The sequence below is a fragment of the Pagrus pagrus genome (assembly GCF_965226575.1).
Source record: "Pagrus pagrus genome assembly, chromosome: 23".
In the NCBI taxonomy this organism is placed as follows: Eukaryota; Metazoa; Chordata; class Actinopteri; order Spariformes; family Sparidae; genus Pagrus; species Pagrus pagrus.
In genome coordinates, this window is record NC_140205.1 from 1,627,520 (window position 1) to 1,695,689 (window position 68,170).

Sequence of the window (68,170 nt, forward strand, 5' to 3'; positions counted from 1 at the left end):
CTCGAACACACAGCTATCTAATCCGCTTCACTGTCACTGTATGCTTAACAGTTGCCATAGCAACCAGTTAAGTACATCCAGCTGTGAATTATGGGAATAATTAGCACTGTTGTGGTCCATGTTTGACCAATCAGATCCCTCAGACACTGAACTCTGTGTGCTGCAAAACAGATTGATAAACGTGATGTAATGGAAACATTCAGCGCTAATGTGTGTGTGTGTGTGTGTGTGTGTGTGTGTGTGTGTGTGTGTGTGTCTGTGTGTGTGTGTGTGTGTGTGTGTGTGTGTGTGTGTGTGTGTGTGTGTGTGTGTGTGTGTGTGTTGCAGTGATCTGCACCATAACGAGATAGAGGAACTGGAGGAGAACACCTTCCACGGTCTGGTGTCACTGCGCTCTCTGTAAGAACACACACACACACACACACACACACACACACACACACTGACACACACACAGACACAGACACACACTCACTCACACACACACACACACACACACACACACAGGTTTAATCAGGCTGGAGATCTGCGCAGTGATCCGAAGATGTCCTCTTTAAGCACTTCCAAATGGAAACACACACAGATGCAGGTGGTCTGATTGTTGATTGGTGGACAGGTGTGATGACAGAGTTTGGACCAAAGCCAGGAAACAAGTACTTCTACTGATACTACAGATACTACTACAGATACTACTACAGATACTACAGATACTACTACTGATACTACAGTTGATCCTCAGTGTTGGAAGAAGTGTCAGTTACAGTTGTAGATTATAGTTATTGATTAATGTGGTAAACTGGTAGAGATAGACCTCATTGTAACTTCTTTATATTCTGCCCAGTAGGGTAATCTACTATAATACAACATGAGTTATCAGGTTATCTTTTGTATTGATAATATCAATCAATAAAAATGTATTAGAAATGTAAAATATGCCACAAACAGCACATTTTAGTGGGATTATCACTGTAACAACTATAATCTGGGTTCATAATAAAAGTTATTTAACTGTAACGTTTGTTCCTCCCTTCCTTCACCTCTCTGTCATGTGTTTATGACTCATTTTATTATCGTATTATAGAAATAAGAGTATTATAACACACACACACACACACACACACACACACACACACACACTGGGATTAGAAACAAAGACCGGCTGTAAAGTGAAACCCGTGATGTTTGGTTTTTAATCCCAGCTAACATGCGTCCAGTTCAGGTCGACACTCAGAGGTCACTGACAGATTAAATAAACTCAGACTGGCCGACAGACACAGTGAACGTACGCGGCAGGTTGCTGGTTCGACTCCCTCACTGCCCCTGTGCCTCTCTCTCTCTGCAGTGACTTATCGTGGAACAGGTTGTCGTCAGTGAAGCCGAACTCGTTCTCTGCTCTGCCCGCTCTGACCAAGCTGTGAGTAACCATGACAACCTCATCATCTCGTCACCTGACGACGCGATAGTTTCAATATTTGCATTTTTTGGGAAAGTTTTGGAAAGTCATGGAAAACATCCTTGAAACAACCTGGAAACCTCTGTTCCTCTTTCTCTGTCTCTCCCTGCAGTGACCTCTCGTCCAATCAGCTGTCGTCTCTGCCTCTGATTGGCCTGCAGACTTTAACTCACCTGCGATTGGCTGGAAACACAATGCTGATGGAGTTAATACCCCGAGAGGACCTGCCCAGAGTCAGGTGAACACACACACACACACGCGCACACACACACACACACACACACACACACCTGTCCCTACGTCTGAGCATGTAAAGGGACATTCTGCTGAATAGCAGCTGTAATAAAGTGGATCTAGACTCTGATGAATGAGATGGATGTTACAGGAGGTTTGTGTCTGTCTGTGTTCAGGGTGATGGAGCTTCCCTACGCCTTCCAGTGCTGCGCCTTCGTCTCCTGTGAGAGGAGAGGAGGAGGAGGAGGAGGTGGAGGAGCTTCATCCTGGGAGAGAGAGGAGGCAGCGGACTCTACCGGGAAAGAAACCTCCGTCCTCTCCAGTCAAGGTGACACGAACACATGAACACCGCCATTAAACCGTGACGAATATTGTGCTTTGAGTGATATTTCAAAGTAAAAGTCTCTGATGTCCTGCCGTCCTTGCTGTGTGTCTGCAGTCGATCAGGACTGGGAGGATTTTCTGCTGGATTTTGAAGATGAACCCAAACTTCAGCACTCAGTCCACTGCAGCCCGGCACCAGGTGACACACACGAGTTCACAGCGACAGGTAAACACAGCTGACAGGTGACGGCATGTTAACTGAAACCGACTCGATCCTCCTCCAGGTCCGTTCCGCCCCTGCCTCCACCTGCTCGGCAGCTGGTTGATCCGTGGAGGGGTGTGGCTCATCGCGGCGCTCTCATTGGTCAGCAACAGCCTGGTCGTCCTGTCGGTCTTCTTTTCTCCAGCCTCCTCCGTGACGCCACCCAAGCTGCTGATTGGTCTGCTGGCCCTGGTGAACGGCCTGATGGGAGTGTGGAGCGGCTGGCTGGCGGCGGTGGACGCGTGGACGTATGGAAGCTTCTGGAGGTAAAAACACAGACTGAACTTCTGTTTCCAGCGTGTAAAGGTCACTCAGCTGTGGGGTAACCCAGCTGTTGAACCTCATCACTTCCTGTTGCAGGTACGGGGCGAGGTGGGAGAGCAGCTTCCTGTGTCGACTCAGCGGCTTCCTGTGTGTATTTGCGTCACAGACCGGCCTCTTCCTGCTCACCGTCGCAGCTCTGGAGCGATGCCTCGCCGCCGCTGCACGCCGCTACAAAACTGACGGACACAACGGTGAGAAAAACATCTAAACACACACACACACACACACACACACACACACACACACGAACGTGGAAAGTTTTCCTGGCCATGACCTCCTCTTCACTCTCCTCTCTCTCCAGGTCGCCCCTCGTCGCCGCTGTCCGTCCATCTCGCCGTCTGTCTGTGTTTCCTGCTGGGCCTCGCCGTCACGCTGCCCCCCCTGGTGGCCGGACACAGTAGCACCTCCCTCTGTCTGCCGCTGCCTTCCTCCTCCTCCTCCTCATCGCTGGCCTTCACAGTCTCCCTGGTGCTCCTCGACTCGCTGTGTTTCCTCCTGATGACGGTCGCCTACACTCGCCTCTACTGTCGAGCCAACAAAGCTCCACCCGCCGCTGAAGAGGAGGTGGCGTTGACTCGACATGTCGCCTGGCTGCTCTTCTCTGACTGCCTCCTCTACCTCCCCGTCGCCTTCCTCTCCTTCTCCTCCCTGCTGCGTCTCCCAGCCGCCGGCCCAGAGGCAGCGAAGGGGGTGTTGCTGCTGGTGGCGCCGCTGCCGGCCTGCGTCAACCCGCTGCTCTACATCCTCTTCAACCCGCTCGCCCGGCAAGAGCTGGCTGCGCTCGCCAAACGCACCTGCGTGGGGGTGACCAGACTCGGCAGGGGAGGAGGAGGAGGAGGAGGAGGAGCTGGAGGAAGGTCGAGGCCGAACATGATGGACTCAACGTACGACGAGGACGCAGAGAAACAGTCGTGTGACTCGACGCAGGCACTGGTGGCGGTCGGAGGCACGAAGGAGGAAGAGGAGGAGGAGAGCGGAGGAGGAAGGAGTGAGAGGCAACATTCAGCGGCGTTTGTTGTTCCTCATCATTAGACTGACTCACACACACACACACACACACACACACACACACAGTCTGAAGTTCTCACCTGCCAAAAGTCAAATGTGTTGAACTGATTGGTCAGATTCAGTCTGTGGTCTCTTCGGGAGGAGTTTATTTAGCTTTTATTGTGAAGGAGAGGAGACAGGAAATAGACAAAAAAAGCAGCTGACTTGTCACAAACATCAGATCCGACTCGAATTGAGGACGTTTCAGTTTCTTAAGGCCGGTCCTGGATTTTAACTCCTGCCGTATAAGAAAATACTGTCAGGACCCAGTTTAAGACTTGAGTTGGTCCGACGGCCCAAATACAGATATAATGAAGAGGTCCGTCCGTCTGTACACCGTCTCTGCCCACTGATGAAACAGAAGCTCGAACATTTTGAATTAAAAACATACTGTATGTTTTTATCCAAACCCAATCGCCAGATTAAATGTCGGCATCATTTCTTCAAACCGCGGATACGTTGCAACTTTATTTTCTTAATCTTCAGTTTTTCAATTGTTGTCTCTTGACAACACCGGGCTTGTGTTCTGGTACTGGTAATACCTGGTTCTGTCACCACAAACATGGCTGGAAAAATGTGTGAGCACAGTGGTCTCTTGCTCGGCCGCCGTCTTGTCAAAACACATTCAGGTGGTGTGACGCTTACAAATGTTGGAACAGACATTGGCAGCCGTCTCTTTAACCCAGATCCAGTCATTTCAGGCTCACAGATGTTGCACCACTGTCTGGAACAGCGGCCTCTTGCTCTCTTTAAAACAATCCCGGTAGTTTCACTCTTACAAATGTTGAAACACCATCTTAAACAGTGATCTCTTGCTCGGCAGCGACTGTGTCCAGCTGTCACTCCAACAAACAAACAAACTTTGCAGAACATTTTTATTCAAGCGACTGTTTTATCTTTTTATTTATGTTTTTATTTTAAAGACCACGTGACTCTTACTGTAGCGCCACCTGCAGGACAAACTTCACATGATTTTTGATCCGTCCACGTCCTTCATGTGGGCGGCGCTAACAGAACTTTTGGCAGGTGAGTCATGGACCTTTAGACCTCACACACACACACACACACTGCAGACTGATGGGATGTTGTGGTAGCAAATGTAGCAGAGGACGGTGAAAGACACGAAGGTGCTCACCATGTACAGTTCACACCGCCGGTTTGAGTCCAACGCTCGCCCTCTCTCTCTCTCTTTGTTTGTCTTTGTTTCTCTACCAGCTGTTTTCATTTCTTCTTTAAAAACGACCTGAAGATCAGATCAAAAAGACTTTAACATCTTCTACTCTCTGATTGGTCGATCCAAGACTTTATGCTGGAAGACACACACACACACAGACACACACAGAGGCTTTGTGAGCAGTCAGCAGCTTTTATTTTGAAATACGACACGATTTACAGCGTTGTGTTACCAAACATCCGACCAAATGTTCCACCAAATGCTGTTGGGCATTGTGTGTGCGTGTGCATGTGTGTGTGTGTCTGTGTGTGTGTGTGCATGTGTGTGTGTGTCCACAGCTAATATGTTTTTGCGAGTGTGTGTGAAATCTGCAGTGTGTGTGTGAGTTTTGTCACAGAGTCGATCTCAGAAACTGAGAACAGGAATCAGAAGACAAACAGGAGACGCTCGTGTTCGGCTGCTGAGCGACGTCCAGGAACTCGTCGTCTTTATCTGTGATATCGATAAAGTTTTCTCTTTCCCATGAAAACATCAAAATCAACATTAATTGAAGCGCCGTTCTGCTGGATTTTTGTGTTTATCTCTCCGAGTTTCTGAATCGTGCGTCGAAAACGTCCACACAGGAAGCATTCAGACGTCACATGACGCCAGAGTCTGCTGATGAAACCAGCCATGAACTGAAAATGCATCTTTTCATCTCAGTTTCACACCTAAAGAAAAATAAAACCGAGCTTCTTAAAAACTGTCGACGAGGAAAACGATGAGCTCATCTTCCCGGGATAGTGTCACCGAAATCAAATCAGACTGTGGTCACAAATGAAGCAAGAGGACACATTAACAGCATTTTCAGGTTTTTCCAGATGTTAAAGACTAAATAACAAGTCTGAATGTGTGTGTGTGTGTGTGTGTGTGTACAGTAAATGTGTACATATTGTTGTAAATACAAGCTACTGTGACAATCCTATTTTCTATTGTTAGACCGTGAGAAATGTGTTTACAGCCCGTTTACACTCTTCAGTTCGAGTGTCTGACATCAGGATTGAATCCAGGTCCAGTTTTATTTACAGTTCGTCTCCGTGAGTCGGACTGAGGTCAGACACGTGAAACGACTCGGTGTCAAAGAGGTGACGACGGGTTTCAACACATTCTCAGTGCTTTTGTTGTTCATGTTGTAAAAACGTTAAAGTCTGACTCCTGCGTGAGTCTGACGATCATCGTCCACATCCTCGACGACCGCCTGAGCTTTCTACACAAACCTGATGTGAGCTAAGAAAGATCTCAACTCAAGGTGCACTTACTAATGCAGCTGTCGGCCACGTCTCACAGTCTTCATCAGTGTGGAGCTTCCTGAGCAGCACAAATTAAACACACCTGACGACGTCGCTGATCCGTCTCCATGACGACTGAGCAACCAAATCCAATGAGGATGAAAAAAAAGTGAATAAGTAGGTTTTGAAATAACATTTGTTTTCTTTTTTACATCTAATTTCATTTGGAATAAAACATTTTTGTGAATTTGTCGTTGTACATTTTTTTTACTGTGCTGCATTTTTAATTTGTTATATATCTGTTGTTAGGGGGTGGGGTCTGGTTTTCTGGCTCCGCCCACATCTGCAGCCATGGAAACGTTAAAAAAACACAAAAAGCATCGACTGTTTGAATGTCCGCCGCGTGTGACAGTTTCACTGTGATCAGCACTTAAAATCTCTACAAGTAAAAACAAAAAAAGGTCTTTTAAAGCATTTGTGTGTTTTCTGTCCGTGTTGTAAACTTTTGTAAAATATTTGAATGTTTTCTGTTGTTTTAGCTTCAAGAGTTTAAAGTTTGTGATGTAAATAAAACAACAACGTGGCTGTAACTGCTCTGTGTGTGTGTGTGTGTGTGTGTGTGTGTGTGTGTGTGTGTGTGTGTGTGTGTGTGTGTCGTATACATCCAACACTCTGAGGCAGTTCGACGCTGCTGTGACTCATTTGGGCTCAAAGGTTTGAATATGAGCGATTACACAATGATGCACAGCAGCATTAAGAGCTGAGAGGTTTGTGTGTTCGTCAGCTCATCGTTCCACATCAGCGGAGACAAAGACGTGTCTCAAGGTTTCAATGACGAATATACAGATATTTTTAGTATCATCAATGAGCATCTTCGTGAGCCACATTAGCTTCAGACTCACAGTTTGTTTCCTCATATGAGGGTTTACGTTGTCAGATTTTATAAAAGAAGTGGAAGAAGAAAGAAATGTGCTGTTGCCCTGGTTCACACATCCGACCTGAAAAAGTAAAACTCATCATCTCCTCCCTCCATGTTGATGAAAGTCAGGTGAAGTCTCGCAGTCCAGAACATTTCTGGAGCTTCACAGTAAAACAGAGTTGCAGTGTTAGTAGCAGCTGGAGACTTGATTTAAAAAGGTAAACAACAAGAACAAAAAAACACACAAACTCTATTAAAACTTTGCCGAATCATCTATCAGTAGTTCCTCTTTGCAGTGTACGCATTCATGAACAGACATCTATCACTGGATTACTTTGTTACTCAAGAAACCCTAAAAATATGAAGTTTCTAAGGCAAGTTCTGCACATGTAAGTGTCTTTTTGTTCAGGAGTCTTCATCTCCTCCCTCCATGCTGATGAAAGGCAGATGAAGATACCTCAAAGTGGAAATAGACAACTTTTTGTGACAACGACAGAGTTAGCAACATGGCGACCGCTTCTTTTAGTTATTCCAGTCGTTCCCTGTTACCTGGGGTTAGTGACCGGGGGAAACGATGCCTCTTTGTTTCCTGTGAGCTGTAAGTCGTCCTTCATCTTGGCTAGAAAAGTCCAGCCTGGTGTCAGACTGAATATCACAGTGACAGTGAGGTTTATATTGAAGCTGGATGGTGTCTTTTTTCTACAGACATTAAACTGTGACGTCAAGATTTACTGCAGAATTAAGGAACTTTTACATTTTAAGACTTTCACCTGTTTTCTTTTTGAACGCACTGATTGCTTCTCTGCATCGATCGACACACAAAGATATTGGATTTAGTTTTGAGAAGGAAAACTCAGAAACAGGAGAGGAGAGCGCTAACACTGCGATCCACTTTAAAGTCGACACGTAGCTAATCGTGACGCACGTTCGGTGTTTAAACTCTGCTCCTATAAGATGATCTGACAGAAAACAACAGAGGAACAAAGTGAAGCCGAGGTGAGTCACACTGGATTCAAACTGAAGCCATCGCACGATTACCCAGAACAAATACTGAAGCAGCAGAGCTCTGAGTCACGGCTGATTTTATTTCATTTAAAGTTTCTTCTGGGAGACTTCAGACGTCCCTCCTGTAGAAAACATGCCGCTCAGTCCAAACCTCAACATTATTAAAGATTAATTAAAAGGAAAAGCAACACGTATGTGAGGCTGGAGCCATGAAAGGCTTTTTAATACGAGAAACGATGATTAAAATGACGCTGGTTGGCACGGCAACACTATTGTTGGCGTAATCTGGGATCCAGGTCAGCGATAAGAAACAGCACAGATAAGAAAGACAATGGAGAGTGTGAGCGTGTGATACTGATGAGATAAGAGAGTTGTTGTGAAACAGAAATGATTTTCATCAGGGAGAGGTCAGAGGTCACAGCGCTCATCCAAAAAAGAACAAATCGTTCACATAAGTCCACCGCATCCGCCTGAAATAGCATTTTAAAGATCTCCGAAAGGTTTTTTAACGGAGCAGCTCTTTGAACAAACTCATCTGGAAAGCAACAAACAGCTTATAAAGCTCTCTGTATAATTAGCACCAGATCACTAAGTTCTGTCCAAGAAACGTAGCAAATTGTTTGCATTTTACGGGCTCGTAAAACGAAGCATTATTATTTCATTTCCTAACATAAAAAACCCTACAAGCTGTTTTAAAGACGCCTCACGCTGCCAGGAGGTAAATTAAAATCCTTTATTTTATTCTGGTGGACCAACAGGAAGTAGAGACCACGTCAAGGTGGACGAGCGGGTCCAAAAAAGTGTCAATGTTTTGTCTTTTAACCATCGTCTTCTCAAACCTTAAAGGAGCAGTTCACCCAACAATGAAAAACTCAGTCATCATCATCAAAGTCAGGCTCAGCCATCGTCTCCTCCTGATGATATAAAGTCAGGCTCAGCCATCGTCTCCTCCTGATGATATAAAGTCAGGCTCAGCCATCGTCTCCTCCTGATGATATAAAGTCAGGCTCAGCCATCGTCTCCTCCTGATGATATAAAGTCAGGCTCAGCCATCGTCTCCTCCTGATGATATAAAGTCAGGCTCAGCCATCGTCTCCTCCTGATGATATAAAGTCAGGCTCAGTCATCGTCTCCTCCTGATGATATAAAGTCAGGCTCAGCCATCGTCTCCTCCTGATGATATAAAGTCAGGCTCAGTCATCGTCTCCTCCTGATGATATAAAGTCAGGCTCAGCCATCGTCTCCTCCTGATGATATAAAGTCAGGCTCAGTCATCGTCTCCTCCTGATGATATAAAGTCAGGCTCAGCCATCGTCTCCTCCTGATGATATAAAGTCAGGCTCAGCCATCGTCTCCTCCTGATGATATAAAGTCAGGCTCAGCCATCGTCTCCTCCTGATGATATAAAGTCAGGCTCAGTCATCGTCTCCTCCTGATGATATAAAGTCAGGTGAAGTCTCGTAGTCCACAGAACATTTCTGGAGCTTCACAGTAAAACAGAGTTGCAGCATTCTGCTGAACACCTGAAGCAGCTGGAGATGATTTAAAACTGATCTGAAAAGATATTTACAACCTTCTTTAAGCTGAAATCTTCGCTGGAGCTGCTGAGATAAAAGCGTTATCGTGCAGCCAGTCGAGGGTGTGAATAACTGTGACATAATGTTTCAGGTGGTGATGAACCTCCAGAGAATAACGAGCTGCAGCTCCCCTCAGCTTTACAGATCTTTACAGTGACGTTCAGTCTCATGATGTCGGGGATCAAGAAAAGGCTGTAAAAACTCCCTGAACACGACCTGCTGAGCAGCAAACATCAGACAGACAGTCAGAGGCTGGCTGGAGAACATGGTGGAGCGTTTAGCAGCTCAAGAGACAGATGTTTCCATCTGAAGCTGCTGGAGACCAGAGGTGGAGCTAAGAGAGAGAAGATTGGACTTATCTTCATCAGGTGACACAAACACACAAGATACAACAAACTACAACCTTCAGTCCTCCTGGTGTGTTTGTGACTGAAGACTCAGTGTTTACAGAAGATGTTCACCTGCTGTGTCTCTGTTTGAATAAAGTAAAGAGGACACGTTCAACAGGACATATTAAATGTCCTGTAGCTCCACCTGCTGGACAGACAGGAGGACTCAGTTAAACTATTTTATTTTGCCTTATTTGACACTGTTGCTCAATAAAAGATAACAATATGACCAATGCTACTTTTTTATGATGGTTTGGTGACAACAGCTTCATTATAAATCAGGTCAATAAAGAAGATGGAAGGAAGTGAAGTCAACACGACTGTTTTAATCCACACACTGTCACTCTCAATCACAACTCTTCTGGTGTCACTCTATTTTTATATTTGTATAGTTTTATTACGTCTTTTAAGTATTTTAAGTGTTGTTTGTTGTTTTGCACCTACAGACATCAGATCTGAGTCTGAGCAAAATGATTTAAAGTCACTAAAGTTAAAGTGCTCACTAGACTAATGTCAGCGTGACTTTAATGTGGATTATTATTACGTATGCATTACTGTATAAAAAGCATTAAAATTAAGCACATTTGAACTATTTTTAGATTGTTTGATAATTTAATCTGAAACAATAAATGTGTCGACGTAAAACCTTGATCTGCAAACTAACTGTCGCTGTCAGAGAAAGTCCAACATTTACCTCTTAATTGTAGTGAAGTAAGTGATTATAACCTCAAAATTACAAATTAAAAGCACAACACTTGTGTACTTTGTTATTTTCCACCACTGCAACATTGCGTTGTCGTAGTGAAGCTTCAGTTTATCCAGAGAGATGAAAACACATAAAATATATTGATGCATAATATAAATCTGACATAACTGATCGGCCCGATAATGGAAAATGTACATTATCGGTTATTATTAAAGTTGTTTAGTGAGCAGCCAATAAAAACAGAGAAGAAGAACAACGAACACGCTGATGTCACGCTCATAACGTCAAACTTCTACTCAAGTAAACTGTTTATTTTATTTTATCGGTATCAGCTGTGAGAGTCGGGTAATTATCAGAGATCGCATGAGTCCCTCAGATATATAAAAAGTAAGTTATTCATAATTTAAGAAACAGAAACGAGCCCACATTATAACTCAACAGTGTCAGTTTGCTTGTTTCATGGCTGCAGTTATTCATCCCGACCTCACGTGGCACGCCGGCACGCAGTTCTCTGATTGGTCTAAACCACCGTGTGTTCACCAGATCACAAGATCACATTGATCCACTTTAATACAATATCTGTATTCAGTGTTCATCATGTTCCTGATCGTGTTGAAGTTTTCAGCTCCGTCAGGTTCAATGAGCAGAGATCAGAGGAGGACTGAAGGTCTGAGGGTCCTCACAGGTATAGAGACACAACAATGTGAGTCTGTGTGCACTTCCAGGAACATGACTGCCTGGTTTATGGCCTCATCACACACACACACACACACACACACACACACAGGTGTGTTGCAGGCCTGCGTCAGGTGTGTGAATGTGTTTCCTGTTCAAAGCTCAAAGTTCAGCTGACCGACAGAGACGATCCACAGACGCCACAAGCATCAAGAAGAAGAAGAAGAATCAGAGTCTAAAGGGAAAAACCACTCCAGACTAAAACCACAGAAGAAGAGCTGACGTTCAGAGGGACTGTGTGTGGCGTCCGACTCTGAACTCGCCCTCACAGATGGATTGTACCTGAGGACGAGCAGCTCGGACAAACTCAAGAAATCACTGCTGATCCACTGGCGGCCATCTTGGAGAGGCGACACAGGTGTGTTTGAACAAACATGTCTGCTGCTGTTTGTGTCGAGCAGGTCGGAGCTCTGAAACCAGGAGAGACGACAGAAACAGAAGAGATTGAGTCTTTTAGATGAGTCAAACATCAGAAAACATTTAATATAAGTAGAAAATACCTCTGCTTTAGTTAGTTTTTCAAAATAAAACGCATCGTCATCTGAAATATGAACATACAGAGCTCCAGACATGTTCACTTATTCAGACGACGTTCCTTCCTGAGCTGAATTTACATTCTTTGAGACATTTTCGAGGACAGTAACACGTGTTCAGTGAGTCTTTAATCATCTGGTGACCCTTCAGAGGGGCCTGAACCTCGGGTCAGAACCACCGGACTCCTAATCTGTTTATAAAATCACTCAAACTAGTTGGAGAACATTTTTCTGATTATTCTTTTGTACTTTTATAAATGCAAGGCTACAAATGGGAGACTTGTAATTGAGTATTTTGTACATTGTTGAGTTGTGAACATTGTTTTATTTATGAAAAGCATCTTCTTCCACTTCAGAGTGATTTGATTATTCAACTTTCATGTTTTTAAAAATCATTTCCTCCTAAATTCTGCAGGAGATCTCTGATCTCGTATAAATCACGTCTCAAACATCAGTTTCACTTCTGGTTTTATGCTGTTGGAGTCGTGCAAACTAAACAAAACACAAACAAGAAATTATTATTTCCTCCAAAGTTTTTCATCTGATTCGATACGATGCAGTCAAGATTTTAACCTGATGATGTCGACAACATTTGTCTCATAATACGATCGATGTTCTCTGGTGGAAATACAGTAATAACTCATTTTACGTTAAAAACTACAACAACACGATGAAAGAAGGAGCCAGATGTGCTCAGATCTTCAACTTAAGTAAAAATATTAAAACAACAGTGCATTTTTACGTTAACCTGTTAAGAACAAGCCTCTATTTTGAGCGTATCTCTGCAACTACAAGGTCTATTTGACTAATCAAGGTCTCATAATGAAGGAAACACTTGAAATGTTTGTTCACATGTGTAAGTATAAATATATATATGTGTCACTGGGTCTGAGTGATTGAAGTTGGCACACTGACACAATGAAAGATTTTATTTCCACATAAATAAATGACAGTTTTAGAGAGAGATGCAGCTGCAGCTCCACATCTCAAAAAAAAAACAAAAAAACATCTGAACATTAACTCTGCAAACATTTTTGGTGCCAAACTATATATTTCACCTACATGTTACCAAACTTGTAGCTCTGCTCTTGTTAACAGGTTAAAGTAAAAGATTTGGCATCAAAGTTTAGTTAATTAAACTCAGTATTATGTAACAAAACGACTCGACCTCTGTTGAGTTGTGTTCTTACAGATGTTTCCAACAATGTTCAAAGCAGAGAAAGTTCACTGAAGCTGACGGAGAGTTTCATTCGTTCACTTCACCACAACACAAGTTTAAAACACCCGACAGTTATTAAAATTAAATTAATTAAAATGGTTAAAATACTTCATACACATCAATGCATCAGAAATATTAATTCACTGATATAAAATGTAACTGTAACTTTCACTCTGGCCATTTTACTGCAATACTTTTATTTTTGATCCTCTACTTTTGATGCATTTGTCTGGTGATACTTTACTGTTGTGTTTTTGTGTTGTTTCTATTTTTACATGCTGCAAAATATATGAAAGATCCATGAAATACTCATATAATTACAGTAAAGTTACAGTGTTTTTTATTTATCTATTTATTTAACTCTCAACACTTTGGGTCGTGGTTAATATGACATAATAGTTGCTGTCAGTAACATTCATGATTGGAGAGATTACAGCTGCTCAAATTACTGTAATTAAGTCATTTTTGGGGAACTGAGTATTTTTTTAGGTCTGTAATTTTACTTGTACTTGAATTTTTTTGTTTTACACCATGTAATCTACTTAGTTACTTTAACAACTGTAATTGAGTACTGAGTAAACATCAATGGTTTAAAAGTAACTAAAACTCTGAGTAGTGTTTGAGAATACTTTGTACTTTTACTGTAGTATTATTTTTTAATCTATTTTACTTGTAATTGAGTAAAATACTCAGCATTTAGGGAAGGAAGAAGGTCGAAAAGTACCAAATCTGCCTCTAAGTAGTAGTGCAGTCGAAGTTTACTCGAGTAAAAGTACTTTGTTACTTTCATCCACCGGCTGTCGGACACTTTAAGTAATAATAATGTATAAAGTAAAGGTTCTGTGTACTGATTCATTCAGTGTTTGTCTCCAGCAGGACCCTCCTCATCCCTCCTCACTCCCCGGCTGCAGCGCCCCCCCGCTGGGCAGCATGGAGCCCGGAGGAGGCCGGCTGCCGGTCCAGGTTCTGGGAGAGAACGAGGCGCTGCAGCAGTTCTTCAGTGGTGAGCTGTTACACTTCATCAGCTTGACTCTGGTTCTGGACTCTGTTCTGGACGTGAAATGAGTCCATTTTGAAAAACCTCCACAGACAATAATATGACAGAACACACGCTGAGTTTTAACAGCTTCATTAAGAGGTCCAGGAGTCCAACAGATGATAAAAGAGGTTCTGGTGGTTCTTTGGTTTCTTAGGAGGATCCAAGAGTCGCTCAGTTGGTTCTTAAAGGGGTCCTTCAGGGACAGGTAGTCCTTTTGGACCGTGTGGGACTCCTTGAAAAGGTTGGACTGAAGTTTCATGTGGTCCTAAAGAGGACGTTCCAGGGGTCGTCAGGGAAAGTCAAATATTCCTTAAAATAGTTCTATTGGACCTTGAAGAGGTTCAGAGAATAAGGAGGATCCAGGAATCCCAGAAGGGTTCTACTGGTTCTTAAGGAGATCCTGGAAGTAGTTTCATGGTCTGTAGAGGAAGATATATTGATCCTGGAGAAGGAAGTTCCTGTGGACCCTGAGGGGCTGTTTGAGAAGGGTTAGGGTTCTGGTGCTGGATGGTACTTGAAGAGGACAAAAAGATACCTCTTGTAGTCTTTGAGGAGGATCCACTGGACCTTATAGCTGTTATGAACACAGACGTCATGATTATATACACACTCTTACATGTTTGTGTGTGTGTGTGTGTGTGTGTGTGTGTGTGTGTGTGTGTGTGTGTGCAGGTCAGGATGTGAGCGGTGTGTTGGACAGTTCTGTCGCCGTGGATACGAGCATCCTGGAGCAGTACCTCAGTAACGACATGGACCCCAGCAGCTTGTAAGACTCACACACACATACACACACACACACACACACACACACACAGCTTCAGTGTGACATAATTTCTCCTCTGATCATGATCGATTATTGATTATTGATCAGTATGTAACTACTTATATCTAGAATTATATTCTGTATTAAGAATCTGAGTCTTCATAACAACTGATGTTGTGATACAAGTAAAAAGCACAATATTTTAATACTCAAGTAAAGGTACAAGTACTCAGTTACTGTCCACCACTGGCAGTAGTATCGGTTATTGTGTCGGTGCCATCATCCTTCCTGGACACACACACTGTTACATAAAACACACAGACACACAAACAGCATTGACCCAGTTGGTTATCAGCTGGGTGAAGGTTGTAAACAGGCTCATGAGCTTCTCTTTATGACACCAAGGTCACATCGTCCAGATTTTATCTGCCGCCGTCTTCATTTTCATAATAAATGTACATAAACATATTTCTTAAAAATGTTAAATTAAAGTGATGAAGAGCTCAAAGTGCGTGGTTGACTGTGTGTTGTGAACAAAGGTCAGTAAAAGTACAATATTTGCCTCCAAATGAAGAGAAGTGGAAGTGTGAAGTAGCAGAAATGGAGATAGAGATCATGAAGGATCAGTCTCCACCTGACCGACGCACTCTGACAGGTAACTACAGGTGACACCTCAGTGTGATGCGTTAACCTCTCTCCGTGGTTTGTGTTTTTTTCCCAGCATGCTCCCTGAGTCTCCTCCTGACTCGAGCTCGGAGGCCTGTTCACCTGCACAGATACCAGGTACTGTTCACAGCTTCAACCAATACATTTACTGCAAGAAGACTTTTCATTATTTATAGTATTTAAAGCCAGCTGTCACATATTCTGATTAGATTGTTTAACACCAAAAGGAGCTAAATATGAGAGTAACATATTAAAATAAAACAGTAGAACATTTTAATAATTAACACCAGCTGATACGCTGTATTTCTCTGATTGGTAGACTTTCACTACGAGCCGCCCTATTGGCCCAACCAGCAGACCAACCAGGAAGTGTTCCAGCCGGCTCAACGGCCTGCCCTCTCCTCGTCCTGTCGCTTTAAGGATCGAGGCTCCGCCCACCATGAGCCGCTGACCCACGACCAGCTCCGCAGTCTGGGCCTCACTAACACGTACATCAAGTCTGGGACCTCACCTGCCCCACCTGCTCCCCCTGCCCCACCTGCCCCCCTGCACCAGCACACGCACCACTCACCTGAACACACACATTACCTGAATCCAGACGGCTGCTCGCAGGTGTACACCCCCCCAACACCTCAATCCCCACCACATCCACCCTCGAACAGTTACGCCTCCCCCTGCGCTGGTCCAGGCCTGATCCACGGTTCAGCCACACCCTCTACAGCCTGTCTGATGGGCTCCACCTCCACGCTACACACCTAGTAAGTCCACCGCCCCATCAGTTATATGACTTTTAGTCTTTACTAAATCGCTGTTTTGTTGGTTGGTTGGTTGGTTTGTTGGTTGATTGGTTGATTGGTTGGTTGGTTGGTTGGTTGGTTTGTTTGTTGGTTGATTGGTTTGTTGGTTGGTTGATTGGTTGGTTGGTTTGTTGGTTGGTTGATTGGTTTGTTGGTTGGTTGATTGGTTGGTTGGTTGGTTGGTTGGTTGGTTTGTTGGTTTGTTTGTTGGTTGATTGGTTGGTTGGTTGGTTGGTTGGTTGGTTTGTTGGTTGGTTGGTTTGTTGGTTGGTTTGTTGGTTAGTTGGTTGGTCTCAGTCAGTCAGTGAGTGGCTGTTTGGTCTGGACTCTGAATGTTTCTTCTCATCCTTCTTCAGCTCTGCAGACAGTAAAAAGAGGAGGAGATCTGAGTCTGAGGAGCCGTCAGCAGGAATCGAGGCCTCCTGCAGTGAAGGTGTTGGTAATGGAGTGGGTGGTGGTGGACTGAGTTCAGGATCCTACCAGCTGCTGACTTGGGATCAGTACACGCCAGAACATTGGAGCACTTTGTACAACAGCAGCTACCAGACACTGTGAGTACAGAGCCAGCTGATCAGTGTTGTTGAGAGACCTGCGTTGGACAGACCGACTGATATCATCATCTTTACACCTGCACCTGAACAAAGTCTAATCAGCTCCTCTTCTGTGTTTCCAGGTCTCCTCCTGCCTACCACGTCGACACAGATAAAGGCTTCGTCTTCTCTGCAGCCGACGAGGCCTTCATCTGCCAGAAGAAGAATCACTTCCAGGTCACCGTTCAGATCGGCGTGGCCGCAGAGCCGCAGTACGTCAGATCGCCCAGCGGACCGCAGGTGGTCGACCACTTCCTGATTAAAGTGTTCGGGATCAAGGTGCGCGCAAGACTCTCAAACCTTCTACACTGAGTGACAAACAACAACACAGTGATTCATGAATCAAGATAAATTTTTCTCAGCTAGACGAGAGATCCAGGTCCAGGACATGTCTAGATTGGTAGCCTAGCAGCAGTTAGCATTGGAGCTATTTCATGACCAACAGACAGATGTCTCAGTTGGACAGGCCGACAAAACCCACCTGTCTCTGGGATGGATCGATGACTTCCTGTTAGCTCACAAAATGCAGCATGAACAAGATACTTTCTCCAAAATGTTGGAAATTCTGTCATTTGCACTTTGAGTCGATGTCGACAGTATTTCCTGTGTGTGATTCCTGTTTGTCTGGTTCGTCACAGCTTGAATCTCCGAGCCACCAGGTGACCATCGAGCAGTCTCAGCCCGACCGCAGCAAGAAGCCCTTCCACCCTGTCAGGTAGATAAAGGACGCAGCAGCCCAACAGGCTACATGACCAGTTTTTTTTCAGTTTCCGATACATAAGACACAAAAGTTGTAAAAGCACAAACATGCAATCAATGAACGCTGTTCCTCCAGGGTCAGTCTGCCCAGCGGCAAAATCACCAAGGTAACGCTCTGCCGACTGCACTTCGGCGAGACGACGGCCAACAACATGAGGAAAAAAGGCAAACCCAACCCCGACCAGAGGTGAGTGAGTGACTATGTGAATGAATGAACGACAGTCCGAGCTACGTGCTAACTGTGTGTGTGTTCGTAGATACTTCCAGATGGTGGTGGGTCTGTACGCTGCCACGGCAGGAGGGGAAACTTTCCTCCTCACAGCTCTGGTGTCGGAGAGGCTCATCGTCAGGGTAACAACGATTAAAACACACAAATATTATGTTTTATTTATGAAAGTGTCTCAGCAGCGTATCCTCCCTGCAGGCGTCTAACCCCGGTCAGTTTGAGATGGATGGGGACACCATGTGGCAGCGAGGGGCGGTGCAGGACGCCGTCGTCTGTCAAGGCCGAGTGGGCATCAACACCGACTCTCCTGATGAGGCGTTGGTCGTCTGTGGAAACGCCAAGGTGATGGGCGCCGTCATGCAGCCGTCGGACTGCCGCGCAAAGGAAAACATACAGGAGGTGAGACGATGACGCGTCACTCAAACACCACGGAAACATCTCAGATATCAGTTCGAGTTAAAGCGCTCGTCTGTTTGCTCGTCAGGTCGACTCGGAGCAGCAGCTGAAGAGAATCACTCAGATGAGAATCGTTGAGTTCGATTATAAACCAGAGTTTGCTTCCAGCATGGGGATCGACCAGACACACCAGACAGGTGAGTGACCGCATCATTAACGTGTTGATGCAGTGGTGTACCTGTGGTTTATGTATTACACCAGGTGATGTGATTGATGTGATCTTCAGGTATCATAGCTCAGGAGGTGAAGGAGCTGCTGCCGTCAGCAGTGAGGGAGGTCGGAGACGTCAGCTGTTCTGACGGAGAGAAGATTAATAACTTCCTCATGGTGGACAAGGTAACCTCCTCTTCTCCTCCTCCTCCTCCTCATCTTCCTCCTCTTCTCCTTCTCCAGACTGTTTTATTGATTTATGTTGTTAAATATGACATTTAATATTTGACTTCAATAAAAAGCAGAAGTTACTTTAAGTTTATCAGATATTAAAGTAAAAAAACCAAAAAGATTTCTTAAAATACTGAAGTTACTGTAAAAGCAGGGTCAGTGTTTCCCCTCACTTTAAACAAAAACAGGTCAGAGATGACACAGCTAGCTTAGCGTTAGCCTGCAGTTAGCGTTAGCCTGCAGCATCACTTCCAGACTCTTCTCCTGTGTGATGAAGACGATCAGCTGACTGGTACCAGAGGAAACTCTGACAGCGTCAGACATGTTGTTTGTTTTTTTTCTTTTTCAGAGATCCTTTATTGATTTGTTTGTGAAGAGGGTTCACTCTGGACAGATTTGAGAAACTGAACTTTGTGACAAATTGAATTTCTGTCTTTTGTTGTTTATTTTTTTTCTGTTGACCTGTCAAATTTAGATTTTTGGTGAATGTTATTTGAACTTAAAGCCGTCAGGATAAAGTCAAGCTGTTTGTGGAAAAAATACTGCATGAAATTAAAGATCTGTTAATTTTTACAAACACAAGTTGCTCATGTTCTCATCAAACTGCTGCCCATTAATTTCCTGATATCTCCTCCTCTTCGTCCTCCAGGAGCAGATCTTCATGGAGAACGTCGGGGCCGTGCAGCAGCTGTCGAAGCTCACGGACAACCTGGAGACTCGAATTAATGAGCTGGAGGTCTGGAACCGCCGACTGGCAAAGCTAAAGAGCCTGACCGGCAGCCTGCGCTCCACCGGGTACTTTGATTCATTTATCTGATTTTATACTGTTAAATACCAACATTGATGTGTGGACAACAAGTTATCCTTGAGCTGTAGTTTGTGGTCATGTTCAGCAAATGATGGATATACAACGAGCCGGCCCTGCTGATTAAATGTCAAAGAGGTGTGTTCTGGTGCGTTGCATAACAGCAGCATCACTGTTTTATCAGTGTGTCACAGTTCAAGGACGGCCGAGTCTCTGAAGGCGACTGTGTGATTAACGAGCAGCAGCCTTAAAAAAACAGAATAAACTGCAGCTGACAGAAAACATGAAGTTGTGAAGAGTCACAAACTCTGCTGCAGTTTATCCTCCTTGTTTGTGGCTTGTTGAAAGGTATGAATCCCATGAAGCAGGTTGGAGGACAGCAGACTGCGCTCAAGGTCTCACACTGAGACTTGTGATGATTTATTATTTGTTATCTAGAAGTTAAAGACATTCACGACATTCTCAGCAACGACACCGTACTGATATCAGCATGATGTATAAAATATAATCGTGTTTCCTCCAACAGGAAGCCCAGGAAGCACAGCAGTGTGTCGACGGCGCCGAGTCCAGACGCCTGCACGAGTGTTAAAGTTCAGAAGGACGGCTGGAGTCAGAAGTACGCCCACTGTCTGCAGCACAAAGTCTTCCAGGCCAGCGTCTTCACCCTGCTGGCCACCATGGCTTTCTGGTGAGGCGTGCGGTCACTTCCTGTTTGTGCAACACATAAATATTATGTTAAGCTGAGAGACAGAAAAATATGATTTCAAAACTGTTGTGGTGTGTTCACAGCGTCATCTCTATCACCGCTCTGTACCTGTTTAACTTGAAGGAGGAGGACTACGACGCTTTTCCCGGAAACAAGTAACATCAACAATTTATATTTTTATTGTAACAGGAAACACAATTTATATCTGCTCAGTTAAAGCTGAACAATCATAGATACTGAACATCCTCGAGTCTGTCAGGTGCTGCACTTTAAAAATAATTCAGATGTGCCTTCACAAAATGTCTGATGTGGAGTCACCTGCAGAAATCTGTCCCTGACAGTCATATTTCTCATGAAGCTGCTGAAACGATGCTCACGCTCACTTTAACTCCAACATCACCTCAGTGTCCGTGTTGTTTCTGTCTCTCAGTAACGGCAGCGTGGTTCCTCTGCAGACGACAGCCTGGAGCAGCACAGGTAACCTCCAGCGTTCACCTCCGCTGTCTCATACAGACGATGTAAACAAGGGCTGTTTCATTCATAATGAAAAAAACAATGCAGTTCAAATGCAGGAGGAATTAAAACATAATAAAAACATAAATAGAGATAATAAATTCAGGACAAAACAAATAAAAGGTGAATAACATGTTCAATCAGCTCATTTTAAAGCCGTTTCTTCTCTCCTCCAGTCCCAGCGACCACTCAGCCCGGCCCGTGGCCTCCAGACGTGGACTTCTGTGACCTGCTGTACTGTGATCAGGTGTACTGCTGCACTCCACCTGCACGGGGCAGCACCGAGTCCAGCATCACCTCCGCTGGACCACCTGGAGCAGAGAAGTCCAACCTGACAGGTGACAGCAGCTCGGTCCAACACTCAGAGATATTCAGATATCAACACAAAGAAACACGTGACGCTGATCTCTGATGTGTTTTTGTTCCACAGAAATAAGAAGAGAAAAACTTTATTACAAACTGAAAAGTGCCAGAGACTGTGAGTGCACACGCACACACACACACACACACACACACACACACACACACACACACACACACACACACATACACACACACACACACATACACACACACAGTGAGCTTATTCTTCTCGTCAGTATCGAGTGTCATCACACATGACCTCTGTGTGAGAATAACATTTGACATTAAAACAAAAAATCATGGTGACCTTGAAGAGGACAGGACACAATATAATATATATTTATATAATATAATACTGACTCATCTGTATCATCATGTCTCTGTCAGGGACGAACACCACCATCCACTCTTTCATGATCAAAGAGAACCAGCAGGCCATCGACAGTAAATACTGTCTGAGGGACGAGTGTGGGTGAGTGAAGACCGACGGGAAGAAGCCGATGCTGCCTTTTATTTTGTTACGCACACACAATATCTCAAAGTGTAGCATCTCTAACTATTAAGATAATGTTTTTTAAGGACTTTCAGGACTTAACAGACTTAAAATAATAAAGTATGATCAATTAGAAATATTGAGCTAAACTACAGTCTTCACTGTGTTCCCGCTGGACTGACTGATGTCACTGTGTTTCCTTCAGACCGGGTCGGTACGTCTACAGAGTTCCCATCAGCCAGTTTGTTCCCGTCAACATGAGAATCACGCTGCTCATGAAGTGAGTTCAGACGATGAAACACACGAAGACGTGTTAATGAACATCTGAGTGGTTCTTTGCTTCTTAGCTACAAACTGTGTTGGAGACTCAGATGTTCGTTGTCTGGAGCCACTTTCTGTTTTAAATCAAGTCTCCAGCTGCTTCAGTTGTTTAGCTGAATGCTGTTTTACTGTGAAGCTCCAGAAATGTTTTTGTGAACCACGACCCGCAGAGACAATGACTGAATTCACATTTTTGGGTGAAACCTGAGACGAAACTGTAAATAAAACACGTTCTGATGGGTTTTTGTCTTCCTGTAGTTCTACAGAGCTGCTGGTGGTTCATCTGTGCAGCTTCGATGAGTCGGCAGCCTGCTCGGCTCTGCTGGACATAAACACCGTCACTGGGATCAGATACCCTTCAAACACACAGGTGATAAATATGGAGATTTCTGGACGCTCTCTTCATTTAAAAGATTACAGAGGTGTCTTGTGTCTGTGTGTATCTGTTTGTGTGTGTGTGTGTGTGTGTGTGTGTGTGTGTGCGTGTGTGTGTGTGTGTGTGTGTGTGTGTGTGTGTGTGTGTGTGCGTTGGCTCGAGGGTCACTGAGGATCCAGTCCACTGACTCAGTTACCATTACAGTGAATAATGCAGGCAGTGTGAGGAAACGCTGATCAATAATGGATGTCTGCCAGGGTTTTCCTCACATCAGGACGACAGCACGCTAATCACAGCCGCGCTCACACTAATCCAGGACACGGACACCAATCACACACACCGACACACACCTGACTGCACCACACAGGACACGTTAGAGACAGTGTGATGGACACAAACGTAACAGGCAGTTTTAGGCCCATTTGAATGTTTATTTCATTAAACTTCCTGCTGAATGTGTCTGTCCCACCTCTAGCTGACTGTCTGGACTGTAGTTTGGTTTCACAAACATGTTTCAGCTGTTGCTTCTGTGTTTTAAACCTCGACCTGACTGTTGTGTTGTGGTCTGTTGTCTCTGCAGGGAGAACATGAGTGGCCTCTTCACGTGTCTCGTCTTTATCACAGCTCGTATCACTTTCGCTCCGCAGTCGCTGTAAGAAAACTGAATTTTCTCTCTCATGTCTTTTTATTTATAAGTGAGGATTTCTGCTATTATTATTATTTTCTAATTATTAACACATCTCACGTGCAGACTCAAACCAACAGTGAATGAATCTACAATGAAATGAATATTTTTGTGAGGTGTTTTTAAAGATTTACGTCTTCAGACATATCGAGAGACAGATGGACATTTTGTTGGTTTGGGTCTGAACGTTTGTCCACAATGAAAACAATATAAAGAATAACATCAACTTCATACTTTAATCTTTAACCGGCCACTCACTTCTTTACTTACTGTCATATCATAAACTATAAGTATGAGAGAAGCTTTTAACTGTAAACATTAGTAAACATTATTATTCTATTATTTTTATAACTGCCTGATTTTGTCGTATTTATGATACTAAATAATTATAAAAAATTGAAGTGTGTGTTCATGTGTCTCTTCTTCAGGGTCTAGCAGACTGCAGTACTGACCATCACTTCGCGGGGGCGCTCTTCACCGACTACCACTTTCACTTCTACAGACGCTGCTGAGACTCGTAGACTCACATTTATTATTATTATTAAATATTTTCCGTCCCCCACATGAAGGTGACCATCAGAGAAACATGCCGGCTGTCATCACTTCTGCTTTTATGTTTTTTAAAGCCTCAAAAATGTGTTTTTATTGTGATAAACTGTTCGTCACTTTTGTTGATAGATTGCACTGCGTGATTTATAAAACAGGTCTGCAAGTGAAAGTTCAGATCAGATGCACAAAATCTCCTTTTAATGTTTTCTTATTTACCGTCTTTTATTCTGTGAGGACGAAGAGTTCAGCTTGTAGAGACGAAAAACAGGTTTTAAAATGTCCACAATTCACTTAATCGACATCCAGCAGGAAAATAATTAACTTCAAAGCAAATGTTTAAATTTATCTGAAGACTGGGGGAAGCATTTCGTTTTCAAGATGAGAAAAATAAGTAAAAAAAATATATATTATGTTATAGTTTTGTCTTGTGAAAAGTTTTAACTGTTCATTCTTGTACAAAATACAAATCAGGGTTTGTCTGAACGTGTGATAGACGTATGTGACCTTTGGGGAGGATATAAAAGGTTTAATGATAAAAATGTTTTGGACCTTTAGATTAATAATAAGATCAATAAAAAAGTGGCTAAAATTTAAGTAGTTTGCTGTTTTAGATTTTAAGATAGTTTATTTGAAGCACTGATCTCATTCTGAAGGAACAGGATTACACCTGTGAGAAGAAATTACAGTTTACAGTAATTCTGAGAATAATCCTTTTCTGTACATATATATTAATTTAAAAAGCTCTGAGACGGAGGTGTGCGTCTGACTGAGGCGAAAATAAAGTTACTTCTTTGAAAAAGTCATTTCTGAGTGTGAAACTGTTAAAATGAATCTTTTCTATGAGCTGAACTGAACGTGACTGAATCCTGACTTCTCTGCTTTGTATGAAATGAAAACAAGTTAAATAAAATGTTTAAAAATGTCATTAAAGCTGCCTCGAGTTATTTATAGTGTGACGGGTCCCCTGACCTTCATGAAAACCCAATGCCAACCTTCAACTCTAAACCCAAAGGTAAATACTTAAAACTTGTGATTTTGGTCCCCACAGTGCAGGTCGGTCCCCACGGTGCTGGTCGGTCCCCACGGTGCAGGTCGGTCCCCAAAGTGTAGGTCAGTCCCCACGGTGCTGGTCGGTCCCCACAGTGCTGTGGCATGTGAGGTCGGGGTAACGATGCATTCGGGTGCTCCTCGGATGGTCCTATTTCCTGAGTTGGGAAGTCGTTCTTCGGACTTTGGTGTGTTCGTTCACGTCTGTGGGAGCAACATGTGTTTTTCTGATTATTTTGACGGCACATGAACAAACAGTCACACACAGTTAGCATGGTAGCGTCACGGTGTGAAGTCACCTCACAGACCTCCATTTTGTTTTCTAAACGCAGCTGAACACAGAACAGAAGTAAAATGATGATAATCAATACATTTTGAATGATAATGAAAGGTTTTATAGTCAGCAGAGACCAGGTTGATCCGAGGCTGCAGTAGAGAAACGACATCAGCCTTTTCCATTTTATAATAGTCGTATGTCTGTGGTAATATTTGTGAAAATATCAGTAATGACAGTAATATTTACCTTTAAATGATAGTAACCAGTATAAAACAATACATTTTGGAAGTAATGTGCCCAACACACAAACTTAGTGATGGACTTATTGTATTGTTCAGGAGACAAGGTTGGTTTTCTTAATGTGAACTCCTTCAGCTGTAAACACACACACACAGACACACACAAACACACACTGATGACTAATTCAGGTGGAGGAGGTGCAGCAGAAACACCAAACTAATTAGGTGTCTGAGACAAACGTCTCGGCTGCAGAGAGGAAGGTAAAGTTGCAGGACTGGAAACAGAGATGGACGCCGAGCACACTGTGAGTCCGACTGCTCTCTATGGTCTCTGCTGTTTGGTGCATTGAGCTGATAATCAATTAACTGTATGTGTGATTCAGTTATGATAGTGATGTTATTTGCTAAATATAGAAGTGGCTGCTAAAATCAGAGGAAAACATCCTGACCAAGAAGATAAAAAGGTTTTCTCTGTTTTCTAATTTCATAACGCAAAACATAGATTCTCTCAGAAAACTTAAGAGGCAGCAACAGAAATGAAGAATATCAGTAATATTAGATATAAACTGCAGATTTAACTTCATTAGTCTGATAAAATACAACAAAAACTGCATTTCTCTGCCCAGAATTGATCCAAAAATGATTTTAAGTAACAATCTTTAATAAAATGTTTAAGAGCTGAATCATCTGTTATCAAGGATTATTTGATGTAAAAATATTCAGCACAAATGTCTGTTTTTTTCATTATTCAAGGAGTTATATTTAAGCCGACGGGATGGCTGTTCAGATTATTAAAGACGTTTGTATTTGTTCCAGTTCAGCAGCTGTGAAGTTTAAAACTAGGAGCAGATGTTAAGTCCTCGTCCAACATTATCTCAGATCTGGATGTTTCTTTGTTAAAACACCAAAACAAAGACGAGAACATTTTCAACAAGTCTGTTGAAAAGCAACGAATGCTGTTACGGCAAAAAAGACAATATTATTATCTACAGAAGGTCGGCCCGGCTTAAAAATTTGTGAACGACTGTATTCGGCCCAAAAACAAACTTACAGACATGTTTTTTAAATTTGATTGGACCTTTTTCAGAACTCTGAGCTAAATTTTTAATCCAAACTAAACAAAAAACAGGTGTAACGTTCCAAAGCCGATACAGGTAGCTAATCCTTACTCAGCTGTGTGTGTGTGTGTGTGTGTGTGTGTGTGTGTGGTGTCATCTGTCAGCCTGGAGACTGACGGACAGATGTCTGCTGTCACCACGGAAACTATCGCCGGGGGAAACTGTCTCTCTCCTCCTTCTCTTCCACAGTCAATCCTCTGACAAGATGTAATTAACTGATACTCTATCCTGTGTGTGTGTGTGTGTGTGTGTGTGTGTGTGTGTGTGTGTGTGTGCGTGTGTGTGTGTGTGTTGCAGGGCAGGTTGGGAGGTCGTCACCTCTCTCGGATTCGGGAGGAGTCGGACAGCAGGGAGCACAGGTAAAAGTTAAACTAACTTCCGGCTAACCACAGGTGGAAAGAGTCCACACGTTGTTTCCTCCAGGAGAAGTTCAGATATATGTGTAAAAACAGACTCTGGTAAAAGTAGAAGTACTGATTCAACTTCTTTACTCCAGTAAAAGTAATAGAGTACAGGCTCTGACATGTACTCAGAGTATCAGAGTAAAAAGTCTCCCTCTGAAGGACATCTGTGGTCAAAGCTAACTGAAGCTCACGTCATATTAATATAATTCAAAGACTATTAAAGTTAAAGGTAGAGTCAGCAGGATTTGTCCCAGCTGTTCCTGAACGCACCACAAAGATAGTTGATTGTTGAGTCTCATTCCCAGGACGTCAAACAGCCACATGTTGGGTTGGTAAAGCGTCCCGAGCAGCAACAAAGAGAGAAAATAAGAAACTCTCTGCAGATACGAGACACTAACACGCCTTTTCTCCCCGTTCCAGCCTCCCTCTCTGTCTGTTCACGTCTTTGTTTCGCATCGTAACCTGAGTAAACTGGGTTGAACGTTGTTGTAAACACGCTGATGTACGAACACAACTCAACAACATACAAAACAAAGGTCGAGTTGTTTTTAGACATTTTGATGCAGAACTCCTTCACATCTTATCTTTAAGTTAAATGGCAAAAATACCAAATACAAGCTGGGATGGAAACATGGCTGCTGCCTTCAGAGGAGCTGGAAACTCTGTCCGGCCAATCTGATAACAGTGTGTGTGTGTGTGTGTGTGTGTGTGTGTGTGTGTGTGTGTGTGTGTGTGATACTCTCTGTCGACCTTGGCAGAGGGATTCGTTACTGTGATCAGACCCGACTATAAACAAATCTGAATGGAAACTGGTTTACATGGATCTGTGTGTGTGTGTGTGTGTGTGTGTGTGTGTGTGTGTGTGTGTGTTCATTAGCTCTGCCACTCAGCACTGAGTCGCTGCTTGACAAGATGGGAACATGATGAGGTGAAACATGACCTCTTCACTCTCTCTCTCTCTGTCAGCACCTGTTTCCTGCCGCCGATCGTCCAGCGGCAGCAGACAGGTGGAGCAGGTAAACCAGGTGTGGACGAGGCCCAGAGACAGGAAGTGATGCGTCCGTCTCATCCGGCGTCTCTGGCTCTGTACGAGCAGCAGAGGAAGGTGGAGGACAACAGGAGTCTGCTGGAGGAGGTGACCGTTAAAATAATATGATCGACCCACTTTCGGCAGGTTTATGTGAGGTGTGAGGTGAAGAAATATTTTGCGCCCCCTGGTGGAAACTCTTTGAACTGCATGTGCAGCCATTTTAACAGGATAATTCAACCATTATTCTATATTTGTCCACAAATCTCATGAAAAGACTCAAAACAGTGTGTGTGTGTGTGTGTGTGTGTGTGTGTGTGTGTGTGTGTGTGTGTGTTCAGTTGGGTCGTATCGAGGCGGAGCTCCGACAGTCGGTGCGTCTGGACGTTGAGCGGCAGCAGGAAGCTGAGTTCCTCCGTCAGCAGGAGAACAAACTGCTGAGGACGCACCTGTGTTACCTGAGCCTGAGCCAGAGAGTCGCCAAGTAAAACTTCAGCTACTCTTCAGATTCACGTCAATAACACAAAAACAAACGTTTTACCAGCTGAGACATCGTTCTGGGGTGAACTGTTCCTTTAACATCGTCAGTCAGACACTTTTCCTCTCCTTTCAGATGTTGTCTGTTGTTGTCTGTTGTTTCTACAGACCCTGGGTCAGCAGCTACTTCAGGAAGTTCCCCATGCACATCTACTGTCTTCCTGTGCAGGCGGCCAATCACAGAGCCAGGAGGCGGGGCTTGATGAAGAGGAAATGAGGGGGCGGGGCTGAAATACGCTGGAAATATTTTTGATGTTTGTTTTGTTACCTGAAAAATAAATGTTATTGCTCCCTGACTATTATTTTGTCCTGTGTTTTCCTTAAAGTACACAAAGATATAGAGTTCATTGAACTGGTGCCTCTAACAGAACAACTGGGTCCAGTCCGGACTCAGGCTACTTTCCAAAAAACATCTCATGGCTAAAATTAAGGTTAAAATCTATTTAATGCAGAAGACTCTGTGAACTACATGGTTCATTTGAGGTCTTCTCTTCAATGTGGACCTCTGACACCACCTGGTGTTAAATACAACATGAGACGAGCAATAAACAAATAAATAACAGACAGAGAGGAGGGAAACCAATTAATTTCTAAGGACACATTTCTAAATAACGTTACAATGAATTATTTGTTTCTTGTCTGATTTCTGTCTCATATGTCTTTTCGTCCTCGTCCACGTTTTTTCTGTCGCTCACATGAAAATATCAATACCTTTGAAACCATTATCTGTTATTATTATTATTATTATCTGTCTTTTTTAGTGTTGTAGTGTTGCACAAGAACATTTTATGGAATGAAAGAAAAAACACGTGTTTGGTAAGAAAAGCTTTATTGCATTTTCAAAGCGCTTTGTGTTGCCTTGTGTCTGAACTGTGCTATACAAATAAACTCGCCTTGCCGTATTATTTTATTTTATATTAAGCCTTTTGCTATGGAACCGGCTGCAAATGTATACTAATTTGTATACTGCTATTATTGTTTTGCTATTGTCTTGTTGTTTAGGCTACAGAATCCACATAAGAAACAATATTTGACAGAAAACACATATTACGTTTCACACTGGCTCAAATAAAGTCTATATTTTATGTAATAAAAGCCAAAAACAAAAAATCCAGGCCTATTTTTGAACAGACAGCTGCAGCATCGTGTTCTCCCTGATCTGCCCTGAACGCAGCATCACGTTTTCACGTCGCTACGTCACTCCCCTGCCCAGCCCTTCTTCTGTGTGCGTGCACGGCTCCATCCTGAATCACAGACATCATGGTGAGTTTCTGCTTTTATTCACTCTGTAATAAACCGACGGAAACGGCCAGAACACGTCGCTTCAGCTCCTCACGGAGCCGAGCTCACACAGACTCTGCTAAACACTTTAAAGACTGTCTGTGTTGTTCGTAAAGTCCGGTTAGCCTTCTGTTAGCCGGCGGTGCTAGCCGGCGAGCAAGCACATGGGCTTTATGAAAGGCTAACGGCTAAGCTAGCCGCTTTAAAGTGCGCATTGAACTGTTAGCACGGTCTGATGAAACTGACGGGTTTCCTACAGCTAATGTGATCTTACCTGCCGTGTTTAGTGGGTCTATGTGTGCGCGCCTGCCCGTTATTGTTCTCCTCAGATAGCCTGCTAGCATGCTAGGTTAGCTTGTCATCTTGGCTTTGTGGCTGTCAAGACACAGAGGAACAAATCAGCGATTATGGCCACTCGTGAATAAAATGGCAAAAAAAACCAGTAAATATAAATATGTGAGTGCATCGACGTGTAACATCTGCTGTCATCTAACTTCAGCTGTGATCACAGTCGTCGGTAGTTTTTGTGTTTTTTGGTTTTGACTGTTAATAAAGTGTCTGAAGCTTCTAGCGGTTTCTACGAGGAAGGGGCAGGGGTCCGCTTATGATGCGTTCACTGGGGCTCGGAACAAAAACCTCCGTCCACGCCTAAATTATGGCGTACAAGGACCCCAAAATAATGTCTAACTGTTGATGAAGATGTAATTTTTCTAAGTTAACACATGTTATTTAAACTAGTGTGAAATGCTGAACATCCAGTCCAGTAAAACTTAAGAGATGTTGATTCAACATTTTGGTAATTTTGGAGACGGTAGTTTGATTCTGTTGAATTGATTTGTGTTGCCTCGATCATTAGTCAGTTAGTGGGACACAGAAGATTGAAGAGCCGTCAGTAATTTAATTATTGTTTAATTTCAGGCATAAAAAAGGCTGTTTTGCACTTGCAACCTGAATATTTGTTTTTTTTGGATGTAGGTCAGATTAAATGAGACTTAATCTTTGACGTTGTGAAACCAGATTAACATTTCTCACTATTTTCTGACATTTCAAAGACAATCGACCGCCTCTGTCTGTGGCAGCTGGACTTCAGTTACCCAGTAGACGTGTATCACACTGCACTTGTATTACAGTTTATGATAACTTTGATGAAAGATTAATTTTTAAAGTTTTTCTATTAGACGTCGTTATCGTGTGTTTCCTGATCCAGAGTTTTTTCTTTTTATTTCAAAAGAACAAAGTTATCAAAAACTGAGATAGTAAATTTTGAGGCCACTCGTGTTGTTTGTATAATTTTGCTGTTTATGAATCAAAGTAGTCGTCAGCTGATCAGTAGCGATCAATACACTGATGGTATTAATAACCATGAGGGACGGAGCTGCTTAGGAAATAAAACTTGTAATAGAAACATGCTGGACCCAAAAACTTAAACATGTCACAGAACTATTGTTTGTTTGTGTTGCTGTCAGTTTGTCCCTTAAGATTGATTGATTGATTGATTGATTGATTGATTGATTGGTCTCTCTGCAGGCGTCCTTATCGATGGCCCCGGTCAACATCTTCAGACATGGAGCTGATGAAGAGAAAGCTGAAACTGCACGACTGGTGAGTTTATTTAAGTTTTCATGTTGTCTGAACTGTGGAAACTTTATCGTTTTATTATTTAATGTGTTTTTCTTCTATTTGTGTGTTTTTCTCTGCAGTCGTCTTTCATCGGCGCCATCGCTATCGGAGACCTGGTGAAAAGCACTCTGGGACCCAAGGGGATGGTAGGTCACGTTGATCATCATTAAAGACCTTTTCACTGGGATATTTCGATGTTTCTCTGCTCAGAAACAGTTCAGCCAACAGGAAGTAGAGATGTTGTGTTGTCCTCCAGAAGCTCTCAGCCCCCTGGTGATCTTCTCCCTCCAGCCGGCTGCCACCGTCTTTATGTTTATGCAGTAAAAGGAGACAGTAGTTTATAGATGACTCCTCATTTCAGCTTCATCAATCAGCTGTTCCTCGTCGATGTGAGGAGACGGGAATGAAAATAGAAACAGGCGTCGAGCTCAGAACACTTAAATGAAATCGAGCTGATTTTGTTGCTGACGCTCCCTCGTTGAACAATCTTTCTCGTCTGTCTCTTCAGGACAAGATCTTGCTCGGCGGAGGGAAAGGCGGCACGGTGACGGTGACCAACGATGGAGCGACCATCCTGAAAGCCATCGGAGTCGACAACCCTGCTGCCAAAGTCCTGGTTGGTGAGTGAAGCTGCTGAACAAACTGGACGTAAAGTTTGGAAATGATTTTGGTTTTGTGTCGCAGCTGGAAGAGAAACTGTTCTGTTAAAGATGTAGTGAAGATTATCTGATCCGCCTGGTTAAAGTAAAGTTCATGTGTCGTGTTGCAGACATGTCGAAGGTTCAGGACGATGAAGTCGGCGATGGCACCACCTCCGTCACCGTCCTCGCTGCAGAGCTGCTGCGGGTAAAATACTGTTTGTCTTTTTATTAAATTGAGCCGTGAGGGTTAAAACGTCTCACTGCTGCTTGTTAACATCACTGTCGCCTTCGCAGGAGGCCGAGCTGCTGATCGCCAAGAAGATTCACCCACAGACCATCATCTCCGGCTGGAGGAAGGCGACGCAGGCGGCCAGAGACGCTCTGAGGGAGGCGGCTGTGGACCACAGGTGAGTCTGATGTGAAGCTGCTGAGGCTGGAATCAGTTTGTTTCTGAGTTTGATTCAGTTATTAAGTCTTCTTCTCTTCTTCTCCTTCTGCCTCCGCATCCTTCCCGTCTCCATAGCAACGACGCGGCCCGTTTCCAGGAGGACCTGCTGAACATCGCCCGGACGACGCTCTCCTCCAAACTGCTGACTCACCACAAAGATCACTTCTCCAATCTGGCCGTCAACGCCATCATGAGGCTGAAGGGCTCCGGGAACCTGGAGGCCATCCACATCATCAAGAAGCTCGGAGGCAGCCTCACCGACTCCTACCTGGACGAAGGTGAGCGAGGACCTGTGATGTCATCGCCGGCCAGGCTGATGTGTTGTTTTTATCTGATTGGCTCCTGTAACGTCTCCGCTGCTCCGCCCAGGTTTCCTGTTGGACAAGAAGATCGGAGTGAACCAACCCAAGAGGATGGAGAACGTCAACATCCTGATCGCCAACACCGGCATGGACACCGACAAGATCAAGGTACACACACACACACACACACAAACACACACACACACACACACACAGCTTCTGTTTTCACATTTGTGTTGTATGACTGTATATTTACTGTGTGTGTGTGTGTGTGTGTGTGTGTCAGATCTTTGGCTCCAGGGTTCGCGTCGACTCGACGGCGAAGGTCGCAGAGATTGAACTCGCAGAGAAAGAGAAGATGAAGGAGAAGGTCGAGCGAATCCTGAAACACGGAATCAACTGCTTCATCAACAGGTACACACACACACACACACACACACACACACACACAGCAAACAGCAGTGGGATAAGTGAATAGTCGTCCACTGGAGGGCGCTGTTGCTCTGTGATCCTCCTGGCAGCTGCTCACACGTTCATGACGTTTTAATTCTTCTGTAAAACGACTAAACGTCTGTTTGTTTGTTTGTTTGTTTGTTTACAGACAGCTGATCTATAACTATCCAGAGCAGCTGTTTGCTCAGGCGGGTGTCATGGCCATCGAGCACGCCGACTTCGCCGGCGTCGAGCGCCTCGCTCTGGTCACTGGTACGTACAAACGTGCACACACACGTTCTGCAGGATCTGCTTTATTCAGTGTTGCAGTTGTTTGTGCTCGTGTCTCGTTCTGTCCACAACACGTTCAGTTTACTGTCACAGAGGAAAGAAAACAGGATATTCACATTTAACAAGCTGCAATCAGAGAAATTTAACCTTTTATTCTTCAGAAATGTAGTTTAATCGTTGAAGCTCCAGTTTTGAACTGTGGAATTTTTTGCCGAGTCATTTTCTGACTCGACTCTGGTCACTTCAGATGAATCCACAGCTTCATGTGTCACATCAGTGGATCAATATGCTGACGAACTCTTCTTGTGTGCGATCAGGAGGAGAGATCGCCTCCACCTTCGACCACCCCGAGCTGGTGAAGCTGGGTCACTGCAAACTGATCGAGGAGGTGATGATCGGAGAGGACCTGCTCATCCACTTCTCTGGAGTCGCCATGGGTACGTCCCGAACATCTGAACGAGGCCACGCTTTGTTTTTTCAGCTTGTTGTTGTTAATTTTCTGTTCCATATTTCTGCTCCTTGATCGCAGTTCTGGTTTTTCTGAACGGCTGCTTATAGTAGCTAGCTTAGCATTGAGGTAGCTGCCGTCTCACTGTTTGACTTGTGGATTTCATGTGAGCTTTAAATCGTCTTCAGTCTGTTAAGTTGTAAATTAACGTATATCACCTGTCCCTCCTCCCCTCAGGTGAGGCGTGCACGGTCGTCCTGCGAGGAGCGACTCAGCAGATTCTGGACGAGGCCGAGCGCTCGCTGCACGACGCTCTGTGTGTGTTGTCTCAGACTGTGAAGGAGCCACGCACCGTCTACGGAGGAGGTACACACGCACATACACACTCACACACACACTGTCTCTCACAGACACACACACACACACTCTGACTCTGACTCCGCCCCTCTCTCCTTCAGGCTGCTCTGAGATGCTGATGGCCAGGGTGGTGTCTGATCTGGCCAGTAGGACGCCAGGAAAGGAGGCAGTCGCCATGGAGTCGTTCGCCAAGGCTCTGAGGATGGTACGGGCTCGTCTTTAAAGGATCACACCGTCTTTTCTAAGAGATTGTTTGTAGAAACAGATTTTCTCTCAAATCTCAAGTTTTGATTCTTGTCCGGCTAACTTTTCTCGCCATTTTCTCCTCCAGCTGCCGACCATCATCGCCGACAATGCCGGCTACGACAGCGCCGACCTGGTGGCTCAACTGAGAGCTGCACACCAGGACAACAAGACCAACTTCGGACTGAGTGAGTGAACACAGACAAACGTTCACACCACACTGGATTTGATTGATTGTTTGTGCTCTTCTGTGGCTAAATCTGTTGAAGTTAGCATGCTGACCAGCTAGCCCCGTGGGCAAACATTAATGATTGTGTGTGTTTTCCCCCTGCAGACATGTCTGAAGGCACAGTGGGCAGCATGGCGGAGCTGGGCATCACAGAGTCCTTCCAGGTGAAGCGTCAGGTGCTGCTGAGCGCCTCTGAAGCTGCTGAGATGATCCTGAGAGTCGACAACATCATCAAGGCTGCGCCCAGGTCAGTTCATCACACCTCACATCTGTCTGACAGAACCGGCTCTCAGGTGAAGGTGAATTTTCTGACCGTTGTCGTTTTGTTTTTGCAGGAAGAGAGTTCCCGACCATCACCCCTGCTAGAGGAAGAGGAGGATGAAGAACGGGGGGAGGGATCAGTTTGTTATTTATCACCTCTGTGTAGTTCAAAGTAAAGAAACGCTCCGCTGTCTTTTCTCTGTCAAACTCTCACTGTGGAAGCACTGCACAGGCTAGCTGGCTAACGCTAGCTAACCATCACACACGGCTAACTTCTGCTAATGCTAGCAAGACAGAAGCTAAATCATTTATAGCTTCACATAGCGGTGTGAATGTAAAGTTTGCGATGCTAACATTAGCCGAGGTCACAGCTGGAAGCTTGTTACGCTAACGTTAGCCGACGTCGCCTTGAACGAAAGTTTGGACGTTTTGTTTTGTTTACTGAAATAAAAGAACCAATCCTCATCTGAAGGTCTGTTTGTTGTCTTTGTCTCTTCTGACTGATCGTCGAGGAACTTCTCCATCAAGTATTCATGTTTTTCTGTCCACCCTGTGTTTGTGTTGTCACCGTCTGCTTCATCAGGTCAGAGTGACCGAGACCTCAGAGTCAACAGACTGAAGTTACCCAACAAAGACCGAACCGTCCACACTGAAACTACAGACTCAGCTTTGTGATGTTTGAGGTGTAAATTAAATGTGTAGCAGTAAAAAGCTAATGCTAGGCTACAAACAGACGACATCACGGTCACATGACTTAAACGTCTCCACCACTGAGCATCTTACTGCACAATTACTATCCAGGTTTTCTATAAACTGATCAATGCACAAGTTGAAAAGTCAGAGTGAGAACAGTGAGACTACAACCTCTGTAGTCTCATTTAGACACTTGTTAGCAACCGCTAACTGTTTTTAACACATGAAGAGCTTTATAATTAAACTGCGGACATTTAATGATGGATTTTATAAAATAATAAATTAAAATCTATGTGTGATTTATTTCACGGCCTTCAGAGACTTTAAAGACATTTTAAAAATCTGCTTCTTCAGCTCTTATGCAACACACAAGCTGCAAAGTGTCTGAAATAAATGTAGTGGAGCACAAAGTAGAGTAAATCTACAGCAGTGGGTCGTCAGTTACACCCAGCAGGAGTTTGAGACACCACGAGTCAGCAGTGAGATCTGAGGTCCAATCAGAGCAGCAGAGGATCCTGATAAACTCTTCATGGTCTGACAAACACCAGACAGACGGACGGACGGACATGTTGAGGCAGGTGTTGGTGCTGCTGCTGGTTTGGACATGGACGAGCTCGGCGCTGGTCAGGTAAGAATCAGAACCATCATTAACATCATATATACAGCAGCTCTCTTTACATCCAGGCAGCTCGTGTTTCAAATTAAACTTTTTATTCCCACAAGACGACTCATGACTGACTTTTATTGTCAGTTTTCAGTTTAAAAGTTTGAGTCCGGTTTATTTTATACCAGAAATCATTTTGGACCTTTTCTTGTTTAAAGTCAGTTTATAGTTTGTTTGGATGGAAACATTGAAACACTCTCTGTGTCTATACAGTAAATATGAAGCTACAGCTGGCAGACAGTAAAATGAGCTTAGCCACACATCAATTTTAAAGTTGAAAACTAAATTACATTTTAATTAACGGGCTTTAGAAATGCTGGTATTTGGATTTTGTTGCGTTTAGCCGCTTGTTAGCAGCCTCCTTTTTTAAGACACGTAAACTTTTTTTTATTCAAACTTACTGTCATATTTAATGTCGTAGAACAAAATCTGAAATATCTTAAACGTGACCACAGACCTTTAATCAGACATTTAACCAAACACCCATTTAAAATACACATCGACTGTGAGACGAGGGAGCAGGAGCTGATTTACAGGTTTTAGGACTTCGTTCCTGCGACACGTTACAAACATGGTACGATTATTTTGGCCATGTCCCCTTTTCAAGTCTTCATGCTAAGCTAAGCTAACTGGCTGAATGTTGAACTATTCCTTTAAGAAATGTAACAAAAAATAAAAATGAGTGGACACCGACTGGTTTCCTCTGCAGGGTTCCTCTGAGGCGGAAGCCTTCGATCCGGACCCAGCTGCGGGCTGACGGCCTGCTGCAGGACTTCCTGAGGGATCACCGCCCCGACATGTTCAACCGGCGCTACGCTCAGTGCTTCCCGCCCGGCACGCCGTCGCTGCGGCTCGGACGCTCCAGCGAGAAAATCTACAACTTCATGGACGTGAGAACGACACAGATCCACGTTTATTAAAAATGTGCACAGATGAAAGTTTTGCAGAGTTTTTTAAATTTCCTCTTCCTTTAATTTATGAATGTTTTCAATGAAAAATCTGGTTTTTTGTTGTCAAGAGTTTCCAGATCATCCGACCCAGTGACTCATTATCAATACCAACACGTGTTATTTTAACCAAGTTCTGGTGAAGTTCTGTCTTTAGTCTCTGTTGGTATCAGTTGAGTTTGAGTTGATGAGTCTCAGACGCTTTACACTTTATAATTCACTTGTTTTGTTTATTTATTTATTTATTTGTTTATGTTTATCACAGTCATAGTGTCACAGACTGACACGATGTCTCTGGTTGTTCAGGCTCAGTACTTTGGTGAAATCACTTTGGGTTCTCCGGAGCAGAACTTCTCTGTGATTTTTGACACCGGCTCAGCTGATCTCTGGGTGCCGTCGTCCTACTGCGTCAGCGAAGCCTGTGGTACTACACACACACACACACACACACACACACACACACACACACTGCACAGTTCATCCAAGTGTTTGACTTTGTGTTGGTTCTTTATAAGAGTTTGTGGGTCAGGATGACACGACAGGTTGGTTCAGTGTGTTCCTGACTGATAAGAAGTTCAAGGTCTGTGTGTTTGTGTGTGTGTGTGTGTGTGTGTATGTGTGTGTGTGTGTGTGTGTGTGTGTGTGTGTGTGTGTGTGTGTGTGTGTGTGTGTGTGTGTGTGTGTGTGTGTTGGCAGCGTTGCACAGGCGTTTCCGGGCGTTTGAGTCGTCGTCGTTCCGTCACGACGGTCGGATGTTTGGGATCCACTACGGATCAGGACACCTGCTGGGCGTCATGGCCAGAGACACGCTGAAGGTTCACGTCGATGTTTTAATGTTACGACTGTGTTTATAGAGAAAGCGACAGAACGCTGGGCGGTTCTGATCAATCAACATTAAACATCACAAACATGGAGCGAACTAAGGAAGACGGTTCTGACCCGTGTTGTTGGAGAAGCTGAAGATGGACTCATGTCTTTGGTTCCAGGTCGGGGGTCTGACCGCCCTGAACCAGGAGTTTGGGGAGTCAGTCTACGAGCCCGGTGCCACATTTGTGATGGCGAGGTTTGACGGCGTTCTGGGGATGGGTTACCCGAACCTGGCGGAGATCCTTGGAAACCCTGTTTTTGACAACATGATGGCGCAGAAGACCGTGGACGAGCCGGTCTTCTCCTTCTACCTCAGCAGGTGCGAGTGCCGGTGCAGCCAGATGACCAGGGCGTGGTACCGGGAGGGTCCAGAGGGATTCAAACAGGTGTGATGAGAAAGTTTGTTCTTTTTTTTCTGTTTCTGTGCAGGAGGACAAGTAACAGCTACCCAGAAGGTGAACTGTTGCTCGGGGGAGCAGACGAGGCGCTGTACACCGGACCAATCAGCTGGCTCCCTGTGACCTCTAAGGGCTACTGGCAGATAAAGATGGACAGGTGACAGATTGAGTCTGTTTAATATTAAAACAAGAGAAAACAAGAAACATGCACCATGATAATCTTTGTGCGTGCTTCAGCGTGGCGGTGCAGGGCGTCAGTTCGTTCTGTCCTCGCGGTTGCCAGGCGATTGTTGATACCGGGACCTCCCTCATCGCCGGACCGACCGCTGACATCCTCAACCTCCAGCAGCTGATCGGCGCCACACCGTCAAACATAGGCGAGGTGAGAGAAATCCATCTTCATGTGAAACGTGTCGGCGTGTAATCCGATCTGACGTTTACCTTCGTGTTTCAGTTCCTCATCGACTGCGTCCGGTTGTCCAGTTTGCCTCATGTGACGTTCGTCCTGGGAGGGAAAGAGTACACGCTGACCGCTGAGCAGTACGTGAGGAAGGTGGGAGCGTCGGCCATTTTGTTTCTCTTTAGCTTAACTAACTCTCAGGACATGTTTTGTCATTAGTGTGATACTGATCGTCTCTCTCCGTCTCCAGGAGATGCTCGGCGACAAGGAGTTGTGTTTCAGTGGTTTCCAGGCCGTGGACATTGTTTCTCCTGAAGGGCCCCTGTGGATTCTGGGAGATGTATTTCTGACAGAGTTCTACAGCGTCTTCGACAGAGGACAGGACCGGGTCGGCTTTGCCGCTGCTAAGCACCCAGCTGAAGGCTAAATCAGTTATCAGCAGCTATAAAACTGTATGATCAATAAATACTATATGACCAAAAAGACCTCAACAGCATTTTGTGATTATTTACAAAATCACCAACATAAATTTCACTTATTAGCGATTAGCCAGCAACAGCGTCCAATCACAGACCAGCATAGTTTCTCTCGTCCTGTTTGTTTCAAACATCTGCTGAGTTTCACTGTTTCATGTGTTCACCGTCAGCTGGTTCATGTGTTCACTGTCAGCCGGTTCATGTGTTCGCCGTCAGCTGGTTCATGTGTTTACCGTCAGCTGGTTCATGTGTTCACTGTCAGCCGGTTCATGTGTTCACCAACAGCCGGTTCATGTGTTCACTGTCAGCTGGTTCATGTGTTCACCGTCAGCTGGTTCATGTGTTCACTGTCAGCCGGTTCATGTGTTCACCGTCAGCTGGTTCATGTGTTCACTGTCAGCTGGTTCATGTTTAGTTACTGCTGCTGAAAACACGTTTCCTGTGATGCTGCTTCACAATAAAAGCTTTTAAATGACTTAATAACAGGGCTTTTATTGTGAAGGAGTTACAGGAAATGAAACATGTCTGTAGCAGAATTAGCGGTGATTCTTTGATGGTTCTGCAGGATCGAGACAAGAGCGTCACTGTTTTAAGCCCAGTTGTGGTGGAAATGCAAGAACCAGCAGAACCAGGCCGGCAGGTGTAAGATGGAAAAAGGGCACTTGTTGACACCATCCTTCACATTTAGACACGTCAGTCACAACATTTTATTTTAAAAAGTACAGTTTTTGGCGATTCAGCAGCAGCAACCAGTCGTAGATTCATGACTTCAGTTACATTTACAAAAACAGAGAAGTTCAGTGATCCTGAGTGTTTCACCAGCGAGTCGCCGCAGTCCAGGTTTGTTCAGCTGCAGGTCCTCTGATGGCCACTAGATGACGTCAGTGTCAAAACATCTTTACAGAGAGGAAGTGCTGATCAGTCGTGCTGATCAGTCGTGGTGGTCGGTGCTCGTTCTTGTTCGCTTAAAAGTTGAATTATTTTGTGTCTTTCTGAATCTCAGTGACAAAACTGGCAACAAGCCGGAGCTCCAGGTTTAGAAGTATCGAGCTTTCCAAGCATTCGTTGGTTCGAATCAACTTTCCTCTGACTTGTTGGGTCACCAGCTCGTAGACTGGTTCTGTTGGGCTGTAGTATGTTGCTCTGAGTGGCTCTCAGAGCTTTTCTAAGCTCTCTGATTGGGAGTTCGGGTCTTTGGTCTCGTCGCTGTTGTTGGTTCCTTCATCGTCGTCGTCCTCCGTCGCTGCTATTCCCTGGAAGTCGTGGTTGTACTCAGGGTCAGGGAGCTGCAGAGTGTCCGTAGGTGGACCAGGTGATCGTCGGGACTGAAACCGGGCCAGGCCTCGTCTCCGCTTTCCAAGAGCCTTGGGACTCGGCAGGCTGCGCACCGACCCCTTGGACGACTGCCTGGAGAACTGGAGGGAGAACTGACGCCCCCGTGGCCGGGTTGGTGGCCGGTGCTGGATGCTTGACGTCCAGCGAAATGCCTTGGGTCCCAGCTGGGTGGGGGAACAACAGACTGAGGAGCCGGTCCTGGAAATAAAAAGAGCAGAGTCAGACAGCAAGGGGAAGGTAAAAGAGTGAAAGGATAGGATATTCACAAAGTATATTTACAAAGACACGACCGACCTCTGAGCCAATCATCTCAAAACTACAGCAAAGTTTCAAGCTTCAGTTTGAGAGAAAGTTGATTCTCGAGTCTCATTTCCGACTCGTCAAATTCTGATGCTTTGAGATGGCGGCCCGACCCGGCCTGCAGTCCCAAAGCGTCAGTATTTGACGGGTTGAGAGTGAGACTCAAAAATCAACTGTCTTAATTATGGACAGAGTTGGATGAACAAGCAGTTGAAAGTCAGAAGTCCAATAATAACCTCGGGGTGTCCAGGCCTTGTGTTTCCTCGGTCGGCGAGCGGTCCAGTCCATTCTGAGGTTTTGCTGCTTCACCGTTACCAGAAGCAGCCGTGTCCTGACAGACGTCACCGGACAACGGCGGGCTGATGACGAGTTGGGGAAAAACAGCAGAGGGCGAGTTTTCAGGGGACGGAGGGTTGCTGCTGACCTCCCTCAAGGTGGACAGGGTGTCCATGGCCAAGGAGGAGGGTGGACGCGTGGCCTCTGGACTTTGATGGATCCTGGATGGATTGATTGTAAAATGTACGTCAGGAAGAACAACACCAAGACTGGCTTCCTACATTAAAAGGAGCAATCCTGCACCTGAAGTCTGGGAAGAAACTTCCTGTTGCATCGCTGCTGTGTCGTTTGAAGATGGGTCGAGGAGGTCGGAGGTCAGGAGGCTCCTGAACGCTCAGCAGCCGGCGGACTCGACCAAGAACCTGCAGATGCAGAAAAATGTACTGAATGACGTGACACATCAAAAAGTATAAATCATTTAAGGTTCTTACAGATATCTTATAAACTGGTTCAAGAATAAATGAAAGCTGTAGGATTTACAAATTATAAATAAAATATTCTAATACAAAGAAATAAAATCTGATTCAGGCAATAAAACTTACTTTGTTACAAGCCAACATGTCGAGTGCTTTATAATGAATTATTATAAAGAGAGATGCCTTCCCTGGTTAATGACCTCACGTCATTTTCCATTAAATTTGTCTGTAAATTTAATATCTGTAAAGTAGTGACCTCATGTGATCAGGTCACTTCCTGCTTTCTCCACGGGGACAAAGAAGTCGCCTATACTGGTTACTGTTTAGTGTATTTGTAAAATGTGACATGTTTAGATCAATAAAATGTTTCTTCTTTCATAAATTGAGTGTAAATGGTGAAATCAGTGTAAACAGTGTGTTCAAACAGCTGCTAAATGTTGGCAGGTAAGACTTTAGCACTTTAGACACAGAAGCAGACAGGCTGGTACAGCCATGCTGCCACAAACTGACACTTTTTACAAGGAAACAAACAACTTACTGTTTTCATTTAATGCCGAATTTACAAGAAGGAGACAATGATTCAGAAGATTTGCTGTGGCCGTTTCACAAAGTTTGTTCAGTTTCTCCTCATGAAACAACTCTTAAAATCACTACATTTGTGAAGGGAGTCTGGTGATGTTGAGGTTTTGGATCAGTGTGTTCACAAACATCTGCAGGTTAACAGAGATCAGGTCTTCAGGGTGACAGAGGAAGTAAAAATCGTTGGATTACCGACTCTTGCCGCAGGGCGAAAACAGGGTCGTGTTTGAGATGACGACTGTCGCTAACATCAACTTCATCAAACTGCAGGATGTCAGAGAGTCTGGAGGAGACGATGAGACGACAACTCAACACCAACTAATCATCCAACAATACGACAATTCAACAGAGAGAGAGTAATATGTAAAGAGTGTGTGTGTGTGTGTGTGTGTGTGTGTGCACCCCATGTCGGTGGTGGAGCCGAGGAATGATGGGATGCAGTAGTCGGCAGCAGCCAGCGTGTACGGCGGCCTCGCCTCGCTGTCGTTCCAGTACATGTCTTTGGTCATGTGAGGCAGGTTCATGTGCATCTCATCGACAGCCAGCAGAGACACCTGGAGGACATGATGACATCATCAGGTACGTCTTATAACTTGGACTGATTGGAGCTGTGACGCTCTGAGTGTCTTATTTATAATAATAAGAAACTGTTCCCATGGTGATGTCCTTGTTTCTGGTTTTCAGTTTAGATGCTTCCTGTTTTATTTTGGAGAATTCATCCATGTGACTTTCTACTTCCTGTCTTTATTTATTTCCCCGCCCCTTTTTCTGTGAACACCTGTGTTTTAATTGGTTAATTAGTCCCTGTGTATTTAAGCCCTTAGTCGTTGTCAGTCCTAAATCTCCTCCGCCGTGTTTTTGCAGTTTCTTCCTGGTGTTTGTGTTTTTCTTGAGTCTTTTGGATTTTCCCCGCAGCCTGTTTTGTCAGTGTTGTTGCCTTTTTGCAAGCCAGAACAGTTTTCGGTGTTGAATAGAGTTTGACCTGAATCAAAGCGAGATCACTTTCTGTTTCACTAGACACCAAAATACACGTATTTTCTCCTGCAGGACTTCTTTCTTTCATCATAAATGGGTCTCTGTTACTGGCCTGGACGGGGAAACCTGAACATGACACCAGTCGTTCAGCCTCTGTGATTGGCTGCTGACCTGAAGGTTCCTGTCGATGATCCAGTTGGCTTCAAAGTCGTCATCGTCCTCTCCGAACGGGTTGATCAGCTGCTCCGCTACCTAAAAAACAAGGCAGTCGTACATGTAAGTCGATTAGTTTCTCAGAGGATCAAACATTTTTAATTCTTCTATCTTCAACTACAGAACAAACTTTAAATCCTTAGTCCCACAGCTTGTGAGAGCTTCCCTGCAGCTCTCAGTTATTAATAACTGTGTATGTTGTGATATTAATAAAACAGCACAAGGCTCAGAGATGAAATAAGGTCGACCACGTGTCGGTTTATGTCAACAGGAAAATAAGACGAGAATAGAAACGGTCTGAATCATCTGACGCACCTTCAGCCAGCCGGAGTAGAAGAAGAACTGCAGCAGGGTGAAGACGGGGACGTAGAGGTCCAGGTCGTGGCCGGGGTAACGCTGGGCGGGGTCGAGGAACTGACGACCAATCAGACAAGCGACAAAGAAGGTGTAGACGGCGAGAGTGACGACCTGAAGACAGACGGATCAGAGACTTCACTGTGCGTCCCTCCATCCCTCTGTGATGGAGGCTCAGAGCTCTGATTGGGTTACAGTAATGACGGACGCTGATGTGATTAGACGAGCTGCAGTTACATCCGTTTAAACATGTTATGGCGACAGATGTAAGACAGGAAGTAGAGAGACAGGCCTGTGTGTAGACCAGCGGGATGCCGACCCAGTCGTAGCCGAAGAGAGTCGCACACCAGGTCCTGAACAGGTTCATCTCCTGAGGACACACACACACATTCATCAGGGTTGCCAAGTTTGGCAGCAATTAAAAAGGAAACCCAGATTTCTGTGACAGCCCACCCTCTGCAGGAAGCTCACATTACCTACATGTCTGGTTAATGTGGTCACAGACTGACAGGTTCAGACTCTCTTCTGTTTGACTGGTTGTATCTGTGGCCTAACGGGACACTTCACTTCACTTCTGCTCTAATGTGACACCAGAGGCTCAAAGCACTTCTGCTCAGCCCAGTGACCCTTCGGTTGACCCAAATAACTGCTTTTGGATATTTGCCCTGAACGTCACTCCAGCTGGCAGCAAACGTTTATTTAACACCAGACAAACCTAGAAATTAAAATCGGTTTGACGTCAAAACACAAATTTGGCTTGACATCATCTTCCAACGTTGAATATTGGTTTCTAATATCTCGATGGTGATCCTTGGAAACTGTTTGGAGAAGGTCAGGCACTAATAATACTCGCAGGTGTTTAGACAAACCATCATATGGAGGCAGAACAACAATGTTTGGTAATTAATAGTCAATAAATGCTCTTCTGCTAAAACTGTCGTGCTGCTAATATTAGCCGCTAACTTCAAGGAACTAGTGAGACGCTCCACGATCTCTGATTGCTGTGAAACAACCGTCCATTGGAGTGAACGGAGATGATGCCACTCTGGACACCACCAGCGACCCTACTGTCCGGTTCTGATAGAACTGATGCTACAGCAGCTATGCTAACCTCTGGAGGAGCCGCCACAGGTTGATGTGATCTCGCTCCTGTCTTGTTGCCTCTCACCTGTTTGTCCGAGTATTTTCTGTTAAAGATTTCTTTCCCACCCTCTAAATTCACATTTCAACACAGAACATATAAAGCTTCGTGTGATCCCGTGCGTCACATTGAGAATGTTCTGCAGGTCGATGCTGTCTTGGATGCGTCCTTCCTGTCGAGCTTTAGACGCCAAGTTGGAGAACCAGACGACAGGAATCCAGTACTTCAGATGAGGAGAGCGGATGTTCTCGAACACCTTCCTCTCCTCTGGAGTCATGAAACCTGCAGGTGGGCACAAAAACCAGCCATCTCTACCTGATCTCTAATGGATGCTGCAGAGTTGTAGTTGAAAATAATCTTCTAGCGGAAATCAACAGCAAATGTTGATGATAAAATTCCCATATCTGTCTGCGTCCCCTCTAAAGTCTATCCATTGTTTCTTGGCTGTAAAACTGATCTGTGATCTGTCTTTCAGATGATGTCGTGTCACATCCTGAGAGCTTTAACTCTGAACAGAACAAGAAGATTCAGCTCATCACAACCCGCTCGGCTCTCTGCAGCTCTCTGTCCTCCTCTAATTGGAAAATAACAAACCAATCCCTCGGGTCCAGATGAGGACGGTTACAGGAAGGAACGAGAAGAGCCGGGAAGGACGTGAACTCCATCTGACTTCTATCATTGCAGTGTAAACACGCTGACACAGCAGTGACAGTGCAGATACAGCCGTCACAAACACTCGGCCTCACCTGCCTCGACCACGTGGTCCATGGTCGGGAAGCGTTTGCAGACGGCGGTGCTGACGGAGCGGAAGATGAGCAGCGACGTGAGGTTGACGTAACGCACGAGCGTCCGGCGCAGCAGGCGGCCATATTCATCTTTACCCTTAACACAGCTGGAGGAAGCAGAAGAGACGAGATGACTTTAATCACATGAAGTACCTCAAACCCACCTGAACTACAAACTCACTCTGTGTTTATGTTTATTTTTAAAGTTACAAGACATAATTATGAGAATGAATCCTCTCCAGCGTCTCCAACCAACCAACCTGACTTTCACAACATTCTGGAAAATAATAATCATCCGTGGTTTAGAGGGCGAATGGGCTTTTAAAAGCCACACTGTAGAAATCAATAACACAGAGTCACTTCTCATAAAGTCTCGTTATGTAATAATTCTCATAATAAGCTCATTTCCTCCCTCTACGGTTTGAGCGTACCTGGAGATGTGGAACATGAGTCGGTCGGGCCACGGCAGGTTGACAAACTGATTCCACCAGCGATTCACCACCAGAGTCACGTAGAAACCTGAAACACAAACCACTCAGTCACATTACGTACAAATCAAACTTTATCAGCACTTCATCCCAAACACCAGCTGACATTTTGTACAATTTACATAAAAGGAATAGTTTTAAATATCAAGCTAGAGCCACTGGGCAGCTAGCTACTGCTACGAGGCTAACGCTCCTTCACCTAAACATTATCAACAACAACAGCTGCTGGAAATAATACTACTTCTAAAAACAGGAAGCAGGGGTAAACAGCTAGCCTAGCTTAGTCCAACTGTACAAAAAATGTGCCTGACAAGACCTCTAAAGGCGTCATATGTCATTTCTTAGGGGGTAGCAGTTTATGCTAGGCTAAGCTAACAGCTGCCCGCGGTATCCTAGCGTACAGCCATGAGAGTGGTGTCAATCAAGCTCAAGTTAAACTTTTAGCTTACGTTATATGTTTTAGGTGTTTTTAACATCACATTTGTTTGTAGCATTTGTTACGTGTACATTTTATCTGTGTTAGCATGTGCTAACATGTTTGCTGTGCTAATGGTGTGTTTAGCAGATGTTTATTGTGCTCTCAGCCTGTTGAGTGTGTGTCTCGTCTCTGTTTAGCATGTGTTTAATGTGTGTTGAGCAAAGTCATATTGATTAAAGCGACTTAAATCAATGTATATCCACTGTCATGTGCCTCAGGTGTGGATGTTACCTTTGTTTTACACAGGGTTGTTTCAAGGTCGACGCTGAGTGAAGGGAACATATGGATACTGTGTGTCTGCCTGTCGGTGTGAATCAGGGTGGAGATCAGATACACAAACACTCAAACGGCTTTTAGCCACTCGCTGCTCGTTAATGACCTGTTTCCATTAGCAGCCTGCTAATGAGGCAACCGAACACCCCGTCTGTCTGATGGTCGTGCTCTCTCCTCAGACGGGAAACAGAGTTATAGTTATATTTTAGATTTATTAAGCTTCTGTTTTATTGACGTATTCAGATTTTTACTTAAAGGTGAAATATGTAAAAGTTTTAGTTTAAAAAACAGTTTAAATTATCAGCAGAATGTGAAGAAATAGAAGTAACATTAAGTCAAAGATGTCTGTGAACCCTGCTGCAGAGATATCTATATCTTCCTCTCAGCGGTCCAGCTAGCTGCACAGCTAACTGAGCTAAAAAGCTAACAGTAGCTACAGTCATGCATGTATAAACCGAACACAGCAGCAGTTAGCAGTTACTATATGCTGCCCCTCTTTGTTGGGAGTTCAACAGGTGGCCATTTTTTACACATTGCACCTTCAAGTTAAAGTAACACAGCGAACAAATACTGTAAAGATTTTACTCTTACTTACTTTTAAGTACTGTACTGAAGACCAATGTTGAGGTACTTGTACTTTACTGGAGTATTCCCATTTTCTGATACTTCATATTTCCACTCTGAGGCAGATATTGTACTTTTTACTCTTCTGTCTACTCTATTGATACGATTACTTTAGTTACAAGTTACTTTACAGATAACATGCTGTATTTTCCATCAGATAAAACAAACACTCGTTCTGATAATCAGAAAAATGCTGAACATCAGATTCAATAATCAGTCGACCCAAAGTATACAATATATACATACATGTAAATATACTGTGTGTATTATTTACTTTTACTTTTGGTACTTAATTACATTTAATATCAGATACTTTAAGACCTTTACTCGAGTACCATTCACATGGGTGACTTTCACTCTTAGTAACAATATCTTTACTTTTACTCGAGTACTCGTGGACTTTTGGGTACTTTTTACAACACTGGGTGAAGGTGGAGCTAATTTAAACTACTTTATATACAGCTGTGTGTCTTAATCATAATAATACTGAGTTTATTAGTAAGTTTACATTTTGTATTAACTATATTGTGCATGTATGTCAAATAAATGTAGTTGGAAGTATAAGAAGTGACACTGTGCGGTGGTTTACAGTCCACCATGTTGATCTGTCGGTGTGTCTGAGTCTCAGCTCTGGTCTCTGAGGACTAATATTAGCTCCTCCTGTGATTATTAATAATAACAACACACCAGCTCTGTTCTCTGATCCATTGACGAGGCTGTAATCTGTGAACATCTGAACGGATGATCACGTTATCTATCAGCGGTCTAACTGCTGCTGGTGTCGATCGTTAGGAAGTAATCTGAGACGTACCCAGAACGAAGGTGACGGGAATCTGCTCTGCGTATTTATCACAGTACATGGAGAGTTTCTCAAACAGCCTCTTCTGATGGTCGACGAGGACGAGCCTGCAGCACAGACGACACGACCAGTAGTTAGTTACGCAAAGTAACAGAGTACATTTAATCAAGAAGTGAACTTAAGTACAAGTACAGTACAAGTACTAGAAGTACAAGGTTGTGGTGGTTAGAGCTGATTCATTAATCTGTTGTTTGGTCTTTAAAATGTCAGAAAAAGGTGAAACTGATCGATCAGTGTTTCCCAAAGACCCAGAAGACGACCTCAGATGTGTTTTACTCCACTACATGCATCTCATAACTTTAGTTACTAGTTACTTTGCAGATTACTGGATCTGATGATTGACTAGGCAGCTAATCAGTCGACCCAAAGTTAAAAGTATAAATGTTCATGTTATTATACAGAATTTTATTTACTTTTACTCATAATTTGAATACTTAAGTACTTTTGTACCATTTTGAGGTACTTGTACTTTACTAGCTTAATTCCATGTTCTGATACTTTATACTTCAATTTCACTACTTTTTTGAGGTAAATATTGTACTTTTTACTCCACTACGTGTATTTGCTAACTTTAGTTACTAGTTACTCTGCAGAAAATCAACCGTGCAGCTATCGGTCGACACATAATATACAGAAAATACATGTAAATATATGAATAAGTTCCTTTTACTCGTACTTTTGATACTTTATTACATTTAATATCAGATACTTTAAGACTTTTACTTGATTACTATTCATTAGGGTGACTGTCACTTTTGCCAAAGCAATATTTTAACATAATATCTTTACTTTTACTCGAGTATGACTTCTGGGTACTTTTTAACAACACTGTAGAAGAAGAATACAGAATAATAAACACTTTAACAGTAGAAATTAGAGCCATGTGTTAATGTGTGTGTGTGTGTGTGTGTGTGTGTGTGTGTGTGTGTGTGTGTGTGTGTGTGTGTGAGACCTGTACACGAGGCTCAGCACGGTGTAGAGCAGCACGAACAGGATGAACTCTCTGTACAGCAGCTTGTAGATGCTTCCTCTCCAGCGCAGCAGCAGCCGGTGGAAACTGAAGAAGGTGGCGTTCGCTACTTTACTGGAGTACGTGACGGTCATCCTGAGAGAGCAGCTGACAGACAGGCAGGCAGGCAGACAGACAGGCAGAAAGACAGACAGGCAGGCAGACAGACAGACAGACAGGCAGGCAGACAGACTCTCATTACTCTGCTTTCCCTCACAGCCTGCATAATAAACACCTTTTTAACATGCAGACTTTTGTCATGACTGTAAATAATAACTTGTTGTTGTCTTCAAAGTGTTTTACTCACAGAAACCTCACAGTCGTCTTTGTTTCGTCTCAGCTGTTTTTCCATCAAGCTTCTTCTTTCCTCATTTGTTTTGTTCCAAATGCCTCCCAGCCAACCACTGCCTCCCCCTCATCTCTCTCTCTCTCTCTCTCTGTGTGATGCTCTCTCGCTCGCTCTCACCAGGATGCTGTCCAGTTGCCCAGTAATGCAAGGCAGCAGCACACACACACACACACACACACACACACACACACACAGAGTTGAATTGATGATCCGACAAGCTAAATGTAGTCATGTTTCAGCTGTTTGTGTGTGTGTGTGTGTGTGTGTGTGTGTGCATAGATAGCATTGGTGGTAAACATGTATAAACAGAAACGCTGTCAGAGACAACGTGATGTCACACCACAATCATTTTATCCAGGGTTTTGATTTTTAAAGGAACAGTTCACCTAAAAAAGGTCACTCATCAGCCATCGTCTCCTCCTGATGATATAAAGTCAGGCTCAGCCATCGTCTCCTCCTGATGATATAAAGTCAGGCTCAGTCATCATCTGCTCCTGATGATATAAAGTCAGGCTCAGCCATCGTCTCCTCCTGATGATATAAAGTCAGGCTCAGCCATCGTCTCCTCCTGATGATATAAAGTCAGGCTCAGTCATCGTCTCCTCCTGATGATATAAAGTCAGGCTCAGTCATCTCCTCCTGATGATATAAAGTCAGGTGAAGTCTCGTAGTCCACAGAACATTTCTGGAGCTTCACAGTAAAACAGAGTTGCAGCGTTCTGCTGAACACCTGAAGCAGCTGGAGATGATTTAAACATCAGTTGTCTCCATGCAGCTCGTCTGCTGTGATCACAGAGATCACAGCCTGATCTGAGGAGATGATATTTACGACCTTAATTAAGATGAAATCTTTACTGGAGCTGCTGAGGTAAAGGCGTTAGTGTGCACCATGTCCAGGTTGTGAATAACGTCTTCAAGCTTCTGAAATGTGAATATTTTCCTGTGTTGCTCGTCCTTTGTGTTTTAAAAAGTTCCCTGAAAAGTCATAATTGTGAAGATATTGTGTTAAAATATTACTTTGGTAAAAGTGAAAGTCACACATACAAATAGAGCTTCAGTAAATGTACTTTAGTTTAAAAACTACAAGTAAAGTTTAGTTTAAAAACTACAAGTAAAACTAAACTTATACTATGAGTCGACTGATTATTGGATCTTATATTCAGCATTCTTCTGATTATTGGAATCAGTATTTTTTCATCTGATGACTGGTAAAATAAATTAATTAAAACGTGCTTCTGTGGCCTCTGCTGAGGTAATAATGTGCACAGGTACTGACTGAAGTTATAAGATGACTGTAGTGGAGTAGAAACACAACATTTGTCTTGAATGATTAAAGTACAAGTACCTCAAAATTGTCCTTAAGTACGTTACTTGAGTAAATGTACTTTGTTACAAAACATGACATCTGAGGACGCCATCTTGGACTTTGGGAAACACTGATTGACATTTTTTCGCTGTTTTCAGACATTTTATAAAATCGATTAATTGAGCAAATGATCAACAGATTAATGGCCAATGAGAATAATCAATAGCTGCAGCTCTGATCGCCATTCACGTGGTGTTTGACGCTCAAATGATGGATTTCAGGTGGTTTTCCTTTAAAGCTGAGCCATGATGGCGGATGTTATTTCTGTACGGCAGAAATTAAGCAGAGTGAGACGTCTTCGCTTCGTTGGTTGGTTTCTTCTGCGCAGGCGCAGAGTGGTTCCCTCCTCAGAAGGACCAGCACGCGGAGGACCCTCGTATAAATGTGGCTCCGCCGTCACGCGGCGCTGATCTCCGGTCAGTTTGCCGTCTTCTCTCCGCTTCTTCTTCGTGTCGTCAGCTGCTCTCAGACCGGCGCTCCTCCTGCTCCGCCCCGGACGGACGGTTTCGCGGTAAAATCAAGTGCGGACACGCAGACAAACAGCAGCAGAGACCCCGCAAACACCAGGTGAGTCAGAGTTTACCTGTTTAACGGTTAGTTTGTGTTCATGTTTGTGCTGGTGGTTAGCTGTCCGTCATGTTAAACGCACCGTTAACCGTTAGCTAACTAGGTAGCAAACAAGCTAGCTAACGTTTGCTCTGATCAACAGAGAGGCAGATACATGTGGTGGTATCAAATACCTGCAGTCAGAGGTTTACTGGAGTAAAAGTAAACAAGTATTGTTATCAAATTGTACTTCAAATGCCACAAGTAAAAGTACCTTTCAAAGTGATATACATTATTGGAGTATGACGCAGTCATGTGTTCATCATGTTTATTGTTGCAGCAGTTAAAAGTGGGTATCTTAATCTATAATGCTGAATCATGATTTATTTATTTATTTATATGTTGTATTGTCAACCTGAATCTACAAAGTAATTAAAGTCAATCATATTAATGTAGTACTTGAGTAAATGTACTCAGTTACTTTCCACCACTAGAACTGATGATGGTCCTCAGCCTGCTCTTTATATGGAGGACCAAGACTGACAAAATAATAAATACATATGCTGCCATAGTTTTACCAAACATGATATGGAAGATAAATAAAGGCATTGAATGAATAACTTGTGGACAGCCCTCTTTTTATAATGAAGCAGCATGGATAAAGAAATGTAGAAGAAAAATAGAGAGTTGAATAAGTTTGGGTAAATAAATGAGGTGGAAAAATATTGAATACATATTAAAATGTAGATGTAAATAAATGAATAAGGTTATTATAGAAGCAAGCAAGTTAAAACAAATATCAAGTCAAATATGAGAAACATTTGAGACGTATAAACAAAATTGAATACAGAAGCAAATTAAAACATCTCACATTTCATAAATACATTAATATTTACATTTATATTTTAATGTTTTTGAGTCGTTTAATGGCATGTTAATTATTTGTATTTCTTTATTTTTTTTTATTTTTGGTCCTCCATACTTACAACCATTCATTACAGAAATTAAAGATTAGTGTTTTTTTTAATCTATAGCCATATTCTAAAACTATTTTCATAATATATGTTCTACTATAATATGAATATAGTAAGTTATTCAAAACATTTGATACATGGAAACATTTTAACAAAACTACTTTTATCAATATTCTCATTTAATACTCAAACTCGTTATTATTTATTTATTTAAATGAATCTGTCAGTTATCAGCCTCCAGGACTGTCGCAGACTTCAGACTTCAGTTTACTGTAATAAACACCTGTTTGACCACCTGTCCTCTCTCTGTTCTGCACATGCTCAGTAGAGTCATGCCGTCCAACGTGGAGATCAAAGCCAAAGTGAGCGACCCAACAAAGTTTGGAGAGAAGGCCGCCCAGCTCAGCCAATCAGAGGGCACGATCATCGGACAGCACGACACCTTCTTCAACTGCAGCCAAGGACGACTGAAGCTACGAGACTTCATGGTGTGTGTGTGTGTGTGTGTGTGTGTGTGTGTGTGTGTGTGTGTGTGTGTGTGGCTCCATCATCAGCACCAGGCACTGTACTGTGGGCTCCACCTGGTGGCCGCAGGGAGCATTACACTAACTGTAGTTGGTTTAAAATCCTTCACATCCTGAATCTTTGATCCAAAGCAGAAATCAAACCAAGCCTTCAGTTTTCAGCCTCTTAAATGTGAAAATCTGCTGATTTCCTTCATTTTATATCATTACAGACTGAATATCTTTGAGTTTAAGACATTTTATTAATCAAACAAAAACAGAGTCACAGTAATAACAGCGCTCCGTCTAACCCTCTGAGTTTGACTGGATTCAGATCTTTTACTGAAATGAAAGTACAAATACCACAGTGTAGAAATACACAAAATAAAACAGGTTTGACTTCAGATAATCAATATTGATCGTTGCAGTGTCATTAGAAACAATATACAAGTAAAAGAAAAAATCCCAAAGCAACATTCACTGAATTAATACTGAAAATAAAAAAAACCCCAAAATGAGCAAAAAATAATGCATGTATGAAATGAAAGTTAAGACAAAAACACACAAATAAAAGATAATACAGTATAATAACTTTTTTTAAGAAAAACATTAAAAATGTATAAATACAAAAATAAAAATAAAGATGACATAAGATGTATAAAAGACAAACAAAATCACATGGATAAAAAAATAAAAAACTAATTGATGGAAAAAGGACAAATGAAAAGTAAACACTGTAATTCATGATTCTTATATTAGTTAAAAATAAAGTACTGTTGCCAGAATAAACCACATATTGTGTCCTGGTTATTAAACTAACTCTTTGTTTGTTTGTTAGAACGAGTCCGGTCAGCTGATCTTCTACGAGCGTCCCGACACCGATGGACCCAAACTGTCCCGTTACTCCATCAGTCCGACCAGTGACCCGTCCAGCCTGCGGGTAAACACCAACTAACCTGTGTGTGTGTGTCTGTCATTACACCCTGTCATTAATTCAGATTAATGACTGTCTGTGCGTGTGTGTGTGTGTGTGTGTGTGTGTGTGTGTGTGTGTGTGTGTGTGTGTGTGTAGACCGTGCTGTCAGACGCCCTCGGGGTTAAAGGGGAGGTCCGAAAAGAGCGACGGCTGTTTCTGATTGGTCAGACCAGAGTTCACCTGGACACAGTGGAGGGCCTGGGGCACTACATGGAGCTGGAGGTAACACACACACACACACACACACCCCTTATAACTGGTGTTGAATCGATTACGTGATTAGTTAATATAAAGAAAATATTGATAAAGTCTTTTAAAGTGATTTAAAAGAAGTGATGCAGCTCTCAGACGTCCACACTCTATATAATGTACTAAAATAAACTATATATATATATATCTTTGTCATGAGAGAAGGATTTGTTGGAAAAGACAGAACCACGGTGACGCTGTAATATTTATTAAAATATACATATAATAAGATTAAGTTCACCTGAGAGTTTACAGGATATGAGAGGAGAAGAAGTCAACAGAAGTCCCTGTTGAACTATGAAATACAGCAGCAGCATCTTACAGAACAGCCTGAAGTAACGTCCACACGGTGCTTTGTTGGAGGTGTCGCTGAGTAAACCCATCACCTCCACAGCACCGCGCGTCCTCCGCTGTGTCGTCACAGCGTCGTGACTGTCGCTGACTGTCGCTGACTTATTTGATTTAAAGCTCGACAGAGTTTGAAAGTGTTTTCCCAGACGGCAGACAGAGCAGAGGAGCAGGAAGTCTTTTCTCAGAGACAAACTTCCTGAAAGACAAACAGGTGCGAGTAAATGTGTGATGAACAAAATGGATCCAGAGTTCAGTGAGTGTGAAGTCACCTGTTGAATGACCCGTTTGTTTGTTCAGGTGGTGATGCGTCCAGAGCAGACTGTTGAGGAGGGACAGCAGGTGGGTTTGAGTTTCTATTCATTTGATTTTAAAAACACAAATATGTAAAACCGGTCAAACTCAGTCACATCATGTTCAACCTGAAGTCTTAAACACTGTGTATTTGTATTTAGGTGGCCGAGGACCTGATGGAGAAACTGGGTGTTTCTAAGGAGAGTCTGGTGACTGGAGCGTACATGGACCTGATCCTGAAGGGACACAAAGAGACATAAAACAAACGCACGTCTCGAACAGAGAGCAGCATGTAGTGACCAGATTAAAACGCTGATATTTGCAAAATTACAGACTAATGTCTTTAAAAACAGTGAATAAAGTCCACCAGTAGAAACAGGTATAATGTTTAGAGGGCAGTCATCAGAGTAGCCTGTAACCACAACATTCTGTAGTATTCACACTGTAATCAGATTACAGTTGTTAGATTTGTTTCTGTGAAATATTTCCATGTTTGAATGTGATAAACTGATCTCAAAGTTAAAGCAGAAGTCGTTTTTGTCTTAATAAATGTTCAGACACAAACACAACACTTCAGTCTCGACCAAACTGACTGTTTGTTCACCTTGATAACAGATTTTACCGACGTGGCACCGACCTGAAACAAAACACAAAAGTGATGAAGTGTTTCTGGACTTTAAAGCTGCATTAACCAGTGTTTTGCCACTAGAGGGCAGAAATTGTAGAGATTGTGAAGGAATGTGATTCAGACAGTCTCGTTCCCTGAGAAGGAACAGTGATGATAGTGATACTCTGACTTTTTGTTCTTCAGGCCAACTTCAACCCACTGACCTCAACCAGCTGATCCACATCCTACAAAGCTGGGTTTGACAGGGTCTTCTGTTCTGCACCACATTTCTTAACTGAGCTGTGTTCAGCCTCAGAAATCAAAGTTAGGCTGCCAAGCAAACACAAATAACAATGGTACGGTTGAGAGAAACATGCTAACTCTAACCCAAACTGAGCCGGTTTAATCAGAAAATAATAAACGGGACAAACACCAGCAGCTCCGGCCTCGAGGCAACTCTCAGGAGACACTTTCCCCTCTGATGGGGCTTTTTATATCCCAATGTTACGATGATGCAGGGCTCAGAGGATGATGACTGTCACATGGGCGATGGCTTCGCTCTATCAGCCCAACCCGAGTCAGAGATTCTGGAGGAAGAGAGTTGATTGCAACCCAAAGTTCTGGTATTTGATGAGCTGGGTGACTCAACAATCGACACTGTATCTCCAGAATCGCTCACTGTTCACCGACAAATCCTGCCGAGTCTGTCTTGAAGAAAGCAGCAGTCTTTCACCCTCACGTGTGTTTTCTCATGATCAGCTCATAATTTCAGGGAAAACATTAATATTTCTAAAGCAAATGCAGATAGTGCCTTCAGAAAGGCTTCAGGTAAGTAAATTAATAGAAATATATGTAATAGATATTGGAAAATGGATGTTTAGTGTGTTGAAGGTGGTGCTGGTGGTTCTGCTCCGGAGCTCGTTCCTTTGGGATTCATAATATCCCGACATCACTCCAACACCTGAACGCACCTCAGATACACATGTCAAACAGCTTTTAATCTCCAGCAGGTGGGCGGTTGCTATGGCAACAGGGCCGCCTGTTATCAGTCGGGATGTTCAGCCTGAAATTAAAATGTAAAGCCCCGAAGTACAGATTGTCAGCTCGGTGGGAAACTTTTATCAAACGGTGCAGAAAAAAATCCCCCGAAGGTTTTAAACCTGCTTCATCCTGCACAACAAACATCTGCCTGCAGGCTGTGGACAGAAACATCGACCCGAGTGTTCAGAGCACTGATGTTTTCTGCCGGAGATCAGCTGATGAAGGTTTTTTTTATCTTTTCTTTTGTCAGATATAATTCAGAAACAAATGTAAGCGCTGAAAATCAGAGTACAAGCTGGTTGTGTCCAGCAGAGGGAGTTGTAACGCTGCACCAGACAGAAACAGCAGCTCACAGCTGATGTTATCTGCAGCTCGTACAAAGTCTGTTCAACAGACACAAGTTTAATTAAAAAAGGTTTTAAATATATATTGTATCTGTTGGACAATGTTTTTGTATCTGATTTAAGTCAGAACTGCTGGAAATCCTTCACAAATGTAAAATTCATACGAGGAATAGATTTGTTATTTTAAAAATGATGAGTCCATCCATACATAAATACATTTATAAGTACTTTTGGTACTTTCCTCTTTCCTTCCTCTCATCTTTGTCATCTTCTCATTTGTTCCTCACTTGCCTCCTTTCCTTTCCTTTCCTACCCTCTTTTCTTTTCCTCTTTTTCATTTTTTCATCCGTCTTGTCATCCTCTTCCCTCGCTCCTCACTTGCTTCCTTGCCTTCTTTCCCTTTCATCCTTTCATCTCCTTCCCTGGTATCAACTCTTCCTTTCCTTTCCTTCCCTCTTCTCCTTTCCTTGCCGACACTGTCTCTCTTCCCCCTTCCGTCTTTTGCTTCCTTGCCTCCTTTGCTCCTTTCCTTTCCTTGTTTGTCCTCTTGTCTGTTTTTTCCTCGTCTTCCTCTTTTTCATTTTTTCCAATCCAATCAATTAATCGATGGAGTTGAATCGTTAGTCGCAGCCTCACTGATATGTACCTTTGCATCGTACTCTCTGTCAGTCGTCTAATGTTGCTCGTACCCTGGTCACCTGTAGAGTTCTTGATTGTGATTGGCTGATTTGATTACCTTCAAACAGGTCCAGCCTGTGACGCAGGTGTGAGTCGGAGTAGTCTCACTGTATCACGCAGAAGTCGGTCCATTGATAAGATTTGCGCTCCGTCTGTTCTCGCTGTGTTCTCGCTTCATTCAGGAATAAACAGATTTAGTCGGTTGCTCTCGGCGGCGGGCGATGCGAGCAGCAGATCTATAGAGGAGGGAAGCCGGAGATTAGAGGTTTATTTTCTGCTGAGGCTTCATCCATCAAGTGAGATCAGAGTGGGAGGGATCCACTATTGTTGGCTTCATATATACTGACGCAGTGACAGTTCTAACAAACGGATCCGACACCCGACTGAACCGTTCAAGCCACATAAATATCTGCAAAACTGTTTGTTGTGATTGTGACTTCGACACCAGCTTCATAGATGTGACATTTAAAAAGCTGTTTGTGCTCAACGTCACGTGACGAGAGGAAACTTTTCACAGGAACAAATGTCTTAAACGATTAGTTACCAGTTAATTTGTTCTGTCGGTCGACTGACTGTTTGTTCTCGTTTAAACTGTTGGATTATTAATTTAGAACAAAACATCAGATTTATGAACTCTGAGCTTAAAGAAGAAAAAAGTGACGAGCTGTCGGATAAATATAGATAATTCCTCATTTGCATTCTCTTTTCCTTTCCTTCCCTACTCTCCTCCTGCCTTCCTTCATCCCTCTTTTGCTTCCTTGCCTTCTTTGGTCCTTGTCATTTCCTTTCCTTGCCAACTCTCCTCTCTTCCCTCCCCCCTCTTTTGCTGCCTTGCCTTACGCGGCCTCCTTTGGTCCTTTTCCCTTTCCTTTCCTTTCCTTTCCTTGCATACCTTCTATTCCCTTGTTTTCCTTGTCTTCCTCTTTTTCGTTTCTTCATCTGTCCTGTCATCTTCTTCCCTCGTCCCTCACTTGCTTCCTTGTTTGATCTTGCCTCCTTTCCCTTTCCTTGCCTACTTTTAACTCTTCCTTCCCTTTCCTTAGATTTAAAGGCAGCATATTCTGCTCATTTTCAGGTTACTACTACAATAAGTCTACATGCTTTATTGCCATAAACACATCAGTCTGTTTGAGCTCCTGTCCCTTTAAGACCCCGCCTCTTGACACCCAGTCTCCTCTGATTGGTCGGCTCACACACGCCTGAGTCAGCACCGCGAACAACAACAACAGAGCAGCTGTACTAGCCACTGGGCATAAATTATGCAAATGTGTGACATGGTGACGAGGTGTGATGTCATAAAGTTACAGAATTAAAGGCTGGACTACTGACGAGGCGTTCAGGAGCAGTGTTTTCTGTGGGAGAGAGGAGAGTTAAGGACCTTAACTTTCGAGATCTTAACCGCTGTAGGGAAGGAAAACACAAAACAGCATAATAGGTCGACTTTAAAGATAGAAGTTGTGTCGGGAGCATGAACTTTTCTGTTTTTAGAAATGTCGTGTGTCCGTCGTGTCGTCTCTTCGTGGCCTCGTCTATGATCATTTAATGACACCTGACGTGAGAATCAGCTCCTCTCCTGCTTGTATGGATGAACAAACACCTTATATTGTCATCACGCTGGTGGATGGAAACGAGCATCAATGCACACTTTCTTGTAGCTTGGATTACAACTTGAATTGATCCCTGACTGATCGATGATCTTTAGATGGAGCTGATATCGGTGACAGAATGAAGCTGCTCGCTGATCCTCCAGCAGCGTCTCCGCCTCACTGAGAGGTTCACATGTGGAGAACACCCTCTTCATCTCCGGCGCTCATGTGACTCCTGCCACGTGCGCTCTGATTGGTCTGATGTGTCTTTAAAACAAACATCAGTGAAATAAAAAATGGAGCCAACAGCTGTTTTTTTTCACCCATCATGCATCAGGGCTTGTCATCATCCTCCAGTAATGATGATGATGATGATGATGATGATGAAGATGAAGATGCTTGGATGCTGAATCTTTTTATTTTTTTTGCTATTGCATCGTTGCCATGGCGACGGGGCCGCTCCTCCACACCCACGCTGCTTACCCCCCTCTCTCTCTCTCTCTCTCTGGCTCGCCCGCTCGCTCAAGAGAGAGGTGTGTTTTCTAACCCACGCATTGGAGTGGGAGACAACGTGCACACTCACACGTGCACGCACACACACACACTCTCGTAATACACAGAGTGTGTGTCATGCTAGCAGTGTGTGGGCTGAACCGACCAGCCTTCCACTCATCCTGCCTCTCCCTCTCTCTCCCCCTCTCTCTCTCTCCCTCTCCTCTTCTTCTTCCCTCTCTCTTTTCGTCTCCAGATACACCTCCTCCTCTTCTTCTTCCTCTCCTCCTCCTTCTTCTTCTTCTTCTTCTTTTTTTCCATCCTCCATCATCTCTCTTCCTCCCTCTCTCCCTCTCTCCCTCTCTCTCTCTCTCTGTCTCTCTCTCTCTCTCCCCCTCTCTTCCTCTCTCTCTCCCTCTCTCCATCAGTCCTTCCTTTTTCTTTTCAGTTTATCATCATGGAGAACGAGTCGGTGATCTTCTGGGTGAGTCCCCCTCTCTCTCTCTGCAGCCGTGTGTGTGTGTGTGTGTGTGTGTGTGTGTGTGTTAAAGGGAATGCATGTGTGTTTGGCTAATTCAGCGATGTGTGCGTGTGTGTCGGTCACTTGCGGCCGGTCTTTAACTTTAAAAGTCGTGACTAAATGTTTTTTATCTACTTCACCTTTATTACCTGTCATTAGCTTTTCCTCTCCTCATTTCCTTTCCTCCTCTCCTCGTTTGCCTCCCCTTCCTTCCTTGCTTCCTTTCCTTCTTTATCTGCATTCCTTTCCTCTTTACCTTCCCTTGCCAACTCTCCTTCTCTCTTCCCTCTTGCCTCCTTTCCTTTCCTTTCCTTGCATACCCTCTTTTTTCTTCTGTTCCTCTTCCTTCCTCTTTTTTGTTTTTCCCTCTTTCCTCTCATCTTCTTCACTCGCCCCTCACTTGCTTCCTTATCTCCTTTACCGGTAATCCTTTCCTCTCCTTTCCTAGTATCAACTCTTCCTTTCCTTTTCCTTTCTCTTCTTCTTCTCTTCTTCCTCATACCTAACTGGCTTCCTTGCCTCCTTTCCCTTTCCTCTCCTTCCCCACCATCAACTTTCCTTTCCCTCATCCCTCTTCACATTCCTTGTCTTACCTTGTGTCCTTTCCTTTCATTTTCCTTCCTCGTTTCCCTTCCTTTCCTTCCTACATCTCTCCCTGCCTTCCATCCTATCCTTGTTTCCTTTTTCTCCTTTCCTCGTCTGCTCCTCTCTTTTCCTTTTCCCATCCTTTCCTTTTTCATCCTCTCACTGATTTCTTCGTTTATCACATCCATGCCTTTTATTTTCTTCATCCTCTTCTGTCCTTTGCCTCCTTTCCTTTATTCCTTCTATCTTTACTTTATATCTTTCCTACTGTCTTCCTTTCCTTTTTCTTCTCCTTTCCTCCTTTCCTTTCCTTCTCTCATCACTTGCTTTCCTTCCTTTACTCTCCTAGTATCCTCTTTCCTTTACTCGTCCCCCTTTTCTCTCCACTCGTTTCCTTCATCCACCTCCTCTCTTCTGGTTCCTTCCCCTCTTTCCTTTCTGTGCTCCCTTTTCTTATCTTTTTCTCCCTCATCTCCTTTTACATTCCTTCCTTCCTTTGCTTTTCCTTTTTTTTGGTCCTCTCTTTCATTTCTTTTCCTTTTCCATCCCTTCGTCCTCCTGTCTTCCTGGTCCTTTTTCTTTCCTCCTCTCTCTCTCTCTCTCTCTCTCTCTCCCTCCCTCTTGAGTTGTCTTTTTATTTCCTGTTTCTGTTTCCTCCAGCACCACTTTACCCTCCTGTGTGTGTGTGTGTGTGTGTGTGTGTGTGTGTGTGTGTGTGTGTGTGTGTTATGTAAGCAGCAGCAGAGTGTGTGTAGGCCGTAGTCTCAGACCGTCTATCTAAAGAGATGATCTGCTCCATAAAAAAATAAAAAAAATCAAACACTTCAAACAGGAAGTGGATTTTCTTCTTCTCCTGCAGCGCTGACTCTCTTTAACATCACGTGGTTGTCATGGTAACGTGTTGAGCCGGCGCTGTGACAGCGGGCTCGTCTCGAGCGACTCAACCTCGGCGCTGATGGTCAGAGGTCGAAGTGCTTCACTGGCTGAGTCAACTTTCCAAAGAGGAAAATGACTCAAGCCTCTGTTATCTTTTTAAAAAAATATATATATATAGTTACAGGACTACATTTCCCATGATGCAGCCTGTGTGTGGCCTGTGACAATCAGAGCAAAATTGTTCAGGCATGAATATCTGCAAATGACTGTAAATTACAGGTCACTCCCCTGATGTGACTGACACAAGCTCAGACACGCTCGGACATCATTTCCATTTTTTTTGCTCGGCTGCCGAACGCCTCGATTCTGCTTTAAAGGAACAGTTCACCCCAAATATTAAAATTCAGTCATTCTCTGCTCGATCCCACGAAGTCTCGTAGTCCACAGATCATTTCTGGAGCTTCACAGTAAAACAGAGTTGCAGCGTTCTGCTGAACAACTGAAACAGCTGGAGACTTGATTTTTAGCCCAGAGATCACAAACTGATCTGTTAAGATGTTGTTGACACCGCTGCAACGCTGGTCAAAAGATGAGCCTGAGGCGCAGGGGGTCATATTTTTGTGGCCAGCAATAACCAGTGAAATCAGCACAAAACAGACAATTTGTTACATTTCTGTTATTGAAATTCAGCGTCGGACGTGTCGGTTTTAACAACCCTCCTTTAGTTTGCGTTGCTGTGTGCAAAAAAACCTTCTGGTGAGCAAATCAGCAGTGTTGACTCTGATGGGCAGAGCTAAGGAAAGCTAAAAGAGTGAATGTCGGACTAACATCCATCAGGTGGACACAAACACAACTCCAATTGAAGGATTGTGGCCCAATCCCAACCCGTCCATTTGGCACGTTCACGTCAGGGTGTAAGGAGTCCAGATTCTTGTTGGACAGAGGGTGAGGCAACGTTACATGGTTACTACTCATCTGTGCTTGACAGTCCTGCTTTTTATTTCAATGTAACATCCCCCTTTCCTCTAACATCAGTGCAGACTGACAGGGTCGGAGCACAGGTTGCTAATGTTAGCCTGTAGAGCACCGCTGGTGTCCAGTAATGACTCAATGTTCCTTTTATTTGATGTCGTTCATGCTGCACGTCCATATTGGAAATGTCACCGGCGACAACATACGAGGTTCATGAAGGGTTGACTCATTTCATTGGGGGCGATTTCAACCACTTACCTGACGGGCAAGAGGGCACTTGAAAACAAGACGTGGGGTAAAAATCGGAAATAGGATTGTGAAAATAAATTTAATTGATGTGAAAAAAAGCCAGTTTGCTGACAAATTCACCGTATCTACTTAGAAGGGGATGCTTGTTTCTGCTGCCCCCATGTGGACAATAGATCAAATTATTGCAGGTTTTAGTGACATTTAATTGCGAAGGATTCAATAATATACGATCAAACTGCAGCCTGATCATCAATATGTCGTTCAGTTCATCCAACATTTAAACGTTGTTGGCTCTGACGATGATTTCAGGCTCTCAGGGACGTTTCACTGTGTCAGGATTTTAATCTTCCTCTAATGCGAACAGACACAAACTGAACAGATCCGCCACAGTTTTTAGGTTCCCAGTGATGTGAGAAACTTGACAAGATAAAGTGAGTGTGTGTGTCAGAGAGAGAGATGATAATACAGTATTATCAGCTCCTGCCATTGGTTGCCATGGTAATGGCCAGGGGAGCTACATTTTCAGGACACACACACACACACACACACACACACGTCCTGTTCACACCTAAAGATGAAAAGCATCTTTGTGATGTGACCAGGACTGGACCGCGAGTCCAGTTCGTGTTAAGAGTCGACTCAGGATGAGATCGTTCAGATTCGGAGCGATAAATGTGAGCAGAAGTGCCGGCTGACAGCAGAGACAGGCGACACGATGGATGCAAATGTAGTCAAATGCTTCCTCGACTTCACAGCGTGACTGAAAGTGCTGCAGAAGATCTTAACTCAGTGTCTGAAACTGAAATTGTCACCAATTAACAGCAAAAGTCCAGAATTATTCTGAATTAAAGAACTGGACGGGTCCAATACAAGATGTCAGGACTCAACAGTGTCAAACACACACAGAGACATATACAGTGTGTGTGTGTGTGTGTGTGTGTGTGTGTGTGTGTTATCAGTGCCGTCCAGCTTCTCGGCTTTTTCCTGCCAAACATCCGTTTCCTTGGCAACCCAGACGGGAAACAGGAAGTGGGAGTCACAGGAAGTGCTTCTAATCTTTGTCAAGTCCTTTTCTTTCTGTAAATTGTTTTCCTCGTTCGGACATGTCCTCCTGCTCCCTGCGTTGCCATAGAAACGTCCTGGTCCCACAGACCCACTGTAAGCACCAGCTGGTTAGCATGCTGTTAGCCATTAGCAGGCTACCAGCTGGCTATCAGTATGCTACTGGATGACTAACCAGGAAGCTAGCAGCCGTTGGCTAATAGGCTATCAAAGGTCAACAGCTGGTTCCGAGCAGACGGCAAAAATTCTACTGTTAGCTATCAGTAAACGGGGACTGCCCACTGGTCAGATGACCCATTATTCTGAAATCCCAGAAGTCTGGAAAAATGTCCCATTATCCCAAAAACTAAGGCCCACTGCTCCGAAGGCCAGTTGTTCCAGAGACAAAACACTCCGGTTTGTCCAAATGGTGTTGCCGTACCTACCTGTGATATTCACAATAGCAAAAAGAGCGAAAAAGAGCAAGCAATCATTTTGCAGTAAACACAGTTTGTATAACTTTGCGGCTCCATGAAAGAGATGGGGCACGTTCTGTAGTCAGTGGTGACACAGACCATCGCCACAAACATGTCTCAAGAATAAAAAAGTTCACCTTTTGGCCAGTTGGCGAGCAAACTGTGTGAAATGTCAAATTTTCCCTGAGGCATCGCTATTGTCTTTAAATGTCTTATTTTAACTAACAGTCCAAATCCCAAACATACTCACATAATCACAAAGATATCAAATATAGAAAAGCAGAAAGTCTCAAGCTGTGGAGAAACTTTGACTTTTTAAAAATTATTAAATTAATGTTGTTAAATTAGTCGCTGATTCATGTTGTGTTGATAGAATAATGAATAGATCGACTGAAAGCTGCAGCTGTGGTTCCTTCAGATCATTTTCTAAAAGCTTGTTGTAGATGCTGAGACTCCACCACAACAGAAAAACCATGAAGTCGCTTCATTCGACACATTTTTTCCACTTCAGCAAAGCAAAGCTCTGCTCTGCATCCTCGGACTCCCTCTGTGAGCTCACACAACTTTAATGAACGCTAACCGCTAACCAAGGCTAACAGTGAGTCCCACCATCAATTTTTTATCTCGTCTGAGAATAGAAACAGAAAGACGGATCAATATTTAGAACTTTACATAATACTACCAGCGCAGCGGCAGTTGGAAACGAGGTTTACGGCTCCTCTCTTTCCGGTTGGCCTTGTTGCCATGATAACAAATACAACAGCTTCAGATTGTGTAACTGACTGAACCTGAAATGGCCTCCACAAAATGCAACTGTGTCTGACCCAGTTCTGATTTAAACTGCAAGACAGCACGCTCCGTCGTCTCTGATCACCCCCCGCTCCTCATCTGACATGTTTTTTTTTCTTCTGCTCCCCCTTCCTCCTCACATCCTGGCCTCCCTCTCCTTTACCTCCCACCCATCTTCCTCTCGCTCTTCCTCCCCCTTTTCCTCCCTTTCTACAGGATGGGCAGGGCAGCTTCCAGAATACAATCTGAACCTCTGAGACCACTCACTCTACCGCAGGATTACTACACAACAATTACAGAAAACACCCGACTGTAAAAATACTCCATCTGCTGCTCATTCTACAACATCTCCGGAAAACTACTTCACCTGCTGCAGAAAGTGCTCACTCTACGACTACAGTAACTACTCACAGGATTACAGCAGTCCACCAGAAGCCAGAACCAGTACCGGACCAGTAAGCCAGTGAGAATCTGTAGAGCGGATCAGACCAGGCCAGGCCAGACCAGAAGAGACCAAGTAGAGACCAGTAAAGGCCGTCGGAAAAGTTTGATGGGACTGCTGACGATAGGTGAGTGTGACGGCTTGTCTTTATTACTGGGAGTGTTGGTGTTAAAGGAACAGTTCAACCAAAAATGTCAGTCATCATCTGCTCCCTCCATGTTGATGTGAAGTCAGGTGAAGTCTCGTTGTCCACAGAACATTTCTGGAGCTTCACAGTAAAACAGAGTTGCAGCATTCTGCTGAACAACTGAAGCAGCTGGAGACTTAAAAGACCAAAAGATCATTGAATGGCTCCAAGAAACAGTCACATGGTGGCCATTTTCCTCTGACATCATGCTCAGGGTGGGAAGCTAAAATATCATTGTACTGTGTTACAGGTATTTGCAAATGAGCTCTTTTAATTTCATCACTTCCTGGTTGATGAGCAAGTGAAAAGACAACGGATAGTAAAACTCTAGAGGGACATGAGGCCATAATTCAAGATAAAACAACATATTTGGTAAACCATTAGCTAACGTTAGCATTCAACCACTTCAACGCTGCTGTTTGATTAAATCCAGTGTGCTTCACTTCAAGGCTTTAATAAATGTGTCCAAGATGTGTTTTGATATTTCAGAATATTTCCACGTCTTTCCTGTCGTATAGTGTCACACTGTCAAACAGTAATGTTAGCTAGGAGGTGGTTGAATTAGCTTTAGTCTAACAGAAGCTAATGGTTATCAAATATGTTGTTTTACCTTGAAATATGGCCCGATGTCATCGTCCATAAAATGATCAGTAGCTGATCAATCAGGAAGTTGTCAAATGATAATATATTCCCACGTTTATACGGCTTGCAACATAGAAAACAGCAGCATAACCTCATCCCAGGATTTAAGCTTCCCGCCCTGAGCGTGACGTGCCGGGATCCCAAAAGATGTTATTTACACCCTTGCTAACACTTTTAGCTCAGGGCCTACAATATCCACAATGCAACGTGGCCACTGAGTGACATCACTGGAGGTAGTTGATCAGATAACGTGCAGCTTCCTCTGGAGTCACAAAAGACTTTTCCCACACATGCAGTTTTACTCCGTAAGACCTGTAAACACACTCTAACTATTTGTAGCTAAAAGAGGAATAAACAAACAGCCTTCTGGTCCTTTTAGCTTACAGACGATCGTACATTTAACAACCTAATTTAAGACAAGGCTCTGCCTGTTGTTCATCCTCTTCATTACGGCCTTCGCTGTGTTCCAGGGATATTTAAGGTCGATGAAGTGTTTTTATATCTGCGTCTTTTAAGAGGGTTAGAGAATGACTCCTCGCTGGCTGACGTACACAAAACAACACAGAGAGACCTTGAATCTTTTTATCTGGGTTGAACAAGAAGTGAATTAGCTTCTCTGCTTCTGTTGGAACGTGATTAAATAGCTCTTACATTTCACCGGCTGCATAGTGAGAGAAACACGTCAGCAGCAGCTAGAGAGCTCAAAATATACGCTCACGTTAAAGTACATTTACTCCAAGAAAGCTGCTGATGTAAAACTAAAAAGTAAGAATAAATGACTCGGAGTAGAAGTGACTTTCCATTTCAGTGTTTTTTAATTTTTAAACAATTGCAATCATGAAAGAAACATTAATGTTGCAGTTGGCATAACATCAGATTAAGTGCTTTTTAAAGCCCAACAGACAAAACTAACTACAAGAATGAATTAATGCCATTATCTTAACATCAAAGATGAATGTTAAACACGAAAAATTAACATAGCTAACGTTAGCTAGCACCTACAGTTAGTGCAGCTTACTTCAGTGTGCTGCAGAGGTCAGAAGAGGAGAAGCGCAGCAGGATCCTCCTCACGTCGCTGTTTTATTGTGTGGCCAGATGTGTCGCTGGAATCTGCCTCTGGTTCTGAGTTTGGCCTCGTCATCACATCTGGGTCAGAAGAAAAGTGGTGCTCCCTTGATGATCGTTGCATCTTTTGTGTTTATTGAATTCAGGTCAACTCTGAGTGAAGTCAGCACTCAGCAGAGACTCTGGTTCTGGTTCTGTGTCTCCTCTCTGTAATGTTACGTTACTGTAACGTTGAGGTTGATAAACAGGAGTGAAGATAAATTCACTTTTTAATTACACTTTTAGTTACAAAGTAATCTCTGAGCTCTCCTCCCGTCGGATCAGAGCAGAATCTGAAAAGACTCCAGGTGTTTATTGCTCCAGAACATCTGGATCTCCTCCTTTTTTGCTGAAAGTTTGATATTTTCAACTCGTGAATACTCGTCATTCATGTCATCCGGTTTGAATGACTGGTGGTCACGATGGATGTTTACAGTCACTGGAAGAAATCTTGGAAAATTACAA

At 43.7% G+C, this 68,170-nt stretch overlaps 8 protein-coding genes across 18 annotated transcripts in view; 7 read left to right on the plus strand and 1 right to left on the minus strand.

Annotated features, from left to right (window-relative positions):
* LOC311252497 (leucine-rich repeat-containing G-protein coupled receptor 5-like) overlaps nt 1–3,881 on the plus strand; it is a 27,260-nt gene extending 23,379 nt beyond the window's left edge. Inside the window, exons 13-20 of the mRNA XM_084345692.1 lie at nt 328–399; nt 1,343–1,414; nt 1,566–1,691; nt 1,864–2,015; nt 2,127–2,210; nt 2,296–2,539; nt 2,634–2,788; nt 2,899–3,881. Of these exons, the coding sequence (XP_084201818.1) occupies nt 328–399; nt 1,343–1,414; nt 1,566–1,691; nt 1,864–2,015; nt 2,127–2,210; nt 2,296–2,539; nt 2,634–2,788; nt 2,899–3,629 (1,636 nt within the window). The 3' untranslated portion in view covers nt 3,630–3,881. The remainder of the gene's footprint in view (nt 1–327; nt 400–1,342; nt 1,415–1,565; nt 1,692–1,863; nt 2,016–2,126; nt 2,211–2,295; nt 2,540–2,633; nt 2,789–2,898) is intronic.
* A 10,167-nt stretch (nt 3,882–14,048) lies between these two features.
* myrfl (myelin regulatory factor like) lies at nt 14,049–24,034 on the plus strand. The gene is made up of 23 exons (XM_084345693.1): nt 14,049–14,172; nt 14,881–14,974; nt 15,693–15,754; nt 15,957–16,395; nt 16,791–16,985; nt 17,108–17,303; nt 17,663–17,739; nt 17,860–17,970; nt 18,041–18,134; nt 18,208–18,408; nt 18,494–18,602; nt 18,692–18,801; nt 19,496–19,641; nt 20,178–20,339; nt 20,441–20,512; nt 20,788–20,834; nt 21,047–21,208; nt 21,301–21,348; nt 21,621–21,705; nt 21,932–22,006; nt 22,306–22,417; nt 23,004–23,075; nt 23,537–24,034. The coding sequence occupies exons 1-23, from the start codon at nt 14,100–14,102 to the stop codon at nt 23,618–23,620; spliced, it is 2,826 nt and encodes a 941-aa protein (XP_084201819.1). The 5' UTR covers nt 14,049–14,099; the 3' UTR covers nt 23,621–24,034.
* Nucleotides 24,035–26,600: 2,566 nt separating this feature from the next.
* Nucleotides 26,601–28,523, plus strand: LOC311252785 (uncharacterized protein; the record flags this gene model as incomplete). Its single annotated transcript, XM_084346310.1, has 4 exons — nt 26,601–26,697; nt 27,709–27,877; nt 28,111–28,253; nt 28,415–28,523. The coding sequence occupies exons 2-4, from the start codon at nt 27,797–27,799 to the stop codon at nt 28,521–28,523; spliced, it is 333 nt and encodes a 110-aa protein (XP_084202436.1). The 5' UTR covers nt 26,601–26,697; nt 27,709–27,796.
* Nucleotides 28,524–29,464: 941 nt separating this feature from the next.
* Nucleotides 29,465–35,324, plus strand: cct2 (chaperonin containing TCP1, subunit 2 (beta)). The gene is made up of 16 exons (XM_084346532.1): nt 29,465–29,569; nt 31,115–31,189; nt 31,288–31,353; nt 31,716–31,827; nt 31,977–32,053; nt 32,143–32,255; nt 32,372–32,574; nt 32,666–32,766; nt 32,885–33,012; nt 33,200–33,303; nt 33,639–33,758; nt 34,007–34,135; nt 34,228–34,331; nt 34,458–34,557; nt 34,704–34,845; nt 34,934–35,324. Exons 1-16 carry the CDS (start codon nt 29,567–29,569, stop codon nt 34,962–34,964), a joined length of 1,608 nt encoding a protein of 535 aa, XP_084202658.1. The 5' UTR covers nt 29,465–29,566; the 3' UTR covers nt 34,965–35,324.
* A 791-nt stretch (nt 35,325–36,115) lies between these two features.
* nots (nothepsin) lies at nt 36,116–39,432 on the plus strand. Its single transcript, XM_084345418.1, has 9 exons — nt 36,116–36,180; nt 36,926–37,106; nt 37,470–37,587; nt 37,860–37,978; nt 38,150–38,349; nt 38,460–38,585; nt 38,666–38,810; nt 38,883–38,981; nt 39,079–39,432. The coding sequence occupies exons 1-9, from the start codon at nt 36,119–36,121 to the stop codon at nt 39,253–39,255; spliced, it is 1,227 nt and encodes a 408-aa protein (XP_084201544.1). The 5' UTR covers nt 36,116–36,118; the 3' UTR covers nt 39,256–39,432.
* A 549-nt stretch (nt 39,433–39,981) lies between these two features.
* On the minus strand, nt 39,982–49,895 carry LOC311252327 (bestrophin-3-like). 2 transcript variants are annotated; one of them, XM_084345405.1, is made up of 14 exons: nt 49,777–49,895; nt 49,419–49,577; nt 48,413–48,507; nt 46,170–46,257; nt 45,700–45,845; nt 45,081–45,235; nt 44,105–44,182; nt 43,774–43,926; nt 43,417–43,497; nt 42,673–42,824; nt 42,463–42,553; nt 41,519–41,637; nt 41,176–41,436; nt 39,982–40,837 (listed from the first exon to the last, which is right to left on the minus strand). In XM_084345405.1, exons 2-14 carry the CDS (start codon nt 49,562–49,564, stop codon nt 40,459–40,461), a joined length of 1,944 nt encoding a protein of 647 aa, XP_084201531.1. In that variant the 5' UTR covers nt 49,565–49,577; nt 49,777–49,895; the 3' UTR covers nt 39,982–40,458. The 2 variants fall into 2 exon arrangements, with proteins under 2 accessions (XP_084201531.1, XP_084201530.1); XM_084345404.1 differs by having other exon boundaries at nt 49,413–49,577.
* Nucleotides 49,896–51,543: 1,648 nt separating this feature from the next.
* LOC311252673 (uncharacterized protein) lies at nt 51,544–55,645 on the plus strand. Of its 5 annotated transcripts, XR_014621563.1 has the most exons (7): nt 51,544–51,751; nt 53,030–53,192; nt 54,046–54,147; nt 54,280–54,405; nt 54,930–54,994; nt 55,081–55,122; nt 55,236–55,369. XR_014621563.1 is itself a non-coding variant. In XM_084346034.1 (6 exons), exons 1-6 carry the CDS (start codon nt 51,567–51,569, stop codon nt 55,332–55,334), a joined length of 714 nt encoding a protein of 237 aa, XP_084202160.1. In that variant the 5' UTR covers nt 51,545–51,566; the 3' UTR covers nt 55,335–55,645. The 5 variants fall into 5 exon arrangements, 4 of the variants coding, with proteins under 4 accessions (XP_084202161.1, XP_084202160.1, XP_084202162.1 ...); XM_084346034.1 differs by lacking the exon at nt 54,930–54,994 and having other exon boundaries at nt 51,545–51,751; nt 53,033–53,192; nt 55,236–55,645; XM_084346033.1 differs by lacking the exon at nt 54,930–54,994 and having other exon boundaries at nt 51,550–51,751; nt 55,236–55,645.
* A 4,343-nt stretch (nt 55,646–59,988) lies between these two features.
* The window catches only part of shank3b (SH3 and multiple ankyrin repeat domains 3b), a 43,506-nt gene continuing 35,324 nt past the window's right edge, over nt 59,989–68,170 (plus strand). For all 6 annotated transcript variants that reach the window (XM_084346024.1, XM_084346026.1, XM_084346025.1 and 3 more), the window contains exons 1-2: nt 59,989–60,306; nt 65,547–65,899. The gene's annotated coding sequence lies outside the window, so the exon portion shown is untranslated. The remainder of the gene's footprint in view (nt 60,307–65,546; nt 65,900–68,170) is intronic.

What these genes read in the sequence shown, in the direction of transcription:
- myrfl (XM_084345693.1), top strand. Translation starts at nt 14,100, where the DNA reads ATGGAGCCCGGAGGAGGCCGGCTGCCGGTCCAGGTTCTGGGAGAGAAC. An exon ending in GACGCTTTTCCCGGAAACAA is followed by an intron (nt 20,513 to 20,787) that starts GTAACATCAACA and finishes TCTGTCTCTCAG; the next exon opens with TAACGGCAGCGTGGTTCCTC. An exon ending in GACAGCCTGGAGCAGCACAG is followed by an intron (nt 20,835 to 21,046) that starts GTAACCTCCAGC and finishes TCTCTCCTCCAG; the next exon opens with TCCCAGCGACCACTCAGCCC.
- cct2 (XM_084346532.1), top strand. An exon ending in CGACTCCTACCTGGACGAAG is followed by an intron (nt 32,575 to 32,665) that starts GTGAGCGAGGAC and finishes TGCTCCGCCCAG; the next exon opens with GTTTCCTGTTGGACAAGAAG. An exon ending in TCGCCAAGGCTCTGAGGATG is followed by an intron (nt 34,332 to 34,457) that starts GTACGGGCTCGT and finishes TTTCTCCTCCAG; the next exon opens with CTGCCGACCATCATCGCCGA.
- nots (XM_084345418.1), top strand. Translation starts at nt 36,119, where the DNA reads ATGTTGAGGCAGGTGTTGGTGCTGCTGCTGGTTTGGACATGGACGAGC. An exon ending in CTGCGTCAGCGAAGCCTGTG is followed by an intron (nt 37,588 to 37,859) that starts GTACTACACACA and finishes GTGTGTTGGCAG; the next exon opens with CGTTGCACAGGCGTTTCCGG. An exon ending in TTCTCCTTCTACCTCAGCAG is followed by an intron (nt 38,350 to 38,459) that starts GTGCGAGTGCCG and finishes GTTTCTGTGCAG; the next exon opens with GAGGACAAGTAACAGCTACC.
- LOC311252327 (XM_084345404.1), bottom strand. Translation starts at nt 49,564, where the DNA reads ATGACCGTCACGTACTCCAGTAAAGTAGCGAACGCCACCTTCTTCAGT. An exon ending in TCCCGCTGGTCTACACACAG is followed by an intron (nt 43,927 to 44,104) that starts GCCTGTCTCTCT and finishes GTCTGTCTTCAG; the next exon opens with GTCGTCACTCTCGCCGTCTA. An exon ending in GGCTCCACCACCGACATGGG is followed by an intron (nt 42,554 to 42,672) that starts GTGCACACACAC and finishes CGTCTCCTCCAG; the next exon opens with ACTCTCTGACATCCTGCAGT.
- LOC311252673 (XM_084346033.1), top strand. Translation starts at nt 51,567, where the DNA reads ATGTGGCTCCGCCGTCACGCGGCGCTGATCTCCGGTCAGTTTGCCGTC. An exon ending in AGAGACCCCGCAAACACCAG is followed by an intron (nt 51,752 to 53,029) that starts GTGAGTCAGAGT and finishes GCACATGCTCAG; the next exon opens with TAGAGTCATGCCGTCCAACG. An exon ending in GGCACTACATGGAGCTGGAG is followed by an intron (nt 54,406 to 55,080) that starts GTAACACACACA and finishes TTGTTTGTTCAG; the next exon opens with GTGGTGATGCGTCCAGAGCA.